We start from the raw sequence: 52,853 nt of genomic DNA, 5'->3' as shown, positions 1-52,853 counted from the left end.
AGGGTGTTCCCAAATGTAAAGTAACCAATACTGTTTATATTCATTTTTAATAAATTGATAGTCACATATTTGTACATCTGTTTGTAACTCAAATACTTTACAAATGTTTGAAAGGGTACACATAGGCATTTTATACATGTAAAGTAGTGAAAGAAGCAAATACTGTGAATTCACTATTATTCGTTGGGTTAAATTTTTATTGGCTTATCCTGTTTGTTTGTTGCAGTAGATTAATCTTCTGCATCCCCCCACCCCCCACACACCCCACTCACGACGCACACGCCACTAGCGATGAGGATGTAGTTTGTTTTCCATTTTTTTTATTTTTTATTTTTTGTATTTCTTATTTATTTTTCATTTCTGATTGATATGCCTGTGGTGCATAGGTCAAGAACAGTAGCTTTATGGCAGGTCATATCAGTGACGGTTTCACATTCAGTGTCATGCCACGAAAGTGATGTGTCAAGTCGCTTTCCATGCAGATGGCATATATAAATACGGCTAGACGCGAAAACGAACTAAAAGATCCAGCCGAATTTCAGGTGGATTTTTTATAAAGCGACCTGGATACATTTTTATTACCAACATAGTGGCTTTGCGACCAGCATGGTTCCAGACTAGCCTGCGCACTGCGCAGTCTGGTCAGGATCCATGCTGGTCGCAATTGCACTATGTTGGTTTTTCTCATGGCACGGCTCATTTGGCTTAAACATGTAATAAAAATGTATCCAGGTCGCTGTATATAAAATCCACCTGAAACTCGCCTGGATCTTTTAGTTTGTTTTCGTGTCTAGCAGTATTTATATATGCCATCTGTTGGTTTTCTCATGGCGCGGCTCAAATGTTATCTGTGCCACTGGTACTTATCCCAAACAAGAACCAACCCTACGGCCTTGATAAGATGACTGCCTTTTCTTAGTATTAATGTTATGCAGCACACAACTATCTGCCATCACTTATAACAGAACTACACAGACATGTACATGTACTTAAATAACTACCTGAACCACTGTAATAAAACTGACCGGTCACTTATACATGTATACCTATTCACACATGTAATGCATCAGTAAGTTTACATTATGAACAGTGTATAGATAAATCAAGTACAGGTTGTTTGCAAAAAATATCGTTCTACTTTTAATTTATTTACAGGATTTTAATCTTAAAATGTTATTTTTTCCTGAAATAAAATGATTTTGTTTCTTTATTCGACTGGAATTCATATATTTAAAACTTCCGTAAAGTGATGACATTATATTTTTACGGAAATTAAACATTTTATTTTTTCAAGAAAATATACCCTGGCCCAGATAAAATAAGAAAAACATCTTGATAGGAACAGATACAAACCAGTTTCTGCTGTAATAAGTTAACTAATACATTGGTTTATCATTGACTCGAAACGATTTGGATATTGTTTAAATACTTAACGGGAATTTTGCCTTCAAAATGTAGGCTAGAAGCATATGATAGTGTCCGAAGTCCTTTGGGAGAGGTACTTAAAATGACACTACAGATCAAGTTCAATGGGAAGAAGTTGTATAATGGTATTTCTATTTTTCGCTCTAGTGGCCCCTAAATGGGATCAAGTGCCCCCACTTGTACAAACTTTAAAGAGGACCTTATAATAATAAATCTGATTGAGGTCCATCTGTTAACAAAGTTTGATGTAAATCTGACCAGTTGTTTCAGAGATGTTTAAGCAAAAATGTTGATGCAGGATGCAGGGTGACAGACGCCAGACCTTCCACCTATACTAACAGCTCACTTGAACAAAGTTCAGGTGAGCTAAAAAGGTTATCAACTGACTACAAGCAACCAACCATTCTTCAAATTTTTACTGCACAAGCCTTCTCAACTCTCACAGTCTGTTACCTTAACCTTCTGACAATCTAACTAACAAGAGCTGTCCATAAGACAGCCAATGCTCGACAATTCAAATTGTTGTCCCATGAATATTACCCTGAATGTTAAAATATCTCTAGAGTTTCAATCCAGTATCTGCATTAGTTTTGGAGATAGTAACTTGCATGCAAAACTTTAACCAGAAGTTTCAAGTTCAAAAGGGGGCATAATTTGGCCAAAATGCAAGTCAGAGTTATGGGACTTGATGCCATCACCTAGTTTTATAACCCCGAAGACACATGTGAAAGTTTCAATTCAATATCTGCATTTGTTTTGGAGATAGTAACTTGCACGCAAAACTTTAACCAGGAATTTTTAAGTCCAAAAGGGGGGCATAATTTGGCCAAAATACATGTCAGAGTTATGACCCAGTGAGGTTGGAAATTGACCTAAAAAAGAAACAAGAGGACCATGATGGTCCTGAATCGCTCACACTTCCCACATGATCCAGTTTTGAGTATGACATCATTTTTTCTATTATTTGACATAGTGACCTAGTTTTTGAGCTCATGTGACCCAGTTTTGAACTTGACCTAGATATTATCAAGATAAAAATTCTGACCAATTTTCATTAAGATCCATTGAAAAATATGGTCTCTAGAGAGGTCACAAGGTTTTTCTATTATTTGACCTATTGACCTAGTTTTTTAAGACACGTGACCCAGTTTCAAACCTGACCTAGATATCATCAAGGTGAACATTCTGACCAATTTTCATGAGATCCATTCAAGGGTATGGCCTCTAGAGAGGTCACAAGGTTTTTCTATTTCAAGACCTACTGACCTAGTTTTTGATCGCAGTTGACCCAGTTTCAAACTTGACCTAGATATCATCAAGATAAACATTCAGACCAACTTTCATACAGATCCCATGAAAATATGGCCTCTAGAGAGGTCACAACGTTTTTTTATTATTTGACCTACTGACCTACTTTTTGATGGCACGTGACCCACTTTCGAACTTGACCTAGATATCATCAAGGTGAACATTCTGACCAATTTTTATGGAGATCCAATCACAAGTATGGCCTCTAGAGAGGTCACAATGTTTTTCTATTTTTAGACCTACTGACCTAGTTTTTGACCGCACGTGACCCAGTTTCGAACTTGACCTAGATATCATCAAGATGTACATTCAGACCAACTTTCATACAGATCCCATGAAAAATATGGCCTTTAGAGAGGTCACAAGGTTTTTCTATTATTTGACCTACTGACCTAGTTTTTGACGGCACGTGACCCAGTTTCGAACCTGACCTAGATATCATCAAGATGAACGTTCTGACCAATTTTCATGAAGATCTTGTGAAATATATGGCCTCTACAGAGGTCACAAAGTTTTTCTATTTTTAGACCTACTGACCTAGTTTTTGAAGGCATGTGACCCAGTTTCGAACTTGACCTAGATATCATCAAGGTGAACATTCTGACCAATTTTCATGAAGATCCATTGAAAATTATGGCCTCTAGAGAGGTCACAAGGTTTTTCTATTTTTAGACCTACTGACCTAGTTTTTGATGGCACGTGACCTAGTTTCGAACTTGACCTAGAATTTACCAAGATGAACATTCTGACCAATTTTCATAAAGATCCCATGAAAAATGTGACCTCTAGAGACGTCACAAGGAAAAGTTTATGCACGCACACACAGACGACGGACGCTGCGCGATCACAAAAGCTCACCTTGTCACTTCGTGACAGGTGAGCTAAAAGTAAGTTTCAAAGCTATATGCCTTTAAATGACAGCCATATGCACTTGCATGCAAAACTTTAACCAAGGTGTGACGCAGACACTAGTGTGAGTAGAATAGCTAGACTGTTCCTCGAATAGTCCAGCTAAAAATCAGATAACTATAACTGTGACCTACTGAACCCAAAAGAACAGTTCATCTCTTGATCACAGGAATTTATCTTATTAAGTTTGAAAACTGTACACCAAAGCATTATTGTTTTTGAGCAGAAACCAGTTTCAGTCTTGAGCTAACTGTGACTTTGACCTCGTGAATGATAGGGGTCATCTACTGACTACAGACAAACATCCTATTATCTGCACATCAAGCTTGTTCATCTGTGAAAGTTTGAAGCACATCAGGCCAGTAGTGTAGGAGCTGGACACGCAAGATTTTGGGACATACACACATCGAGCGATCACAAAATCTCACCTGAGCATTACTCAGGTGAACTAACAAACTGCAAACTGTTTGCCAAGAACACTTTCCATATAACAAGGTAGGGTTATTGCAATATATATTTTGGTTATTAAGTCTGAATGTAAAATTTATTAAAAATTGCTTGACTTTATGGATATAGGAAAAACCAACCAATGGACTGCATCAAATTTATGTTTATTTATGAATAAAACATGAGATTTGGTTCATAAGAAAAGTATGTACATATTTTACAACTATTCACATCTCCTATTTACAATATAAACAGAACTTTATACAAACCAATTTATACAGAAACATGTTAAAAGCCAAGTCAAAAAATACAACACATACAAGCAAATAACTTGCCACAGATATAATACACTAACAGGTTATTACATAGATTTCATTCACGGTACGTGGCCATTTACAAGACATTTCCCACATTATTACTATTCAATTGTTAGTATCTCCCCCCCCCCCACCCCAAAAAAAACAACTGTTTTTCTTTTCCCTCAATGACAACCTGGAAAATGCAGTAAGTTAGCACATTTCTTCAAGTTAAATCTCTATGATATATTTTTTTCATTTGAATGTGAAATTTACTGTTCAGTTACAAGCACAGACCCATTTGTACATTTTCATCACTTTTGTATCCTTTATGATTTTTCAGAATTCCTAATTTTCACAAACTAGATAGTGATATCTACTCTACTACAATGGTGATATGTTTTATTGCACATACAAGTTTATGCTGTGCAGCTGAATGCCCTATGAAAAATTTGGAATACAATGAAACTTGGTTTGAAAGTTAATAAGCAGCTTGTTTCATTCCATATTTTAGGGGTATCAGGTTGCTTAACATAACAATACTAACTGAAAGGAAAACGAAATGGTAATCTGGTCAACCTAAACAGAATAAACTTATTTATAAAGATTTTTCAATCAACTATTTACTGTACAGCTTTTTGTTATCCGATTATTTACGTTGGATTTAACATCACACCACAACATCTACACAGCATATTACTGGAAGATGAACCAATGTGCATATCTCAACATTATTTCTGTAAAACAGGCCCCCTGGGTAGAACTACCAACCTTCAGCAAGTCACATGGATGGCATCAGTAGATGTATTTCATCCTATTGTGACACAAAGCAACAAATGTGCAATTTTATCCTACTGTGGCAAAAAACAAATGATATGGAAGTCCCCTTTTAGCTTTTACCCATTAAAATAAAACCTGATCAATATATTTACAGACTTCAAATTTCATAGTGCCAAACAATGAAATATATTTATCCCACATACAAATGCATAACCACAGGACAACATAAACCCCAATATTGTCCAGTAAGACAAAAATACAAATCCACTTGTCTTGAAACTCATTTGAGCCGCGCCATGAGAAGACCAACATAGTGCATTTGCGACCAGCATCCGCGCAGTCTGGTCTGGATTCATGCTGTTCCCTTTCAAAGCCTATTGTAACCAAACCGTTATCGAACCGCATGGATCCTGACCAGACTGCGCAGGCTGGTCTGGATCCATGCTGGTCGCAAATGCACTATGTTGGTTTTCTCATGGTGCCACACATTTGGTTCACTAAGAAATTTCTATTTTCATGATACTGTAAAATCACTATCAATTATGCAGAATTAATTTTTATTGATTTTGAAGGTGTCCTCCCCTTGAAATTGTCCCGCAAATTTCAATTATGTTATCATGTTAAAATAATGACATTTTAGGCCATCAAAATTAAATGATTTTACAGTATCATAAATATTTCATCGACATTTCCAATCGTAAGATTAAAAAAAAATAACTTTGATTTCAACAGAACTTAGGCTTAGTAAGAAGTTTTATACCCACTATATATCATGAAAGTTTATCTTGAATAATTTTCTCGTCATAAAATTATAAATTGTTAGTTACAACTGTAAGTCTTCTTCAAAGACCAAAATCACCAAAATTATAAGATAACGCATATTAATATATAAAACTGCATAGAAAGTACATGTTCTACAGGACAAAACAAATTATAGAATCTTGGTGTTAAGTCTTTCCTACTTCTTAAGAACTATAGCTTTAAAATTTCAAAATGACAAATTGTTAGCATTTAGTAATTATATACAATAGATCAAATTACATGCATGCACAATGTCAGAAGGTAAAACAGAATGATATAGCCCCCATATCAAAACTTTTTCAAACCTCCTCATACGAGCAAAATACAGACATTAAGAGTGCTAGACAGTCACAAAATATGCCCATCTAAATATTCAGTTATGTATCATAAAGGTAATAACGCTGGTGTTGTATGGCTTGTTAACCCGACCCCCAAAAGAAAATTAAGAAGGCATCAAGGAATTTGTGAGGTTCCATGTGGGATGAAATTAACAATCGGATCAAAACTGTTTGAACAGACAAGGCTAATTTCGCAGATTTCGAGTAATTTAAGGGCCATAATTGAAGAGTGCCTAAGGCAATTTGGGCGGTTATAAAACTGGGCCGAGAAATCATGCCCACAAACATTGTCACTAAGTTTGGTGAAGATCAGATGAAAACTGTTTGATTTAGTGGGCGGACAAAGCTAATTTTGCAGTTTTTCGAGTAATTCTCATTATTCCAAAGTGCCTAGGCCGATTTGGCTAGTAATCGAACTTGGCTGCAGACTTATGGTCAAACACATTTTGTTCAAGTCTGGTGAAGATCGGATGAGAAATGTTCAACTTAAAAGAGTACGGACAGGAGTAAAAAGGTTGATTTTCGTTACTTCAAGGGCCATAATTCTGAAGTGCCTGGGCCGATTTGGCTAGTTATCGAACTTGGCCGAGGACTTATAATCAAACACATTTTGTTCAAGTTTGGTGAGAGATCGGATAAGAAATGTTTGATAAGATTTGTGACAGACACACACACAGACAGGAGTAAATCAATATGTCTCCCACACCACTGTGTGGTGGGAGACATATTACTAAACACCAGTTTAATTTGATACAACATGAATAAAAATTCCCACAGCCACTGCTTGCTATTCTCAACTTTACAAGTTATGTTTTTGCTTATAATTGATCTGGCCAAGGCAAAATGATTCTTTTTTTGGTCTCTGCTGTACATAAAACATAAAATATCTGTGGCTTCAGCTAACACTATCATTAATCTTTGTTCTAAATACAGTTTTTGACAGACGTGAATTTATACTTTAACTTCCGTATATTTCATGTTTCAAACATTTTAAGCTCAGACGGCATGTGTAAGAAAATTCAGATATTCGTTTGGACATTAATTCCCGCCAATCACAGGTGGATTATTTTGTGCTCAGTCTGGCCAAACAAAAAATGGAAATGGCTGAAGGTTTATGGATGTTACCAGTTGTTCCTTGTGTATTTGCAAATTTTTTGAGACCTGTTTTTTTTTTTTGCTTTAGCAGAGCTACTGCATGCATGCACATAATTTTTATCGTATTTCAGTAAGTACTAGTCATGTTCAAATTAAGAACATTTAACCTGGGATGTAGACAAATATATTCCTAAAACATTTATGAAATACAACTGTGCCATTCACCATGTACACTTAAATAGGAGATATCATCTGATAAAATCCATTATTTTTTTAGCAGTCACTTATGTACGTAAACTGTATTTCGATTACTAAAAATATGCAGACGTCATTATTTTGGTTTCTACACATTTATGCAAACTTTTTTGTCCCCTTGATATTTAAAAAATCATTTCTTTTCAAACATCAAAATTTCATAACAATACTATTAATAATTTCAAAATACTATAGTTAAATTAATCAATACCTAACAATAAGATACACTTAAACTAACCACTTCTTACACATTTTAGATTTTGTTAAGTTAATCACAGTTCAAAGTTTGGCATTAGCTTTCTTAAAATAATATGGAAAAGCTTCTTTAGTACTCTTCTTCTGTCTAACAGTCCATTTTGAATTTGTGTTACCTTCCCGCTGCTTCTTGATATCTCTCAAAGTCTGGCTTATATATTTGTTTATATCCTGCATTCCAATCTCGGTAGTATTGTCTTTCATATTTATATCAACAATGTCCTCAGGAGAATGTGCTCTTTTTCGTCTCTCATTGATCCTTCTTGATCTTTTCATTGTTGGATCTTCACCTGATGTACTTGATGGCTCATTTACAACAGATCTGGGTTTTCTTTTAAAATTCTGAATATCAGTTTCTGTTACACATCCTCTCTGAATTTCAAACACTCTCCCTCTATGAATAATTTGTCTTACAGCGGGGCGAACTTGTTCTTTTCCAAGTTTTGGATTCTCTGATTGTTTACCTTTACAATGATCACATCCGGGAATGTTGATTTTGTGAGCACATTTCGGTATCTCCCTCTTTTCTGGACTATTAGAAGTACCATCTAATTTACAAACTTTTGTCGCAGGTTCTTCACCTGATGTCTGTTTAGATTTTTGTACATTTTCACCCTCAGATTTACGTTTCTGTACTCTGGTTTTAACGTCTTCAATTTCATTTGTTCCTACTTCAGCATTTTTAGTTTCCTTTAACTTATCTTTCTCTCTTTCATCATGTCTCGGTTTCATTGGACTCTTCTTATTTTTAACTGGCGTATTTCTAGTTTCAGTTTTTGAATTATTTTCGTTCGTTTTAGCACTAGAATTTTTAGTATCAACTTTATCCTGGATCTGCTTCTTACTTCTTACAGTTACTTCTTTCAGTTTATTAAAAAATATTTCATCATTGAATTTTGTATTATCCTTTGAACCACTTCTTGATCTAGTCCTTCTGAGATTAACATTATCTTGTTCAATGGTGTCTGGTTCCCTCTGTCTTGTTTTCCGTCCTTCTACTGCAGTCTTCTTCTTTCCAGATATACTCTCCTTCTCATTAGCTTTTTTAGATGAGCCATCATTACCTTTCTTTCTATTCTCTGTTACATTTTTCTGGGCTGCTATTTGATCCTGATTAAGTGACTTTTCTCTTGTTTTCCTAGTTTCCGGTTTATTTTTAGACTCTTTGTCAGTATTGGTACTTTCGCTACTTGGAACACCTACACTGTGGTTTTCACTGTTTTTAGTTTTAGACCGTAGTTTTTTAGGCGGGCTAGGTGAATTTTCCCACTTGAATGGTTTATGACTTTTATGTAAAGCCCGCAAAGCTTTTCCTTTATTACATAATGTTTCATCAGTTGGTTCAAAAGCTTCCTGCAGGGAATTTTCATCAGTTTTTCCAACAAAGCTTAGTTGTGTGCTGCTGTCTAATTTCTTAATTTCGTTCAGCTTTTTCATTTTCTCTTTCTGAATCAACGAACGCTGCGTATGTTTTTCTGCTGGAGCTTTTTTTCCTATATTCACTTGTTTTGTTAATTTCTTTACAGTCTTATCTATATTGCTAGAAGTTAATGTCATTGATTTAGATATCTTGGGCAAAGACTTATATGCAGTAACCTTCAAAATTCTTGCAGGGAGAGTATTTGAAAGCACATTTTTGTCAAGCACTTTTATTTTACTTGCTGTAACAGGATTAGAACACTGTTGTCTAGGATATTTCACAGGACTTGGAGCTGTCTTTACAACACTTTTTCCCATTGTTTGGACTATTTTTACTGCCATGGTTGACACAGTTGTTTTTTCTGGTGAGGAACATGTGAAAACAGGTACACTTGTTCGAGGTACATGTAGCTGAATAATTTTTGGTTTTACTGATTCATCCTTACCGAAGTCTCTTGCACATCTTGCTATTACATTCAACCTCCCTTCTTTAACCCCACCTGTATTTACACTACTTCCTGATGATGAACTAAACAAACTTGCAGTGTCAAAACTTTCTAAATTGTTTTCAGATTCTGAAGGCCAGAACGACGTTGATGGTGTGATTTTTGTATTAGTCTCTTTTTTATTATTTTCATTCCCCTCAAAATCGAAATCAAATTCATATTTCACTGAAGACTTTCTTCTTGCACACCTAACGGTTTCTGTTCTTCTCCTAAATTCTTCATCAGTTTCATCTTCACGCTGGATCACTTCATTACCATTCGTGTCTTTATCAACTAGTCCATCTGTACTTTTTTTGGTCAAAATTTCACTTTCTTTACTTATATGACACTCAGAAGGCAAAGCCAATTTTGCTTTCATTTCTGCCTTCACTACTTCTGTCTTAGCACTTCCTTCACCAAGTGTACGCTTTTGGCCACCAGAATTTTTGTCATCTGTTTTACTGGCTATACATTCTGTGTCCTGAAATTGTTCCAGGGAAATATTCAATGTTTCATTGCCATCAGTCTTTTTAGACAAATCTTTACCTTTTGGACATGTCTGCTTTTCTTTTGTCTCCCTGCAAATATTTGAAGGTTCATCTTTTGCTGCTACACCTGCATCATTTACAGTATGTTTCTTTTCCCTCTGATCCATTTCAAGACTTAATTTACTACTTACTTTATTTCTTGAACCACTGATACTTTGTTTCTGAACATTCTTAGTTGTTTTGGGCTTTAAATTGTTTTGTGCTCTACTTTTTGACATTTCTACTCGACTAGACCTTTCACTTTTCCTTTCACTTTGTGCTACAGATTTTCTTTCTAAAGTTCGCATGTTTTTATTTTGAATTGCCACAATTTTATCTTTCCCTATGTATACCTTTTTAATTCCAGTCTGGTTACCAACATTTGCCTCTTTTTTCAGACTTCCATCTTTTTTAAAACTTCTAGTGTCAACAAAAGGATTTTCTGGTTTCTTATGAAGACAAGTTGCACCAACAATCATTCCTTTACGGCGAGGACTAGGAATTTCAAAAACTTCCCGTTTTTCTTCTGTTTCTTTACTTATTATTTCTTTGACCCATTTATCTAGTGTTGGGTCTTCTTCACCAGATTCAATAATTTCCTGTGATAAAGTACTTTCTTTGTAATCCAGAACAGTATTTTTCTCATGGTCAGTTTCTAACTTTGTTGTTTCCTTATCTATTTTTCCTGAACTTTTAAAGTTGGTTGTATTTTTCTCACTGTCATCTTTAGGAACCTTTGATTCACTTCTGTTGGTATGAATGACACTTCCAGTTACACTTTTTTCACCACCTTCATCAATAGCTATCTTGATCACATTTGATGAGGCCTCTTTGGCATCTGTAATCTTGTTTGTCTGACTTTTATCTAAGACTGTTGACACTTCCTTTTGTTCAACTATCTTGTCCTTATTCAATGCACCCTTTTCACCATTACTTGTCTGTTTACGCTCATCAATACTCTTATTTGATAGATGACTAATTTCTGTATCATCTAAGTCTTTACTTCTCGATCTACTCAACCTTTTCTTCTCTGTAGCATTTTCTATGGAATCCTTTCTCTGTCTTTTATTTTCATGCAGACTTTCAATTTCTACAGACTGCTCCCTTGACCGACTCCTAGTCTTTCTTATATTGCTAGTCAACTCTTTAACATTTAAAACATCTTCAGTTGGACAGACTTCCTCTGAAACTTCTGTTTTCTTTGTATCATTCAAAGCCATTTCATTTAAATGTGTACCTTCAGTACCTGTTATTTTCTGGAGTTCAATATTCGAGTCATCTTTAGCTTCAGATTTATTCATTATAGGAGAGTCTGAGTCAACTGTCTTTAGATTTTTATTTTTGCTTTCAACATCACATTCAAATTTTTCATCAGAAAGTACTTGACCTGCTGACGGGACTTCATAAGAAGTGTTTTCCTTTAGTTTATGTTTTTGTATCATATCTGTGCTATCTGAACATTTTATTTCTGTCTTTTCTTTGTTCATATAACACAAATCGATAGTAGTTCCCTCAATCGTGACCAGAGTTTCTTTCAAAACATTTCCAGAGCTATCTGAGGTATCTTTAGTTATCATTTCAGGGACTGCAGTATTTATATCGTTTATCCCTTCATTCTTCTCAGAATTTATGTTTACTCCAGGATTTTTGACTTCAAAAGAAACACTGATATTTTTACTTTCATCACAGTTAACTTTCTTTATTTCATCATTATGACTACTGAGCGATTTAGTAATGCCATCAACATTTTCTGTAATCAAATTATCTCTTGTAAGAGGATAGGAGGAATTAGCACTACATTCTTTTTCACGGTTTTGTTTCTCAGTATCAGCAGAAACTTCATCAGGTGTAGGTTCAATCCATTCCATTTCTGAAGTACCATAGCTTTCAGGTTTAGACTCTTCTTTAGAGGATAACTCATTTTCACTGTCCCTAACTTCATCTGTTACAGCACTATTAGCAACTTCTGCAGTCACACTTTCAATTACATTTTCTCTCTTTTCATTGCTTTCCTCACTATGTTCTGTCTCATATTCTGGAAATGAAATCAAACTGATATCTGAAGAACTTGAAACACTTGTCTGGCGGACTGTTCTAAGAATAGGATTTTTACTTTCTATCTCCACCTGGTCATTGCCAGGAGATCTTGAACATTCATCTATCACTATCCATGTGTTTTCTGGCTCTGAATCTGCATCATTAACACTTTCTACATTATCTTTCTGTTGTTCAAACTCCACTTTTAATAGGCCGAAAGATTCTTTTTCATCCTCAAATGTGTTTTGTACAATCAAACCCGCAGAAACATTTTCTTCTGAAACAACAGAATGCAATTCCTGAATGCTATCAGGAACATTGTCCTCTAAAAGGACTAAATCAGATTTTACAATGTCAGCATTCCCTTCTGATTTACCCTGGTCTGTTTCACTAAAATAACTTTGTAACAATTCTGGTTTCAGCAGATCAAGTGATGGAACATTTTCATCTGGATCAATTTTCCTGTACAATGTATGCTCTTCATTAGTTTGCAGTGTATCAGTTTCATGTGAAGTCTCTGTATTTACTATACTTGTAGATTCTTCATTTGATTTTGTATTGTCTAACACAGAAATTCTGTTCTCTTTTTTCACAGACAGCACACTGCAAAAATCTGTCTCTCTGCTTGTATCTGTATCTTCCACATTTATGTCAGAAACTTCTGTTGGATTTTCAAAATCTTTTTTCACTTCACTGATCTCATGTGTATCACTTCCTTGACCAATTTCATCTACATGCTGAATGTGTTCAATCACATCAGTTTCGGACCTCATTTTTTCCTTCATATTTGAATAGATCTCATTTTGTTTCTCCATTATAATCTCCTGGCACTCTGCTTGTACTGCTCCTTGTTGAAATCTGGTGTCAGTTTCTGTATCACTACTAGAAATTTTGTATTCTTCAACAGTTCTTTCAGAATAGGAATCTGTATTGCATTTCATTTCATTTTCATCTAAGTTTTCTACAGTTTTACTATTAAAGTTCACTACAGTTTTACTATTATAGTCATAAACATGTTCCCAATGATTTTTTACCATTTCAGTACATAAATCAGCATCAACTGCAGTCTTAGATTCATCTTCATTGTGATGTGTTTCACTTTCTTTAATCATCAACACTGATTCAGCACTTTCAACTGTATCACAATCAAAAGCAACAACAGAATTAGAATTCTGAACTAATTCAGGCCTGTTTTCTGTTTTTACACAGGTAGTGCTATGTACTTCATTTTCCTGAAAAACAAGAACTGGATTGTCAAATGTTTCAATCTCATTATTTTCTTCACAAGATTCATTTATACCTGCAAACCTAGAATCAACACACAGAGGAACTGATACAGACTCAGATTCTGCAACACCAGGCTTCAAATACTTCTTATTTTGTAACTGTTCAGTTACATCACTTTCTCCTTCACCTATTTTTAGCTGTTGTACATTAATATCATGTAGAGTATTTGTTACAGACTCAACACTTTGCTGTTTATCTGGCTGACTGACTTCTCCAAAACAAGTACTGCTTTCTGTAATTCTTGTACTTTTAACCACCTTCATCAAATTCTCAGATTCCTCTTCACTATCAGAATCAGAGTAGGACTGTAATGCAAGTAGTGAGGAATTTGAAATATTTTCGCTTTTGTCCATTTCTTCACCAACATTTTCATTACACACCGTCAAATGATCTGAAACATCTGACTTGGCAGTGGATTGTTTTACTGATGATATATTTTCCTTTTGCATATTCTGGATATATCCAGAGAAACATTCTTTTTCAGTCCCCTTTACTGTTTCTTCATCTTTGTTCCTTTCGACAGTTTTCACTAAAACAGCAGTATCTTCTGTCTTTGCAAACAAAGGTGTTGAAGCTACTGCATCCAGCCTTTCTCCAGAGAAAGATGCTGGTTCTTCTGTTTCTGTTTCTTTATCTGTAGGAACACATATATCAACTTTGTTTTCACTTGTAGTTATATCAAACTTACTTTCAGATCTATTCTGGTCAGCAGAGTCTACACTAACGTCCATATTAGTATTTAGTTCTGTCATGCTTTTCACATCAGCACTTCCAGAAGGTGGTTCTACATGAAAAAGCTTATTTTCACATTCAACACTTCTAGCAATTAAGATTTCTGTATTCATTTGTTCATTATTTCTTTCTCTACTCCCTGTTTCCTCCTTTTCTTTTGCGGCTGCTTCCGGTTCTTTACTATTCTGATCAACTGCCTGTATAATGCTGTACACTGTTATACTGTCTTTTTTACTATTGTTATCTCCTGTTGCAACAAGTTTACTTGTATCATTTGATTCTTCACTTTGGTAACATGAAGTTGCTTGTACTAAATCTGAAAATAGTGTATCATCTTTGGTTGTCATGTCACTGTTTCCTTCAGCTGAGGTCAGGTCTTTTTCTGAAACATCTGCTGCTGCTTCAAATACATCCACTTCCTGGTAACACTTTTCTTGAGGTGAAAAAGCACTTTGCATTGCAGTTTCATTTATGGGCTTCCAGTCTTCTTTGGATTTTATGTTCTGTTCCTGTTCTAAATGATACCCTGCGTCTGTTCCATGGTCAGTCTCACTAATCAAATTTTTTTCAACTGGAACAATGTCTTCAGTTGTTGAAGATTCAAGAGGAGTATCATCTTTACCTTCAACCTTAGACTGTCCATCTTCAGGTGAAACATCCAAAATGGAAAGTTTTTTATCTTTACCAACATCAGTTTCATCATTTAGTGATTTTTCTACGATAACAAAACTTTCTTTTGAGGAATCAACAACATTCTCATCTTCCACTTTACTGTATTTCAAGTCTGTTAAATCTGATACAGCAAGTGGTTTGTCCGTTTCTTTTAAATCGGAACTATCCTTGTTAGTTGATTCAATATTCTGACCATCTTGATTTTCATCTGTCTGCCTGGGGAATCTTGTTTCATCACTATGAGTAATCATATCTTCTCTCAGATGGTCATTTTGTACACTTTTTTCTTCTGAACCATTTTCCATGGCTGGTGAAGATGTTTCTATAAATGTCTCAGCAGGGCCAACAGAAGATACCAAATCATTCTTGACAGTAGTTCCAATTACTTTTTCTACTTCTATAGGTGCCCGGTAAGAACCTTTGGGGGTTATTTCCATTTCAACTTGTCCTTGTATCTGAGAGGAAGTAAAGTGTTCAAACATGTCACCAATATTATCACTGTTAGAATCACACTCAATCTGTATATCAACTCCACTGCTCTTTTTGGTTTGCACTTCCCCTGCAGTTTTGTTTTGTTTTTCAGTTTGCAGTTCCCCTGCGGTTTCATTCCATTCTTTTTCATTGGGTTTGATAGTGCTATTCTGATCTGAAAAATTGCTCACGGGAATCATAGTTTCGACATCTCTTTTATTAACGTCCTGTAAAGTTTCTTCATTGTCGTAAACTCCAACTTCTGCTTCAACACTTGTGCAGACATTGGGATTCAATTCCTGTTCTATGCAAATATTAGCTTGGCTCTGTAAATCCTTTTTTCCAAATTCAAAAGAGACTTCATCATCAATTTCAGGATTAGAAATAATGTCTTGCTTTCCAATTTCTGTCTCGGAATTGGCTTCAGCTTTAATTTCACTTTGGACTTCTCCTAAGGCTTCATTTTGATCTTGATCACCACTTTTGAATAATTTATTCAGATCTGTAAAATTAACCGATGAATTTGTAGTTTTTGTATCATTTTGTTTGTTTATATCCTGTGGAGTGACTTCAGTGTCATAATCTCCAACTTCTGCTTCAACACATATTCTAACATTGAGATTCAACTCTTGAATCTCTTGCCTCTGTAAATCCTCTTTGACATATTCTAAAGAGACGTTATTACCACCATTACAACTGAAAACTAAGTCTTGCTTCCTAACTTCTGTCTCAGTACCAGATCCAGTGTCATTTTCAGTTTGCACTTCCCCTGAGGTTTCATTTTGTTCTTCATCAATTTTGAGTTCTTCATTTAGATCTGTATTCTTGCTAGGGTGACTTGTGGTATCTGTGTCATCTTGTTGAGTTTCTTTGTTATTTCCAGCTTGTTCAGCTCCAACTTCTGCTTCAATATTAGAGCGGACACTAGGATTCATCTCTTGTTCCATGCTAACATCAGACAGAACCTCTTGGCTCTGTAAGTTTTCTTTGTCCAATCCTAAGGTGTTTCTATTTTCATCATTACGATTTAAAACATGTTCTTGCTTCCTAACTTCTGTCTGAGTATTCGGATTAATAGTAACTGGTCTATTTTTCACATCTTCTGTAAAATTATCAGCAGCAGTAGCAGTAAGTTTCATACTACTTTTTTCTGTCTGTTTATTTTCAACAAGACTTGAAAGTAAATCTGCCTTGTCTGTAATAATGTTTTCCGACTTCTCAGCTTTTTCTAGGATTTTACCTGATTTCTGGTTATTTTTATCACACTGATCACTGGAACACACTGCAATTTCATCTCCCTGAGAAACAGTTCCATGTTGTTTACTCTCAATGGTGTCATCCGTAGAACTTAAGACTATTGTATGCTGTGATAAATCAGAGTAATCTGGTTCATTTATTGGTTCTGTGTCATCTGATTTTACCACAGTATACTTAAAAGTATTGTTTTCCCGATTTTCAGTATCTTTTGGAGTTTCTGCGTAAGTCTCTGCATTTTCAACCCAAACTTCTTCCTCTGATTCTTTCCTGCTTTCAGTTTCATCCGGATGAGGTTTCTTTACATTACCCTTTTCACTATCATCTATCAGTACAATAACATTATTGGAACTGACTTCATCATTTGCATCACTCTGGGCACTAGTATCACACTGAGCATCCACAGCTATCAAACTATTTTGCAGACTGTTACTACTTTCTACTACAATCTGTACACATTCAGTAGTTTCAAGATTACAAGCATCTTTTCCTTTTTCTGGTTGTACAGGATGAACCTCATTAACACTTTCGCTAATAAGAAGTTGGTCTATAAATGAGCCATCAAGGACAATGTCTTGTATCAGTGTTTCATATTGTTCTTTGACTGCATTAACAGTTTCTGTATCATCTTTCTTGATCTTTTTATCAAGTGCATTATTTTGGTTTTTCCTTTCAATGTGTTCCTTTCCATCTTTTGTGATGACATTTTCTTCATCACTTTCATCAATCAAGATAACTTCAACTTCATTCTTTTCATTGGCAGCATTACTAGAGCTTGGGAAATGTTTTTCAATCTCTTCCTTTGATAATCTGTCAATTCTAACTGAACAGTCTGAGGCTTCACACTCCTCAATTAATTTTCTTTCAGCATTTTCTATTTCTAAGGCCTTTCTAACAACAGATATATCTTCAATGACAACCCTTGCAGTCTTCAGTATCTTCACTCTAGACATTTCTTGACTCTCAGTATTCAGTGATTTTGTATTTCTCATTTCTTCCCTTATCTCACTATTTTTAAATGTTGCTTTAAGTGACTTTTTACTGTCATTAAAATAATCCCTTGGTGGTAAAACTGGGACATCTTCAGCTAGTGGTGGAATTTCAATTTCAAGTTTCTCTTTCCTTGGATCCTTTTCAACCCTTCCTTCACTGCTTGTAGGTGACCTCTCCATAAAATTCTGTGGGAAAGCTGCGTCTGAATCTGTGTCATCATCTTGATCTTTTGTTTCAGCATATTTAATGAATTCTGAATCAAATGCTGCTTTGCTTGATGAACTGGCAGATGAATTAAGATGATTTTCATTTGTTCCAAATTGTGATCCAGTAAGCATCTGGTCATTTTTTAGGAATTCAAATTCATCTTCATCCATAACTGTAGCAGGCAATATATTTGATTCAACTTCAGTCTCACTTTCACCTACACTTTTCGAAATAATTTCTGAATCTGCACTTTTCTCTCTTTCAAGACTTTTTGCTGGAGATGTCTCCAATCCTGCAAATTCATCTTCTGGCCTGATTAAAACTGTTCTTGTTTTAGAGTCAATTATTTCATCATGATCGCTGTTGCTAACTTCATCAACACCTCTTACTTTGGACTGATCGTCATGTTCTTCAGAAGTATTTCCAGGATTTTCTGAACTTAATTCATTCACATGAGAATTTGAATAAAAATCTTGCTTTTCCTTGGAGAGTCCATAATCTACATTCAAATCATCATCATCTTCTGGGCCAATCAAAACAGTCTTTGGCTTTTCAGCTTTAGAATAAGTTTTTTCTTCATCATTTTCAAAATCAGAACTATCACTTCTCAAATTTACTTTGCCTTTCACCTTGTCAGAAATTTTAGGCCATCTCTGCACTAAACTATCTTCTTCTACTAGTTTGTTTGTTTTCGTATTGTCATCAAATAGGTCACTGCATTCTTCAGATGGCTCAAAATCAGAAACTTCATCACCTTTTACTTTGAACTTTTCTTTTGTTTTAGTTACTTCCTCGTCTGAGCTTTCAGATTCTCTATACTTTTTATTTAAATGTCTTTTTCTAAGCCTGTACTTTCTATCTCTACTATCACCTTCTTCAGAAGTGCTTTCAGAGTCCGATTCAGCACTTCTGATTGCTGCTTTCTGTATCCTTTTTAAACCAAGCATCTTAACTGCATGTTCAATATCTGTATAATTGCTTTCGGTTTCGGAATCGGACTCGTCTTCGTTTTTTGAAATCTGTCTAGTGATAACTCTTTCTCCTTTAACAACTCTTTCCCTTCCCTTGCCACTTATTTTCTTCCTTAAACTCCTAAGCTCTACTGACTCACTGTTCAACCTGTGAACATGACTTTGTCCTGTGCGGATTCTTTTAGTTCCATTCATGTTTTTTCCTTCATCCAGGTTCTGAGAGTCAGAGACATTATCATCATTTTCCTTTTGTACTTTTGACAAAGAATGTCTAGTAACTCTTCTCTTTACCTCTTCTGTAGAGCTTTCATCCGTGTCTGAAATTGTACCACGTAAAGATTTACCCTTCTCCGACAATCTTCGAATCCTTGTTGACTTTCTTTTCCGTATATCTGTATCTTCTAATTCAGAGTTATCCTCCCCACTCCCCAGTGCAGAAGATTCAGTAAGTTTATCATAATCCATTTCTGGTCGTTTCACAGTCCTGCCACTTCTGGTAAATAATTTACCCCCTCCATCAGACTGCTTTTGTCGAGATTTTGAAGCTGCTTTGGTTGAGATGGCAATTGCAGCTTTCCTCTTTTTAGCTGAAGCAATAAGACTTGATCTGCTGCTACTTGCTGAACTTGATCTTGATCTAGTAATCACATGTGTATCACTTGAATCATCTATGTCAGAAGGTTTCTTCACATCTTCACTAGAACAAGCTTTGTTACCTTTAACCATCCGTCTTGCTAATCTTGGTGCAATTCTTCGTCCGTCTTTAATTTCAGGTCCAAGATCAGTATCATTTCCTTTCTTTCCATATGATATTGAGGCAATTTTTGCACTAACATCTGCTATGCGTTCTTCCCTTGATAGAGATTCAGTATCAGTGGAATGATTTGAGCTTAAAGGAACTGAGCTATCTTCATCAAAATCACTGTAGTTTATGATACAGTTTTTGCGAGTGAGAGCAATTTTTCTCAATTTCTCAGCACACTTCTCTCTAAGTGCAAGAGCGCGAAGATGCTTTTTAGACTTATTCGATTTGGCTGCGGTTCTAACTGGAACTCTTAAAGAGTATCTAGTCTTAGCTGGAGAAAGTGATTTATTATTTGTTGACTCAACTTTAGTATCATAATTTCCTGAAGATACCCGTCGTAAAACACCTTCCCAATGATTCTGACAAACATGATCTTTTACTTGTATTGTCTGTGTTGATGGAAAGTTTCTATTGCAGAAGTTACAGAAGTATTTATAATTAGCTTGATGAAACCCAACTTTGTGAGTTTTAACATAGTGGTAAATTACATCAAGATTTCGGTCAGACTTTATTTTATTTTGCAAGCCACAAAACCTACATAAATGTCGGTATATCTGTTTGCTATCTTCTTTTGTCTTGTTTGTATGCTCTTGCTCTATACTTTTGGTGCGTACAAGTTTTTTTGTGGTTAATAAATTTTCTCTTTTTTCAACGTTTTTATTGTCTGTTTTGATATCGATTTGATGCTTGTGTTTCATTCCATGTATGTTTTGATTTCTCTCTTCCTGCTCTTCTTCTTTTCTGGACTTATCTCGATGTATTGGCTCCATTTCATCCATGTAATACTTTTTCTTCTTGATTAGCCTTTTAGCTCGCAAGCCTCTCATTTTCCTGATATCTTGTGGGGACCACTGCTTCTTGTTCATCTTTACATGCATACCTTCTGTGTTCTCTGTTTCCAATACATCTCTTTGTCTTTTTCTTCTTTCAGATGTTTCAATATGTTCTCTAAGCACTCTTTTTTCCTCTGGGAGAATTTCTTCTTCAGAATCCTCAATATTCTCCTTCTTTCTTTTCTTCTTATTTATAACATATTCTGCCACTTTCTTATCTTCTTGTTGCATTTCACTGTGTGCAGATTCAGCATTTTTGCTTTCAACTATAACCTTATCCAGGGTATCACTCTTTTGCCTTGGAATACCTTTTCTTTCATGTCTAGAAATATTTAAAACTGTAACTGTTCCATCTTTAGTCTTGTCACTGTGAATTTTCTTCAGTTTCTTTTCTTTTTCAATATCTTCTTTCATCTTTTGCTCTAACGTTGAAGTTCCGAGAATACTGTTGACATATTTCTCTTTCTCTGTTTTAAAGTCTTGTTTTTCCTTTTCCTGCTTTTCATTTAATACTTTTTGCTTTTCTTTCTCTTCTTCAAGCTTTTTCTGTATTTTTTTCTGTTTTTCTAGTTCTATCTCCTTCTCCTTTTCCTTTCTTTCCAAAATTTCCTTTTGCCTTTCCAATTCTTTCTGTTTTTTCATCCGTATGGCCTGTTTCCTTTTTTCTATTTCATTAAATTCTGCAAAAAACTTGTTTTCTGCTGAAATTCGCTGCACCTTTTGCATCTGTGCTGCCAATTCTATTGGGTCTTCTGACAAAGCTGGCTGTGTTTTCATAGAACTATGATCTTCACTTTTAACTTCACCCGATGTTGACAATTTGTCTTCACATTTAACCTTTTCAGAAATTTTACCAATTGGTTTTTCTTCATCTCTGTTTCCAGCAGCTGTTACTTTAACTCTACCCTTAGTTGCCTTTTCAACAGATATTTTTGGAATATTGCATTCAGTTTTCACATCTTCCTTATTCATTTTTTTAACATTTCTTTTATTTTTACAAGTATCTATTCGGTCAGTTTTATTGGCTTCTTTTAGCAATCCAGTTCTTTCACTGTCTTTCCCTTTTATTTCAGTACCTTCATTTAATACCTTTTCCTTTCCAGTTTGTATTTTTTTCTTCAATTCAACCTGTTTCTCAGATTCACCTGAGCTTACTTTAGAGGCATTTCCATCTTTTAATTTCTGATATACATCCTGGACTTGTTTCTGTGAATTTGTCACTTTGAGTTTTGGGCACTGACGTAAAACATGTCGACAAGCATCTTCTTTGCCACAAAATGTTTCTTCACACATATTGCATTCATACATTTTTGTTAATTCAGCAGTGGCATTGTTCTCCTTACATTTTTCAACATGTTTTGACACAATACTTTCATTCAGATTCATAAAATTGCAGTTTGTGCATTTGAACGCAACAGAAAAATTATAGTTATGCAAACTGCTCTCTTTAGAAAAAGTGTTATCTTTCTTAACACAACCGGCTTTTACATGTTCTTTTATTGAATTCATCGAGTCAAATTTCCGTTTGCAAATACCACACACAATTTCTTCCACCAATTCAGATTTTTCTTTATGAATATTCTGAGGTGTACATGTCTTCGGATTCAAATGTGCTTTTAACTGTTCACGTGACTGGAAATATACACCACAAATACAACACTTTACCATGGTAGATGGCGCTTTCAAGCAGTAATTTTTCTCATGAGATTTCAGAATTTCTGAGCATTTAAAAGTCATTTTACAGTAAGCACACTGCCATTTAGGATCACAATTTGAAATTTTCTTGTGATCAAGCAGATGCTGTTCCGTTGGAAACTGCAAGTTACAACTCACACATACTGCCGGCACTTTTTGCCGAGAATTTACTTTCAGTTTTGTCTCTTCAGAATCTGCATGCTGGTTTTTCACATCTCTATTTTCCCGCTCTTTACCTAATCGATTGGCATTAAAATAAGTAGAATGGCAGTGAGGGGCATATTCCTGATGTTTGTCATCATTTTTGTTTTGCAGATTTTCAATGCAGATATTTTCTGTGTTGGCAGGAGCTGCTGTTATTGAGGACTCTGGTTGCTGTAATCCTTTACCATGTGAAACATGTTTTTGTTCACCTCTCAATCCAGGTTCTCTCTGTGAAACAAAACTTGAGGTTTCATTTACAATTTCAGTACCACTTGCAGCTAGATTTGCAGGTGAAAACTGGTCATTCTGTAATGCATTATCGCCAGCAACACTACTTTCATTATCAAGAGCTAAAATTGAATCCAACTGAAATTCCTTAGCACCCAAGTCAACCAGCTCTGGAATAACTGGCTGGGAGTCTCTAGCTGCAGTCTGGTTGTCGGTAATACTTCTATCTGACTGAGAGGGTGATAAAAATGATGGCAAGTTTTTAACACTATTGCCAACTTTATTCAATTCTTGATCGTCAGACATAAGCCGCGCAAGAAGCCCACCAGTTTTGCGAGGACTTACCACAGTGTTAGAAAGGGAAGCTGAAACTGGTTTATTTGGCAGAACATTTGACAGTTGTGGAAGTTCTGAAGGAGATGATGCTGTCTGTCCAAACTGTTTCCGTAACTCAAGAATTTTCTGTCTAGCCTCGTTAACACTCACATTTACAGCAGGGTCACTTCTGCTAGCTATCATTTGTTTCACAGTATCTTTAACAGACTCTTTAACACTACTATGTGTGGTGCTGTTTGTCACAGGAGACTGTTGCTTTTGCCCTTTGGAAGTTGTCTGTTTTCCATCCTGACTTTTTATCTTGTTAGACCTAGTTCCACCTTTCTTCAGACTTGATAAAATTTGCTGAACAAGTGCTGGACTAAGTTCTGGTGCTGCTAAAAATTGTTTTGAAGTAAGTGGTCTTCCTGGTGGAGACAAAGTTTCTACTGGATTGCTCATCTTGGATTGTATCATCTCACCTGAGACATCCTGACTTATGTCCCCTGTCACAGACTGTACAACCCCCTCTATCACATTGTTTGTGATATTTCCAGTGACATGTGGATTCGGAGTCATTCCTCCAGACAAGGAAGGTGACATTCCAGCTGTCATTGATTGGGTCACTCCAGCAAAGTTAACTTGTTCAACAGTTGCAACTTGGAAAGCAGGCTGCTGACTCACAACATTAACAAATGACTGTGTGTTGTTCATGGCTACTGGTTGGTTCTGTACAGCAATGATTTGCTGCACTACAGGCTGTTGCAGACCAAGATCAACTTGTGACTGTATACTTGCTAATTGTGGAGAAAATACTGGTTCAGGTATAACTGTAGTGGGCATCGTGTAGAGTGGCGTTGCCAGAATTGTTTCTGGTTGTTGTACAACTTGTTGGACAGACTGAATTTGAGAAAACATGGGCTGAGACTCTATAACAGAAGTACCAAACACCTGTTGTTGCTGCTGGTGTTGCTGTACTGGTTGTGGAAGTTGCAGTGGGCCAACAAGTTGCTGCTGGTTGGAATTTTGTCCAAGAACTGAGACACTAGCAGCAGCTAATGTATTGAGATTCAGCAGTCCATCTTCTAAGAAATTCCGTGCAACTGACTGAGAACTCACTGCGAGTACTGGCTGTAAGTTTGACTGGTTATCTACCATACTGGAAGCATTTTGCATACCATCCTGTGATGCGAGACCGTGTTGTGGACTTGTATCATTCTGTAACTGCTGTCTAACAACATCTGTGCTAAGTCTTTCCTCTGAACTTGTTTGACTTTGGCTTTGTACTCTTACTACTGTTGGAGGAGTCTGAGCTGTCTGAGAAGATGAGGTTATCTGCTGAGAATGTACACCTTTAGGAAACTTTTTCATCATGTTCGTCACAGTTTTAACTAACTCTTCCTTTCTGTTTGGATTTGTAAGTTCTTTTGGGACAATCATTGAGTATACAGGTTTCATGGTTAGTGGTGAATCTCCAGTGTTTACCTTCCCTGTGCCATCTTTTGGTGGCTTAAAGTAGTATTTCTGTTTCATAATGCCTCTTGAAGGATCCCAACCCTGCTCACCTGGAACTAGCATGCTTGAATCACTTTCTTTAGTAGAGCTAACATGGTTCACACCTGGAATTCTTCCTGTGGAATGACTACGGTTGGAAGGGGAAGGACTATTTGCTGAGGATGACAACTGATTAGCGCAGGAATAAGTAGGATTTCCTATACTTGTTGCATTTGGACTCGGCATTGGAACAGATGATCTTCTTACAGATTCTGGAGATGCAAAGTTCTGTACCGATGATACAGATGCTGACCGCTCTATCTTCTTCTTAAGATAGCTTTTACCTTGGTTAATGTCAGTTCCTTGCATGGAAGTCACATTTTGTCCATCTACCAATTTCTGTCCCTTATTTCCTTGAAAGGTCATGCTAAGTAGGTCAGAGATCTGACTACGACTTGGAATATTTCTTGAGTTCAATGCTGCCTTCACTCCATCAATCTGACCCTGAATTCTTGCATTTTCAAGCTTGTCTGCTCTTTCCCTTTCAGCTCTTTGACGTTCATGCATTTCTGCTATTTGTTGTGCAATTTTCGCACACTCCTGCTTCGAATTTCCAGGCGGTCTTAAAATATTGAACTTAGAATTTTTCATCAGCTTTACTTGCTGAGATTGTTGCTGCAGTTCATTTTTAATCTTATTGCACAACTGGGATGATACAGTACTTGAACGATTTTGACTAGTAGTATGCATCTGTGAAAAAGCACCCGATTTTCGACTGTTCAGAATAGTGGGGCAAGCAGAGTGAGGCCGCAACGCTGGTGGTGACATGGGCGAGGAAAAACCTGTTGGTGATGACAAGCGGGGTGATGTACTATGAGCTGGTGGTGGAGATCCACCAAATGCTGGCGACATCTGTTGTTGCCGATGATGACTGTGGGCATTCGGAGGTTGTGGACTGCCCATGGATAGCTGCCTGTGTAAAATGGGACCAAGGGCTGGAGACCCAGCTTGTGCACTTTGCTGCCTTTGAATAGCATTCTTATTGTGAATCATTTGCTGCTGCTGCCTATACATTTCATGCCTACTAACATGTTGATTCTGCTCCGCACCTGCCTCCTTATCTTCACTTCTGTTTTTACAGTGCTTAAGAGACGACAGATTATTTTTAATTCTTTCTCTATACTGAGTTTCTAAATAGATAGACTTCTTAAGATCGTTTATAGTCTTATCTAACTCTTTTACATCCAATGATGGAGCTTCACTAAAACCTTGTGTCACATTTCTTGGGAATTCTTTACTAAGCACTTTTTCAATTTCTTGTCGTGACAGATTTTTCTGACCTAACAACTTTGCTAAATGAGCTTTTTGTATATCTTTTGGTATTTGGTTCTTCGGTTTCCTCCCCCTTTTCTGACCTGTATCTATGTTCTTTGTGACATCTTTATCACTTTTAACATCATTTAGCATATTTGTCATTGGAGTCACTTCATTATTTCTTTCAAAAGTAGCACTCTGTGGGGCAGTATGTTCATTCTTAACCTTTTGCTTGATAGGAATACCATTCTTGTCATTTTCATAATCTTGCTTATATTTCTTACACACTGGTATCAATTGTTTCCAACTTAGTTCTGGGTTTAAACTATCTGGACGCATCTGCCCAAGTAGGCGTTCTATTTCATACAATGTGGCAATGTTAATCTTACTATTCCGAGAGGCCGCAGACACATTCTTCATCGTCCAGTATAATTTATTCACTAAATTCAAGTTATCCATGGTGGGATCGAGTGAAAATGCTGTTAAACCACAAATTCTCGATATTCTAAAATCGTACTCCTTTAACATGAATGCCATTCGTACACACGTTTTTGACATTGCCAGCCTTCTTTTATTGTACTCTTCTTTGTCTTTCTGAACTTCTTCTCGTTCCATGTTGCCCTTGTCGATGTTGATAGCGAACTTGCACAACTCCGAGTATAACTGTATGAACATGTCACCACACTGAAATTATAACAAAGCAAGCTTACATTTGTATAATGGAAACTAAGCATTTTCCCTATGTATTTCTCACAGTAAAGGATTTACAAAATTTCAGTAAGAAAATAAGCAATTAATCTATAACATTCTAAACTAGAAGATGCTTTTGTAGAAAAGCGCATGTCTCCCCAAAAGCGTAGTCATATAGGCAAAAAGTCAATAGGGGACAGGAGCAAAAGCCAAAGAGACACTGCTAGTTGGCTGCAAAAGGGATCATATACTTGGCATGTCCAATCATCTCACTAAGTTTCATTCTGGGCCTAGTGGTTCTCAAGTTATGAATTGGAAACAGTTTTCCATGTTCAGGCCCCAGTGACCTTGATCTTTGATCGAGTGACCCCGAAACAATTAGGGGTAATCTACTCTGCATGTCCTATGAAGTTTGAATGTTCTGGGTCAAATGGTTCTCAAGTTATTGATTGGAAACCGCTTTCCGTGTTCTGGTCCCTGTGACCTTGACTTTTGATCAAGTGACCCAAAAAGCAATAGCGGTCATCTACTCTACAGGTTTAATCATCCTGTGGAGTTTCAACATTCTGGGTCAAGTGGTTCTGAAATTATTGATCAGAAACTGTTTTCCTTGTTCAGGGCCCTGTGACCTTGACCTTTGATCTAGTAAACACAAAAATAATAGAGGTCATCTTCTCTGTAAGTCCTATCACCCTATGAAGTGTGAAGGTTCTAGGTCAAATGGTTCTCCAGCTATTGACTGAAAAAGAAGTGTGACAAACAGATGGCCCCTGTGACCTTGACCTTTGACAAAGTGATCCCAAAATAGATAAGGGGTCATCTACTCTAAGTCCTATCACCCTATGAAGTTTGAAGGTTCTAGGTCAAATGGTTCTCAAGTTATTGACCGGAAATGGATTTCCATGTACTGTCCGCTGCGATCTTGACCTTTAATAGTGACCCAAAAATCAATAGGGGTCATCTACTCTGCACATCCAAACATCCTATAAAGTTTCAACATTGTGGGTCAAGTGGTTCTCAAGTAACTGACTGGAAATGGTTTTCCATGTTCAGGCCCCTGTGACCTTGACTTGTAACAGTTACCCCAAAATCAATAATTTTAATAATTAAAAAAATTTACTCTGCATGTCCAATCATCATATGAAGTTTCAACATTCTGGGTCAAGTGTTTCTCAAGTTATTGATCGGAAATGGTTTTCCATGTTCAGGCCCCTGTGACCTTGACCTTTAACAAAGTGACCCCAAAATCAATAGGGGTCATCTACTCTGCATGACCAATCATCCTCTGAAGTTTCATCATTCTGGGTCAAGTGGTTCTCAAGTTATTGATCGGAAATGGTTTTCCTTGTTCAGGCCCCTGTGACCTTGACCTTTGATGCGTCTACTCTATAAGCCAGTTATTGATCGGAAACAGTTTTCCATGTTCAGGCCCCTGTGACCTTGACCTTTAACAAAGTGACCCCAAAATCAATAGGGGTCATCTACTCTGCATGACCAATCATCCTATGAAGTTTCATCATTCTGGGTCAAGTGGTTCTCAAGTTATTGACTGGAAATGGTTTTCCTTGTTCAGGCCCCTGTGACCTTGACCTTTGATGCGTCTACTCTATAAGCCCTGCCAACCTATGAATTTTGAAGGTTCTAGGTCAAATGGTTCTCCAGTTATTGATCGGAAATGAAGTGTGACAGACAGACAGGGAAAAAACAATGTGTCTCCCCCAGTGTGTGTGTGTGTGTGTGTGTGTTTGTGTCTGTGTGTGTGTGGGGGGGGGGGGGGGGGGGGGAAGAGACATAAATACTGCACTCAGAGTCGTGACTATTGCCTGCAAATAGTTTGTTTGGGTGTAGTGGCATTTTTCAACAGTATTTCAGTAGTGTAATGTCTGGCAGCTAACCAGTGCTCCTCGATTCTGAACTAGTACATCTATGTTCTTCACCACACAGGGGACTGATTATATGAAAATTAATCAAGTAAGTTATTATTAATAAACAAGAGCTGTCGCTAATGGTGACAAATGCCCCCGCAGCGCCTTGACCTTTGACCTGATGACCTTTGACCTGGTATCCCCAAAGTCAGTAGGGGTCGTGTACTCAATACGTACTATCAGCATGTGAAGTCTGAAGGTCCTGGGTGCAGTGGTTCGCGAGTAAAGTGCCTTCATGCAAAAAGTTAACGTTGTGACGAACGAACGAACGGACGGACAGTTGAAAACTAATATGCCTCCCTTCGGGGGCATAAAAACAATCATGATCATGATTACTTTCTTTTGTAAATGACAATTTGAACACAGACCTAAAATACTATTATTTGAACAGTGCAATAAATATTAAAATATTACTTTGAGGTTGATCTGATATATATACATATATGAAAGCTTAGCAATGTTTGCCAACCAACCATTTGCAGTCTCAGCTGATGGTGCCTTGTCATGAAATTCAAATTGCGCAGCTAAATGTAGTGATTACTACATCATACAATAGCATTATAGCGACCTTATCAGAACATGTTATAGACATTAATCAAAACAAGCAAATTTGATGAACTGGTATCCCCTGCCGAAAGGGCTTGAGGTGAGGAATTGCAAAAAAAAATATATACGGCAAAAAGTTAAGGATGTTACTAAGAAGCAAATAATTTCATTAGTCAAAATCATTTTAACAGAAAACAAATGCTATTTTTTTGTGGGGGTGGGGGCAGCGGGGTTGACCGGGTGAGGGTACAAAATTTCACATGTTTGATTATATTGATGGAAAATTAACAAAATGGGTGATGATCAGGGTGGTGGGCAAGTCTGAGTGGAGAGTGAGGTGGGGGAACAGTACAACTTTGCATGCTAATAAATATTCATGGAAGGTTTGAAAAAAAAAGAAAACAAGAGGACCATGATGGTCCTGAATCGCTCACCTCTTCCCACATGACCCAGTTTTGAGTATGACGTCGTTTTTTCTATTATTTGACATAGTGACCTAGTTTTTGAGCTCATGTGACCCAGTTTTGAACCTGACCTAGATATTATCAAGATAAACATTCTGACCAATTTTCATGAAGATCCATTGAAAAATATGGTCTCTAGAGAGGTCACAAGGTTTTTCTATTATTTGACCTATTGACCTAGTTTTCAAAGGTACGTGACCCTGTTTTGAACTTTACCTAGATATCAAGGTGAACATTCTCACTAATTTTCATGAAGATCTCATGAAAAATATGGCCTCTAGAGAGGTCACAAGGTTTTTCTATTTTTATACCTACTGGCCTAGTTTTTGACCGCACGTGACCCAGTTTCGAAACCTGACCTAGATATCATCAAGGTGAACATTCAGATCAATTTTCATGAAGATCCATTGAAAAATATGGCCTCTAGAGAGGTCAAAAGATTTTTCTAATTTTAGACCTACTGACCTAGTTTTTGACCGCAGTTGACCCAGTTTCAAACCTGACCTAGATATCATCAAGATGAACATTCAGACCAACTTTCATACAGATCCCATGAAAAGTATGGCCTCTAGAGAGGTCACAAGGTTTTTTTATTATTTGACCTACTGACCTAGTTTTTTATGGCATGTGACCCAGTTTCAAACTTGACCTAGATATCATCAAGGTAAACATTCTGACCAATTTTCATGAAGATCCATTCAAGGGTATGGCCTCTAGAGAGGTCACAAGGTTTTTCTATTTCAAGACCTACTGACCTAGTTTTTGATCGCAGTTGACCCAGTTTCAAACTTGACCTATATATCATCAAGATAAACATTCAGACCAACTTTCATACAGATCCCATGAAAAATATGGCCTCTAGAGAGGTCACAACGTTTTTTCATTATTTGACCTACTGACCTACTTTTTAATGGCACGTGACCCACTTTCGAACTTGACCTAGATATCATCAAGATGAACATTCTGACCAATTTTTATGGAGATCCATTCACAAGTATGGCCTCTAGAGAGGTCACAAGGTTTTTCTATTTTTAGACCTACTGACCTAGTTTTTGATCGCACATGACCCTGTTTCGAACTTGACCTAGATATCATCAACATGAACATTCAGACCAACTTTCATACAGATCCCATGAAAAATATGGCCTTTAGAGAGGTCACAAGGTTTTTCTATTATTTGACCTACTGACCTAGTTTTTGACGGCACGTGACCAACTTTCGAACTTGACCTAGATATCATCAAGATGAACATTCAGACCAACTTTCATACAGATCCCATGAAAAATATGGCCTTTAGAGAGGTCACAAGGTTTTTCTATTATTTGACCTACTCACCTAGTTTTTGATGGCACGTGACCCACTTTCGAACTTGACCTAGATATCATCAAGGTGAACATTCTGACCAATTTTCATGAAGATCTCATGAAATATATGGCCTCTAGAGAGGTCACAAGGTTTTACTATTTTTAGACCTACTGACCTAGTTTTTGACCGCACGTGACCCAGTTTCGAACTTGACCTAGATATCATCAAGATGAACATTCAGACCAACTTTCATACAGATCCCATGAAAAATATGGCCTTTAGAGAGGTCACAAGGTTTTTCTATTATTTGACCTACTGACCTAGTTTTTGACGGCACGTGACCAACTTTCGAACTTGACCTAGATATCATCAAGATGAACATTCAGACCAACATTCATACAGATCCCATGAAAAATATGGCCTCTAGAGAGGTAACAAGGTTTTTCTATTATTTGACCTACTGACCTAGTTTTTGAAGGCACGTGACCCACTTTCGAACTTGACCTAGATATCATCAAGATGAACATTCTGACCAATTTTCATGAAGATCTCATGAAATATATGGCCTCTAGAGAGGTCACAAGGTTTTTCTATTTTAGACCTACTGACCTAGTTTTTGACCGCACGTGACCCAGTTTCGAACTTGACCTAGATATCATCAAGATGAATATTCAGACCAACTTTCATACAGATCCCATGAAAAATATGGCCTTTAGAGAGGTCACAAGGTTTTTCTATTATTTGACCTACTGACCTAGTTTTTGAAGGCACGTGACCCAGTTTCGAACTTGACCTAGATATCATCAAGGTGAACGTTCTGACCAATTTTCATGAAGATCTTGTGAAATATATGGCCTCTAGAGAGGTCACAAGGTTTTTCTATTTTTAGACCTACTGACCTAGTTTTTGACGGCACGTGACCCAGTTTCGAACTTGACCTAGATATCATCAAGGTGAACATTCTGACCAACTTTCATAAAGATCCCATGAAAAATGTGACCTCTAGAGCGGTCACAAGCAAAAGTTTACGGACTGACGCACACCGCGCGATCACAAAAGCTCACCTTGTCACTTTGTGACAGGTGAGCTAAAAAAAGGAATGATTTTTTTTTTTTTAGGTGGGGGGTGGGGGGTGGGGAAGGGGTTGTGACCAAGGCAAGGTGGTGACCAGGTCCAGGTGTGGGCACAGACGCACGGACAACGCCATTTCAATAGCCCCCTCCCGATTTCATCGGCGGGGGATAATAATCTGAAATATGTGTCCATAGGGCACTGTTGCTGCCCTAATTCCCGTCACTGTATAGTCATATGTTTGTTGTTAAGTTTAACAATTTAAGATTAATTTAAGTTAACTTTCATATTATCTTGGGTTACGGATATAAGTCATAAAGAGGGTGGTGTGGGCTGAGATATGGATAACATCACCAAGAAACTTAAGATAAAAGAAACTGAAAGAGTGTGGTGGTGGGAGAGTAGGAGGGGTTAAATCCAAAATAACCCCAAAAAATTCTAAGTTGAAAAGGGGTATAACTCTGTAAAAATTCAAACCACCATTATGGGGATTGTATCTCCTGGTGAAGACTTTGATAGTAAATAACTGTTTTAAGTTTCAAGTCAAAAGCTTTGACAGTAACAGAGATATTTGACCTTATCAAAAACTTTAACCAAAAAGTGGGCATAACTGTCGAAATTCAAATCCGAGTTATGGGGATTGTTTAACCAAACCAACGGCAATGCCGACAGTGACGCAAACGCTGGGGTGAGTGCAATAACTCTACTTTTCTCTTCGGAAGTCGAGCTAAAAACAGTTATGCATCATTTTTCAAGGACCATAACGCTGGTCTGGCAGAGTGAAATCCCAAACAGAACACCAGATGCACAAATTCACATTCTATAAAACAATCCCTTAACATTTCATGACTCTACATAAATACTTTTTTAAGATACATGCAACACAAACTTAAATACCCTTTAAGGATATTTTTGACAATGTCAAGGGCCAAAACTTTAAAGTTGGCCGAGTGAAATCCCAAACAAAACCCCAGGTGCACAACTTCGGATGCTGGATAACATTCCTGTAATGTTTCATGATATAAGGTCAAATACTTTTAGATATGTGTGACACAAACTTTTAGGACCTTTTCTAAATCCTTGGCCATAACTCGGGTCTGGTTGAGTGAAATCCTAAATAAAACTCAAAGCACACAATTTTATATGGTGATCAACAATCCTATAAGGCTTCATGATTCTATGTCTTATACTTTTTTAGACATGCATGACAAATTTGGACAGACATCCAATGGAGACCTCTGGGCAAGGTAAAATCTGAGTGTCCCCTTCCTCAAAACTTTTTTGGTATGTGTTGCAGGGGAGGGAGTGATGATAAACCCATGTGTGTTTTCAACATGTATCTACAAACTTCTCCACATTAATCACAGGTGGGAATATATATACAGATATGTCTTCAACCAAAACTACGTATCACACTCACAAATATAGATCTGTAGATACCCCCTCTCCCTATTTAGCTAAGTGGGCAGGCACCTGCAAATACTAGTCTTATGTATCTGGTATTCACTCAAAAGACTGCCTAATATTGTAATGAATCCATGATTCAATGTGTAATTTCTAGAGTAATTTGCCTTTTACATCTGATTCATGCAGACCATTTTGCAAAACTGGGACTGACTACATTACTTGCAGACTACTGACAAAGCCAACACAACAGACTGCTGTAAATAAATTGGCAGGACACTGACAGCAATCTTACCAAAAATGACAATTCAAGAGATGAAGCTGTTTTTAAGTATTTCTATTTTTAGCTCTAAGTGGTCCCTTAAAGGGGCCACATACCCCTATTTGAAGAAAAGCGGGAGAGGACATAACAGTGATACTACAGACCAAGTTTGACGAAGATCCATCAAGCAGTTCAGGTATTTCTATTTTAAGCTACAAGAGATCAAATTGTCCACATATGAGAAAATGTGGCAAACGATTTTAGACCAAGTTTGATAAATCAATCAAACAGTTCAAGAGAAAAGTAAAAGATACAAATTGAGCTTTGTTTGTTTGTTTGTTTTGGGTTTAACGCCGTTTTTCAACAGTATTTCAGTCATGTAACGGTGGGCAGTTAACCTAACCAGTGTTCCTGGGTTCTGTACCAGTACAAACCTGTTCTCCGCAAGTAACTGCCAACTTCCCCACATGAATTATCAGAGGTGGAAATTGAGCTTTGTAATTACTTAACCTCACAAATATACTAACCTCTTTTTTGACACCATCAATAAGTACACCAATCTGCTCAGTATCTCGGCACACTTTGGCTACAGTCCATATGCTATCTAAGAATCGTTCCTCATCTTTGTCTGCTAGATACTGATGATGTATCCACAGCTTCAGAAGTTCCTGTAAGTAACATTCAATTCAATGGCAAAACAGAAAAAAATAAAGATGCAGGCAAACAGTTTTGGAAACATTCTAACAACATTATAATTATATATTTGGCAAGACTGAGAATGCATATATCAATACAATGTCTATGATATGCCCATATCTGACACATAAAAGCCCAAATTCTCACTTAATGACTTCCTAAAAGGATGACCTGTGCGACAAGCTTGAACAATTATTTAAGTCACTGACCTTAATCACTTCGCTTTGGATTTCCCCACAAACTGGGAATTAAATAAATGGTTGTAGTTAGTATGTACAAGTCTCCATGCCTATGTATTCTGGTAACATGGCAAGTGTATAAAAACAGACCACTACATTATACTGTAAAACTATCGGAAACTTGTCCCCTACAGAAACTAATCTTTACAAATTATGTGTGGTCCATTGTCACTCCTATTATAACATGAAGTGTGCTACATGTACCAGCTTTTGAGTCAATTGCTTCTATTATATTAGTTAACATTTTCACATACACATACTGTGAAATTAGAAGTATTTGTGGTAAACTAATTTTCCTGGATTCATTTGTAACTGGGTTGTGACAATCCACCTTGTAGCATTTACTGGCCTCTTCCCCTCAGAAAATATCTTTCAAATCAAAAAGGTTTCCCCTAAAACTGACTTCATATCCCTGTTTTTAATCCCTTTGCTAAAGTATCAAGCAATTTTACTCCATACATATCAAGCCCAGGATCCTTCCCTCATAATCTTTAAACAAGAGCACCACCTTGCGGGTGCTGACGCTCATCTGATTTTTTTGTATAATAGAAATATTGTCCTACCCATGATTTTCTAAGTCTAAAAAGGGCCATCACTCTTGCAAAAAGCAGGATAGAGTTATGTTTCTTGATGTACAGTGTCCACTTATGATGGTGAAAAACTGCTGCAAGTTTTAAAGCAATAGCTTTGATAGTTTATGAGAAAAGTTGACTTAAACATAATACTCAACCAAGAAAATGATTTCTAAGTCCAAAAGGGGCAATAATTATTGCAAAAAGCAGGATGGAGTTATGTTGCTTGCAGTACAGGGTCAGCTTATGATGGTGAACAAGAGTTGCAAGTTTTAAAGCAATAGCTTTGATAGTTTAAGAGAAAAAGTTGACCAAACATAAAACTTAACCAAGAAATCATATATTTTTTAAGTCCAAAAGGGGCCATAAATCTTCCAAAAAGCAGGATGGAGTTATGTTTCTTGCTGTACAGGGTCAACTTATGATGGTGAACAAGTGTTGCAAGTTTCAAGGAATAGCTTTGATAGTTTAGGATAAAAGCTGACCTAAACATAAAACTTAACCAAGAAATCTGATATTTTCTAAGTACAAAAGAGGCCATAAATCTTGCAAAAAGCAAGATGGAGTTATGTTTCTTGCTATACAGGGTCAGCTTATGATGGTGAACAAGTATTCCAAGTTTCAAAGCAATAGCTTTGATAGTTTAGGAGAAAAGCTGACCTAAACATAAAACTTAACCAGGCAACGCCGATGCAGACGCCGACAACCGCTCAAGTGATGACAATAAGTCATCATTTTTTTTCAAAAAATCAGATGAGCTAAAAATTCATGTCCAAACGAAGTAGCATAAAAGAATGACACATATAAAATGGTCTTGCCTGTTACAGATTTAAGATATTCTTTGACAAGAACCTAGATACACAGCCTGTTTAAATTTGTTTTCAAATTAGTAACACTATTCAATTTCAACTCAAAGAAGAAATGAAGTTAACCCTTACCATTCTGGACACGATTGATTCTGCCTTCGCGACCAGTGTAGATCATGATCAGCCTGCACATCCATGCAGTCTGATCATGATCTGCACTGTTTGCCATTCATTATCTTTTCGGTAAGCACCCCTTTTAACAGTTAATGGTACTGTCCAAATTGGAAGGACAAGTTCATTATATAAATTTCGCATGGTAAGGGTTAAGAAATTGATAAGGGACATTCATTTACCTGTGTACAACATGTGCGCTCTGGTTTCACCCAGTCCTGAATAAGGAAAACTTGTGCCAAACGTATACACAACTCCTGGTTTGTTGGCGTCTTTGCAAGGTGTGACATAACTTTAATACCATCATGACAGATTATTGTTTCGCACTGAAACAAGATGATAAAAACTTGTTAATTTCTGGCAATAAGAAAGTCTTTACCACATCCTTTTCCAGCAAGAGCTGTTCGTAAGACAGCAAATGCGCGACTATTTGAATTGTTGTCCAAGAAGCAGGAATATAACCCTTAATGATAGAATATCTATAGAGTTTCAATCCAGTACCTGTATTAGTTTTGGAGATAGAAACTTGCATGCAAAACTTTAACCAGAAGTTTTAAGTTCACAGGGGACAGAATCTGGCCACAATGCATGTCAGAGTTATGGGACTTGATGCACTAACCTAGTTTTATTACCCTGAAGATACAGTAAAGTTTCAATTCAGTATCTGCATTTGATTTGGAGATAGTAACTTGCATGCAAAACTTTAACCAGGATTTTCTAAGTCCAATAGGAGGCATAATTTGCCCAAAATACATGTCAAGAGTTATGGGACTTGACCCAGTGAGGTTGGTAATTGACCTTGTAAAGAAAACATAAGTTACAGAGCTATATGCCTTTAAGTAATAGCTATATGTATTTGCATGCAAAACTTTAACCAGTCCAAAACAGACATAATTTGGCCAAAATGCATATCAGAGTTATGGCTCTTGATGCTATCACCTAGTTATATGACCCCGAAAACACATGTTAAGTTTCAATTCAATATCTGCATAAGTTTTGGAGATAGTAACTTACATGTAAAATTTTAACCAGGATTTTCTAAGTTCAAAAGGGGGCATAATTTGGCCAAAATACATGTCAAGAGTTATGGACTTGACCCATTGAGGTTGTTAATTTACCTAGAAAAAGAAAACATAAGTTTCAAAGCTATATGCCTTTAAATGATAGCCATAATTATGTACTTGCATGCAAAACTTTAACCAGTCCAAAAGGGGCATAATTTGGCCAAAATGCATGTCAGAGTTATGGCTCTTGATGCTATCACCTAGTTCTATGATCCCGAAGACACGTGAAGTTTCAATTCAATATCTGCATAAGTTTTGGAGATAGTAACTTACATGTAAAACTTGAACCAGGATTTTCTAAGTTCAAAAGAGGGCATAATTTGGCCAGAATACATGTCAGAGTTATGGACTTGACCCAGTGAGGTTGGTAATTGACCCAGAAGAAGAAAACATAAGTTTCAAAGCTATATGCCTTTAAATGATAGCCATATGTACTTGCATGCAAAACATTAACCAAGGTGTGATGCCGACGCCGATGCCAGGGTGAGTAGAATAGCTAGACTATTCTTTGAAAAGTCAAGCTAAAAAGTATCCCTTAAGTCATTGTGATAACAATGGAGGTTAAAAGCAAGTAATTTTGTCTTTAAATGGGCAAATTACCAGATTTAAGAACAAATTCTACAAGAAAATTGTTGAACTGGTATCTACCATCATGTTTTTTCTCAGTTTAATGTTACTGGGCTTCAGTAATGAATGAATTCAAGGCATGAGGTTCTGAAACTGATTTAAACTAGAAAATGCTTTTGTAAAAAAGCGCATGTCTCCCCCAATGCAAAGTCCTATAGGCAAGAAGTCAATAGGGGTCAAGAGCGAAAGTCAAAGAGACACTGATGGTTGGCTGCAATAGGGATCATCTACTTGGCATGTCCAGTCATCCCGCTAAATTTCAACACTCTTGGCCTAGTGGTTCTCAAGTCACTGTTCAGGCTCCTGTGACCTTGACCTTTGATCAAGTGACCTCAAAATAAATAGGGGTCATCTACTCTGCATGTCCAATCATCCTATTAAGTTTCAACATTGTAGGTCAAGTGGTTCTCAAGTTATTTCCAAAATATGATTTTACATGAACAGGCCACTGTGACCTTGACCTTTAATAGACTGACCCCAAAATCAATAGGGGTCATCTACTCTTAATGTTCAATCATCCTATGAAGTTTCAACATTCTGGGTCAAGTGGTTCTCAAGTTATTGATCGGAACTGGTTATCAATGTTCAGGCCCCTGTGACCTTGACCTTTGACGGAGTGACCCCAAAAACAATAGGGGTCATCTACTCTTCATGACCAATCATCCTATGAAGTTTCAACATTCTGGGTCAAGTGGTTCTCTAGTTATTGATCGGAAATGGTTTTCAATGTTCAGGCCCCTGTGACCTTGACCTTTGACGGAGTGACCCCAAAAACAATAGGGGTCGTGTACTCCAGCAGCCCTACAACCCTATGAAGTTTGAAGGTTCTAGGTCAAATGGTTCTCCAGTTATTGCTCGGAAATGACGTGTGACGTACGGACGGACGGAAGGACGGACAGGGCAAAAACAATATGTCTCCTGGGGGAGACATAATTATCAAATTGTTGTATTGTCCACCGTCAAATAGGTATTTGTCGATTTCAAGTTGTTGGGCATTAACATGAATGATTTAAAGAGCTGAGGTGTTGCCAAGGTGCAGTGGCAGTGATATGCCTTGTGTGGAGCAATAGGTCTAAGCCCTGAAGAAGCAAACTTGTTATAGAAACATCCGGACCTTTTATCCTATAATTTCTGGACAGTCCTTACCTCTGGTTTAAGGAATTTTAGCTGCATTTCGGGTAAAATAGGGTGAAATTTTTTAATGAACAAGAGCTGTCACTAATAGTGACAAATGACCCCCGCAGCACCTTGACCTTTGACCTGGTGACCTTGACCTTTGACCCCAAAGTCAATAGGGGTTGTGTACTCAATAAGTACTATCAGTATGTGAAGTTTGAAGGTCCTGTGTGCAGTGGTTCGCGAGTAAAGTGCCTTCATGCAAATAGTGAACATTGGCCCCTATGATCTTGACCTTTGACCTGGTGACCCCAAAGTCAACAGGGGTCGTGTACTCAATAAGTACTATCAGCATGTTAAGTTTGAAGGTCCTGGGTGCAGTGGTTCACGAGTTAAGTGCCTTCATGCAAAAAGTTAATATTGTGACGAACGAACTAACGGACAGACAGTTGAAAACTCATATGCTTCCATTCGGGGGCATAAAAACAACACTTTCCTGTAATCCACCAAACATAAACAATGTAAAGTGTAATAAACAGAAACCTGCTTCCTTAAATCTGGAGGAACTTACAGTTGCTAAATGACTAAGCATTTGCATGTAAACTAGAAACTCTGACATCAAAACCTGAAAGAGCTGTCTGACCCGACCTGTTGCAATATAATTGTCAAGCTAAAACTAATCCTGGCGATGCAGCAGACGCAGCCAAATCCCAATGTCTACTTTCTTGTCAGTTTTTGCCAAGAGCTATTTTATATTTGTCTATTGGGAATGTAGTATAATATGGTGAAATTCTACCTGTCCATATGAGCTCTGGGACATGATGCACAAGTGAAACAATTGATGTCACCCACCCTTGAATGGCTCGTAACACCACCACTATAGAATATAATCTTACCACTTCCTGCATTTTGCCATACTCCTGCTGTTTATACAGTATGAAGATTTGGTGCTCCTTGATTTTCAGATCATTTTGCAGAGCTGGGTGTTTCAATGACCAGTCACACAGATTCAGGGCAAACTCTTCACAATTTTCTTTCATCATGATCTCAATCCTCAACTTCAGTATATCAGGGTCTTCCTTCTGTATATACTCCAGACCTGTAAGCATTGAAATGCATCCATTATTTCTGCACACTATTTTTCTAAAGTTTAAACATTTGTACTGTGTTGAGATAATCTACAATATGTAAGTATCATCATTCATCAGGGGTTTTATTAATGAAGTACAAGTTGCAAGAAGAAGGGATTCATGGTGGCCTTCTTCTTTAGAACTTGACTTGCTACAGGGAAAGTGTCCGGGATTCAGATAACCATAGCACGGAAAAAACCTCTGCCTCGCAGCCTTTAATGAAACTTCCGACAGTATCTATTAAAGAAAATGCTGCTCATCAAAGACATTTTCTCATGCCTACAGCAGAAGTCTTAGCTTACTTTTCTGTTGCAAGCTTTAACTCTTACACTAGAGCTGACATGTCTTTGCATACAGAGTTTCCATTCAATACTGTGCAATCAACCCATTTTTGGGCATGAAATTTCATGGTTTGGGCCAAAATGACTGTTAGTAATAGTAATGAATTTGTGGATTTCAAATTTTTAAGAAAAACTTGGAATTTTATTTGGTCTTTATTATCATTTAACTTTACTGACTCAACAATCATGAAATCTACAAGAATTTGTCCACCACAAATAATGTTTTCACAGAAGCTGAAAGCAGGCAGCTATGTAACAATTAATTTAAACCAAAATGTTCTTGTCTTCATAGACCAAAGACATAAAGATTACAAAGTAGGAGATGAAAACACACAACTTCTGCAAGCAAGGAAGATGATCAACACTGTATGACATGTGCCCCATGAAACGCCTGACAGAATAATTATGTACTTGCATGCAAAACTAAACTAAATAAAATCACAAAACGAAATCAATTATTATGTTGATAGCCATCTGGTGTTATGATTAATACAAGTTTCATTTGACACAGATGGCATCTGTAGGTGATGCGTACATAAGGTACAGGTGTCGTTGTACATTGTGAAGTCCAATCAGGAGTGTCACTATGTGGTGAGATATATGCCCTACACTGCACCGCAGCTTCTAGTGTGGAATAAAACCTTCAAGAGGTTCAGTACGACTTCTGTACTGATAACATTAACTTCATTAAGGCAAAAAGAGATAGCAGCGAAAATGTTATTTTCCTATATTCTGTTTATCTGTAATGTTATTTTAATAATATAATTTTCACATCTATTCTAATACTGTTGCCCTCATTTGATTGTGTACCTATGTATAATGTATTTGCGAAAGTTTTGTCTCATGTATTTGCAAATATGCAAAACCCTAAGAGAATTTAAAATGAACTTGTATACTTGTAAAATCTCTCTACAGGGGACAATTTAATTTTAGCGATAACTCGTCCTGCAGGAGTACTTTGTTGTTTGTTTTGGGTTTAACGCCGTTTTTCAACAGTATTTCAGTCATGTAACAGCGGGCAGTTAACCTAACCAGTGTTCCTGGATTCTATACCAGTACAAACCTGTTCTCCGCAAGTAACTGCTAACTTCCCCACATGAACCAGAGGTGGAGGACGAATGATTTCAGACACAATGTCTTTTATCAAATTGTCAAGGAGAACATACGCCCCGCCCGGGGACGAACTCACGACCCCATGATCCTTAGACCGACGCTCTCCCTACTGAGCTATGCGAGCAGTGCAGGAGTACTGACTAACAATTGTTACTTGTCCTTCAATAAAGTTTACTATTCCTGCTATTGTGGAGTGTTTGAAATTTTTATGTGGACAAAAATCGTAGATGTTCAGTGTATCAAATACTGCAAAATACTTGATGAAATCGATGTCTGATGTTGTATGCTTCATAGCACCACCACACAGGCACCTGCAAGTACTTACTCACATCCCATTTCATTTTGTATGAATGAAACACACAGAGTAAGTAATAAACAGCCATTAACTCTGACATTACAGCAGCTTGCAATTTTTTTCTGCCATGATGATCTCATTAATTGGTACATTCATGGCATAACTAATTTGTATTGGATCTCTATTTCTACTCGTCCTGCTTGATGACCTAACAAAAGATTCCACTTGTCGGCAGACCATTTCTTCTCATCAATATAAGCGGACAAGTGAAATTTTTGTCGTCTGCTATATCTGAACCACTAAAACATTACAGCGAGTATGATCCACTGGCCATGAGCAATAATGAATATACCTATCAAGTACAACAATCTTGGCTTTTATCATAGTAAACATGTACTTACAATCGTCTGTGTCCTCTTCGTCTCCTGACATAATCTTACTCAGAACCGGATGTGTCCAGTGACTCTCCATTAGATCCAGTATCAGCTGAAACTTGTAAAATCCAAGCTGTGACAAGATCTTGTGAACATCTTCCACCGTAGTCGAGAAATTCTTCTTTACTTTACTGTCATCATCAAGCTGTGCCCACTGGATGTTTAGAACTGTTTTTGCACACATCCTATCATTTAAAATGCAAATAATTTATATCGACTGATCAAAATGTAAATATGGCCCATTGGGATTATTGTCTGCTTGAATAAGTATCTCAGTATTATAAACTCATGCTCTAACTACACTACATAATGTTTCAAAATCTAAAAAATATTTCAATTAAAATAGCTTTTTATTCTTCTGTGAAATTAGGGACACATTTATTCACTAGTAAAAGAATACCAGGTATCCTGGATTCACTGAGAAATATAAAATGAAGTGACAAACTAAAGAGACTAAGATTTATTCTGCATTTCAGTTTTACATTAAGTAAGTTAAGTCTATACATGTATCATTAAATGAGCAATTGTGGCTTCCAGATAAGTCTATACATTCTATCATTAAATGAGCGATTAGGAATGGCTTCTTTTCTAAGCCAACAAATTGTATACATGTATCATAGAATTATTTCCTTTGTAACTCAGTAACTTTTCAGTACCAGCTGAATGGTGGCAGAGCCTGTTCATTTTCATCCATCAGAGGTTCCTCAAAACCCTGTCTTGTCTTTTAAACTGTATGTTCAAAATATTAACTGCATTTTTGGTTTGGTTGGAAAATATAGTTTGAAGGAAATCTTAAGGAATAAAATACTTTTTGGAGGGAGGAAAGGGACAGAATTTCAGCCCCAAAACAGTAAAATTAACTACAACAACACTGGTTCAACTAAATACGACTTCAATTTTTTGCTACATGTAATTTTCTAAAGCAGTACGTAGCCTATTTAGTGATCTTACCCAAAGATGAATTTACAGAGCTGGTCCCTGGCTGAACCAGCTGTCAGGTCTTTGTATATGGAAGCCAGCTGGTTAAGTGCCACCCACAACACTGTAATCTGATCATCATACTGTTCTGTAACTTTCTGTGCCCTCTTCAAAATCTAAAAGAAAAGAAACAGTCATCTTAGCCCAATGTTCAAGGGGGGAAAATGCCAAATAAATTTAGTAAGTACACTTGAACTTGGATAACTCAATAACCTCCCTTTGCTTAAACTTTTTGTACTGCTTGGCAAAATATTACAAAACTGTCCATCATTGCTAAAATACTGCTGCCTTTTACAAAATCACTCCTCCCTTCAACTGTATTATAGTATAAATAGCACCATTTTTCTTTAAACAAACAAAGGTCTAAGTCAAATCAACATTATCCATCACATTTCTTTTGACTGTATTCAATGGTGTATGTTTTTAAACACGCTTTCAGATTTACAATTAAAGGCAAGATATAACAGGGCTCAACTTTAACTCTGTAGAGCACTTCCCCATAGGGCAACTTCAACTATATTTTTACTTGTCCAAACCCAATTTTTGCTTGCCCAAAAAGTATTTCGGAGGAGTGTGTGGGGGGAGGGGGCTTCTTGGGATCTGTATTTCACTTGCCCGATGGGCAACTGATTAGGATGTTTGCCTGCCCGCACTCCGCTTTTACTTGCTCTGGGCAATAGGGCAGTTGTTATGGTGGAACCCATGATAATATTATAAAATGCTTGTACCCCCAGACTGGAATAGGCCAACATACCCAGCCTCTTTGTTTGTTATAACAATGAACACTATGTGCCTGGTCTTTATTTCATACTTACATCCGAATGTTAAGAAACTTTGCAGATCTTACGCCAAACTTCATATTTTATAAGACAGAAAAGTACTTTATATCGCCCCCTTATATCAAGCCCTTTTCTTCAGTTCTGTTGGTATGGTAATAGCGGGAAATGGCACTATAACAACTAAAATCGGGTAAAATCGCATCGCATTGAAAACAATGTTTAGGTGAAGAAACATATTTTGGGGAGGGGAATGCCCCCACCCACCCAAGGCCAAAAACAAGAGCTGTTTGTAAAATATGTATGCTCGCATGATGGGTTGTCCAATTTTCAGTCCAGTAATTACTATGACCATTGACCTACTACTACGAACCTTGACCTACTGTCCCCAAATAACAAGGATCATCAACTTAATTCACCCAATCATGCTAGAAAGTTTGAGGATACTGGGTAAGTGGTTCTCAAATTATTGAGTGGAACGAATTTAATGGTTCAGGCCCCTGTGACCTTGACCTTTGACTTAATGTCCCCAAAAACACTAGGTCATCTTCTGCTTCATTAAGCCCAATCATGTTATCAAGTTTGAAGGTTCTAGGTCAAGTGATTCTCAAGTTACTGAGTAAAAACAGTTTCAAAGTTCTGGCCCCTGTGACCTTTACAACTGACTTACTGACCCCAGAAACAATAGGGGTCATCAACTTCATAAGCCCAATCATGTTATCACGAGGTATTAAAGTTATTGATTTGAAATGATTTTAAAGGTTCAAGCCCCTGTGACCTAGGTTTTTGACCTAATGACCAAAGAAACAATACAGGTTTTCTACTTCAGTAAGCCTAATCATACTATCAAGTTTGAAGGTTCTGGGTTGCGTGGTTCTCAAGTTATTGAGGGAAAACCATTTTCAATATTCAGGTCCCTGTAACCTTGAACTTGGACCTATAGACCCTAAAAACAATAGGGGTCATCTACCGCATAACCCAATCATGCTACCAAGTTTGAAGATACGGAGTCAAACCATTTTCAAGGTTCATGCCCCTGTAACCTTAACCTTTGACCTACTGATCCTCAAAAACTGTACTGTCATCAACTTCATAAGCCCAACCATGCCATAAAGTTTGAAGGTTCTGGATCAAGTGGTTCTCAAGTTATTGGGCAGAAGCACTTCATTCTACAGACTGATCACCGATCGACATACTGACCGATGCAACCTAAAGGTGCAAAGCAATACACCCCGTCTTTTTGAAGGGAAGCATAAAAACACCGCTATCAAGGAGAAGTTTAAACACGACTTGGACACACTTGCTAGTAATGTAAGAATTTTTGCAAGTTTGGAGGTATTGCTACTGTACCTTTTCCTTTACAATTTTATTACACAGATGCACACCTAAACTCTGCACTAAAAAGAAAGCAATGCAGAAGACATTTTCTACAACTCTACCTTTTTTTAGGACAGGAAAATATTAACAATTCAAAAGAGGGAGGAGCTACAGTCAGTTGTCTTTCTACATTCAGTAAGGTCACTAGCAGTTGGAGAGACCCCCATATCCCCATGCTTGGCTTTAATGGTCATTTTCAAGTTTAGGGGTCATTCTTATACACTAATGAAACAGGACATTTGTGAACACCTGGGGTGGATGGCGCAGGCAGTTACCACTAAAACTGTACTCTCTTCTAATTGAGCAGTCACCAATCATGTTTGTGGGTATAATATCTCGGTCAAGTTTGATAACCAGCTGGACTGTCCCAGAGGCTCTAACATTCTGGCCCTTGAAATACCCAAACTTGTGAAAACTGACAATGTACGCTCTCTAACTCGAGTAGTTCTTTTCTAGTGTTCACCAAACTTAGTCATATGTTAACACATAAAATGAGTTGAATAAAGTAATGTTCCACCAATAATTCTGAAGTATGGGCTCTAGACATACACTCTTTGGTTGCTTACATTATCTTAATGTACACTGGAGGACCAAAAACAGTATGTTGAAATTTGTAAACACAAGAGTACTTTCTATGTCTCTACAATATTTATCCAAGATGAAACTCTGACATTTTTGAGATATTAAATCATGCTTTCATTCCGGTGTGTTGATCACTTTGGAAGCATGTAGTGTTTGACCTTCCATTTATCGGTCCATCTTCAGTGATTTTTTTCAGTTTTGGTGGAAGGGGGTCGGTGCCCTTTGGTGGGGGAAAAATACGACGTAAAACGTACCCGCCCGCTTAGCTCAGTAGGTAGAGCGTCGGTCTACGGATCGTTGGGTCGCGAGTTCGATCCTCGGGCGGGGCGTATGTTCTCCGTGACTATTTGATAAACGACATTGTGTCTGCAATCATTAGTCCTCCACCTCTGATAATTCATGTGGGGAAGTTGGCAGTTACTTGCGGAGAACAGGTTTGTACTGGTACAGAATCCAGGAACACTGGTTAGGTTAACTGCCCGCCGTTACATGACTGAAATACTGTTGAAAAACGGCGTAAAACCCAACACAAACAAACAAACAAAACGACGTAAAACTAAGAAAAGGGGAATTTTCATTTGTGATGAAATAAACTATAGTTTCAAGTTTATTGATAAATTTAGTGCCCATAAGAGCATGTGACAGGACAAATAACACAATGTAGCATATCAATACCAGATAACCAAAAAAGTTTTCAAATGTGGAGGTTAAGACATCCATTAGACTACCAAAATTTACAACAGACATTAGGTCCCTAAGCAAGTCGGTGAGTGGCTGTTTTTTTTATTTCTGTCCAATTCTGACATTTGCAGTCACTGTTACATTTGACCTGTCACAATAAAAACAAACTGTAAAAAAAATGTATGCGTTGGACTAGTCCCTTCCCAAAGCATAAAATCAAACCCTGACTGACTAGAAGATGGAAAACTCAACACCACCCGGCCAAACAAATAGAATGCAAATCATTTACAGACTAACATTCAACAGCGTTGTTGTGCAGAATAATAAAGCGCTTCGAGGACTGATTATACCAAACCGGAAGTGACTACATAGTGTTACATGTGAAGTAGTCCAAGAAATAGTTCCATGCTGTTGATAAAATATAACAGAAACAAGTGAAATATGATGTGACAGTTACATTTTTGGTTTAGTTTGATTGCAGATTATATTGAGAAAAGATCTAAGCAACTGTCACAGTGCATTTCCATGTTTTAGTATATTTTTTTTATTAAAGTGTCTACCTACGCGTACTTGTTCGATTAGCATTTTCATGGAAGCATTTTCAGACGGTGTTGTTTTTCTGAATAAATTATTTTTCTTATATTCAACATAACATGTCAATATTTTTTTATTTCTGGTAAGTAGACATGTTATACTAAAAGGCTATATATGGTTTCCATACCTTTGAAATGCTCTAAAGTACAGAAAATGGTGTCTGAAAATTTAATTCCCTATATGAAATAAAGAAGGAATCGAATTGGTAGAGTGTAACCTCGATGATTCTGATTTATCAAGGGAAGTTACTCCAACCGGTGTCGATGTAAACAAAACGCGAGATACCGCGGTGAACTGTTTTCTATATGAAAATAAATAAAATAAACTAGCTAGTGATTTAATTGATTGGCAATTTTTTTTATTTTCGGAGGGGAATTTTAGGCATCGGAAAGGGGAAAAAAACATACTATTTTGAGGGGGGAATGGGGCCGAATTTCGCCGAATATTTTGGTGAAAAAAACCGCTGATCTTTCACACATTTCCAGGTACTCCAGTCCTACAGAAAGCATGAATCTTGGTAAACATCAATATGAAGTGGACATTCTCATATAATTCAAGTTTCATGTGAGATTTTTTTGGACTTTGTATTCTTTGTCATTAACTTGTGTACTCGACTCCTGAAACATTTTCATCCAATTCAAATGAAAATTGACACAATCTTTGATTCAACAACGCCAAGTAAACAACACAGACATGTGCATATAATTGGGAGATTCCTGTACAAAGATATTTTTCAGTTAGGCCCCATGTCTGCACTTAATATTATTGTATGATGTTTTTCAAGAGACATTTGTAATGAAATATTAAACTCTGTCTTTGTCTTGCTTTAAAATAACTTCAGTTTCATATGGGCTTTCAGACAATTATTGGTTTAGCCCATTTCACTCTTCAATACACAGCAACATGCTAGGTTAGTTGAATAGTTTGTCTACTGATTTTCCAGGTTTTAGACGAGCAGTCCTAGGACTGATGTATCAGCTATTTTAAGTTCAGAATCAAATGGAGAGCATTTGAATAAGCTTTAAGAAATTTGTCAGCCTTTTTTATTAACAAGAGCTGTCCATAAGACAGCACGCTGCACTTTTTTCCAGTGCTTTACTCTGAATTAGTGCTTTGCCGGTAAAAACCTTAATAAAACTTCAACCAAAAAATTCTACATTAAAAAGGGGCATAACTGTGTCAAAATTGAAATCAGAGTTATGGGGATTGTTTCTCCTGGTGTAGACTTAGTTAGTTAATAACCATTTTAAGTTTCAAGTCAAAGGCTTTGATAAGAACAGAGATATTTGACTCTATCAAAAACTTTAACAAAAAAAATCTAAGTTAAAAAGGGACTTAACTCTGTCAAAATTCAAATCAGAGTTATGAGGATTATTTCTCCTGGTGTATACTTTGATAGCAAATAACTATTTTAAGTTTCAATTCAATAGCTTTGATAGTAACAGAGATATCTGACTTTATCAAAAACTTTAACCAACCGCAAAAGCAACGCGAGTGCTACATCTCTACTTTTTCTTTGAGAAGTATCTGTATCTGTCTGTATCTGTATTAGTTACGTAGTAGAAGTCCAATTCTGGCACAATAACTATGGGTTTGCACGTAGGGAAATTAGTCCCTTTTCTGTACGGCACATTTAAAGCCGTGTAGTGTCTCTGCGCGTATTTGACTGTCATTTAGGGCGTTCCAGTCAGGTATTGTTTTAAAAAAAAACTGTTTCTGTAAACTTCAGTTTTAGCAAGTTCCACTTTATAACACTGAGAATTATTTGTTTGTAATTTAGACACAATATTACTGGTTTTAAAGTTGTCAAATGTTTTCACTTTGATTTGCCTTTTAGCTGGAATTTTTTGGAGGAACTCGTAAGCCTTGATTGCTGGTACCATACCCCTGGTGATTTTGAATAGCATTATAAGTCGTTTTTCTTTCCTTCTATCTTGAAGAGGTGGTAAGCCAAGTTCATTAAGCATTTCAGTTACACAACCCTCATACCGAGATTTATAATCGTTTTTAATAAATCTAGCTGCTTGTAGTTGAATTTTTTCCAGATTAGTAATATCACTTTGTTTATAGGGGTCCCATACAATAGCCGCATATTCAAGTGTTGACTTTATTAATGCAACATATGCTAACAGAAAGTTATTATCTTTTGTGTTGAGCTACTTTCAGGATTTTTTTCTGTCAGATTTATTATTATTATTAAACCACATTTAGCACTCTTTTCATGCACATGTACATGTTCAAAAGTGTTTTACAGAATAAATTGCAAACTAAACAAACAAAGTATGCATTCAAAAAAATGCATTCCACATTAACAAAAATCATGAATGTAAAACATAGATAAAACAAGATTTGAACCTCCTTGTTCTCTTAACTTTATCAAAATAATGTTTAATCATTGCTGTATGCAGTTTCACATATCCCAAACTCTTTTATTTAGATTACACAGCTTCCAGTTTGTTCACAATTTACGAGAAATTCTTCTTTAGTTTTCAAATTAATGAATTGTATTTGCCTTTGAATGTGTTTATCATGAAAATGGCACCAAGTATATATTAAAACAAGAGCTGTCGGAGGACAGCAACGCTCGACTATTCAACAGCCTTGTCAATTGAATGAATACAAAAGTTGAAAAAGGGGCATAATTTTGTAAAATGCAAAGTAGAGGTATTGAACCTCTGTACTGCATGTCATATCATGACAGTGAACAAGTGTGTGAAGTTTCAATCCTTTCCAATTTGTGGATACTGAGATACCAGCTTACATACAAAAACTTAACAAAAAACTGCTAAGTCAAAGGGGCATAATTTTGTAAAAATGCCAAGTAGAGTTATGGGACCTTCACAGTGCATGTTAGATCATGACAGTGAACAAGTGTGTGAAGTTTCAATCCATTCCAATTAGTGGATACTGAGATATCAGATTACATACAAAAATTTAACCAAAAACTGCTAAGTCGAAAAAGGGGCATAATTTTGAAAAAAAAGAGAGTAGATTTATGGGACTTGCTTAGTGCATGTCAGATCATGATAGTGAACAAGTATGTGAAGTTTCAATCCATTCCCATTAGTAAGTACTGAGATACCAGCTTACATACAAAACCTTAACCAAAAATTTCTAAGTCGAAAAAGGGGCATAATTTTGTAAATAAGCAAAATAGAGTTATGGAACCTGTGCAATGTAGATCAGTTCATCACAGTGAATAAGTGTGTGAAGTTTCAATCCATTCCCACAAGTGGTTACTGAGTTACCAGCTTACATACAAAACCTTAACCAAAAATTTCTAAGTTGAAAAAGGGGCATAATTTTGTAAAAAAGCAAAATAGAGTTATGGAACCTGTGCAATGTAAGTCAGTTTGTCACAGTGAATAAGTGTGTGAAGTTTCAATCCATTCCCACAAGTGGTTACTGAGATACCAGCTTACATACAAAACCTTAACCAAAATCGGGACGCCGACGCGGACGCCGACGCATGGGCGAGTGCAATAGCTCACTATTCTATGAATAGTCGAGCTAAAAATGAAAATTTAAGTCAGCTCTTTTTTTATTTATCCCAGCTTCCCTGACCCATATAAGCTATTCTAAAAAATATTCCCCTCACCCTGTGGAAGCAGTTTTCTTAAAGGCAAATACCCCCTCTTCCTGAGACATTTTACCCCCACTGTCCCCCTTCCACACCTTGATATTTCAAAATACCCACTACCTTTCCTCAAAAATCTCCCCTCCCCATCTGGTCCCTCCAAATACCAATATACCCCCTCCCCCGGCTTGAGAACTGCTTCCACACTACACAAGCAAAATAACCCCGCCCCCCTGTTCCCTTTACCTATAAATTAACCCCTGTCCAAACAAATTGCTTCCATGGGGGCTGGATATTTTTTTCTGGAATAGCTCATTAGGCCTACATAATCTCAGACTAGCCTTTCACAAGTTTTTGATAATTCCGAAACTCAGGCTGGAATTCAATCAGCATTATGATTTAATCAATTTGATTGAAAATCCTTTCCCCTCAATTGTCAAACCTATAACATGTCACCTATCAAATTTGTTCTGTTGTCTCTAGTCTATGACCCAACAACTTGAACAAGCTAACACAATACAGGCCTCATTTTTTTTAAAGTTTAGGCAGAAGTCTTTTTTAATGTAATTATTATTACATTCTAATAATCATTTAAACACTCCATTTGAAGACAATACTCTTTTGACATTTTTTTCGAAAATACATCAATCTGTTTTATTGCTTTCTTTTCTGCTTTTAATTTTCCTGCACACGGAAGCCATGACAGTTACTTTGCATAATTTTCTATGTGGAATTCAAGTGATTTTTTACCAATTTCAAAACATTCTGAACAAACACTTTAAAGCAACATTAAATGTTATATTCATATAACATTTTGCAATAATATAGTCTTAAATTCAACATGCCATTTGATCAAGAATTGGAAGAAAATTTGCGTGCGTGACGAAATGCAAGTTAGCCATGGATCTTCCTGTGTGGAGGGGGTCGGTCAACTTTACGGCAATTTTCCTCACCTTTGTAAACATATCAACGTAGGCATGCGTTGATACTTGCGGCTCAGTGCCTTTTCCTTGATATTTTTCAGCCACATCTCGCAAATCTTTCAGTAAAACCGAAAAATCCATTATTTTCCACGACTACATGCGAATGCATAACAAATAACACACGGCGCCCTCTATAAACGGCGGTCTTGACCAAGGGGGGAAACTCGTGTTTACCACCTTACTCGTTCGGTTTTCTTCTTCTCAGCAACAAGACAAGCAATGTTAAAAAAATACTTACATAAACATATAATGTAAGTGAATATGTTATAAGTATGATTGAAATATATGTAAATTAAATAAATAATAATGTATAAATTATTTTATATTTATTACAAAACTTTTACAGGGGCGGATCCAGATTTTTTACTGTGGGGTTCTAAATAAGAATGTTCAACTTTTCCGACAGTTTTAATGACATCGATATATCTTTATTTTGTTCTCACAACATTCATTTCGATACATTTTCGTAACGCATTTGTTTTAAAAAATGTATAAAATTGCGAATCTGACCTTCTATAGCCCCCTAAGCCTGAAGCAACTCAGCAAAAAAAAATTCTTGAAGAAACAAACCCCAAATCAGCACCAGAGATGCCAACGATCCTCATAACTGTTGAGGGCGTGTACAAGTTACTGATAGGGCTAAATCCAAATAAAGCCTCTGGTCCTGATGAAATTTCCTCAATATTACTAACATTATAGTACGCCTACAAAGATATTCCAACTATCTTTCGAAACAGGCCAAGTCCCACATGACTGGAAGAGAGCAATCGTTCAACCAGTTTACAAGAAAGGTTCACATTCCAATGCTAATAACTATAGGCCCATATCCCTATCATGTATTGCCTCTAAATTAATGGAACATATTCTTAATTGTCCCACTTTGACAGCGGAATGATCTCCTTAGCCAGTATCAACATGGCTTCAGGTCAAAGCACAGCTGTGAAACACAACTTAATTTATAAGGTAATATGGTCAACAGACTGCCGTCATCGTCATGGTTTTCATGTAAAGCCTTTGACAAGGTTGACCATAAATTGATTCATAAGCTCGATACCCTGGGAGTCCATCCATTAATATCAAGGACCGATCCCAAAGAGTAGTTGTGGATGGCTTCACCTCAGATAAACTTCCTGTTCTTTCTGTGGTTCCACAAGGATCAGTCATTGCCCTTTGTCTCTTCCT

At 36.8% G+C, this 52,853-nt stretch overlaps 1 protein-coding gene across 1 annotated transcript; it reads right to left on the bottom strand.

Annotated features, from left to right (window-relative positions):
* Positions 1-4,236: 4,236 nt before the first annotated feature.
* LOC123528704 (uncharacterized) lies at positions 4,237-51,788 on the bottom strand. The gene is made up of 7 exons (XM_045308645.2): positions 51,642-51,788; positions 43,075-43,217; positions 42,091-42,308; positions 39,707-39,909; positions 36,186-36,329; positions 34,047-34,187; positions 4,237-26,536 (listed from the first exon to the last, which is right to left on the bottom strand). Exons 1-7 carry the CDS (start codon positions 51,750-51,752, stop codon positions 7,934-7,936), a joined length of 19,563 nt encoding a protein of 6,520 aa, XP_045164580.2. The 5' UTR covers positions 51,753-51,788; the 3' UTR covers positions 4,237-7,933.
* Positions 51,789-52,853: the final 1,065 nt, after the last annotated feature.

The sequence above is a fragment of the Mercenaria mercenaria genome, chromosome 13 (assembly GCF_021730395.1).
Source record: "Mercenaria mercenaria strain notata chromosome 13, MADL_Memer_1, whole genome shotgun sequence".
NCBI lineage: Eukaryota > Metazoa > Mollusca > Bivalvia > Venerida > Veneridae > Mercenaria > Mercenaria mercenaria.
The sequence above is the reverse complement of the archived record's forward strand: the minus strand, read 5'-3'. Positions and strand labels throughout refer to the sequence as shown.

Bases quoted from the DNA above. Each gene is read 5' to 3' on its own strand.
- LOC123528704 (XM_045308645.2), bottom strand. From the start codon at position 51,752: ATGGATTTTTCGGTTTTACTGAAAGATTTGCGAGATGTGGCTGAAAAA. The intron at 43,218-51,641 runs GTGAGGAAAATT...CTTTTCTTTTAG, and splicing joins ACGTTGATATGTTTACAAAG to ATTTTGAAGAGGGCACAGAA. The intron at 26,537-34,046 runs GTTAGTATATTT...TTATAATTTCAG, and splicing joins TTGATGGTGTCAAAAAAGAG to TGTGGTGACATGTTCATACA.